This window comes from Lichenostomus cassidix, chromosome 20 (genome assembly GCF_008360975.1).
Source record: "Lichenostomus cassidix isolate B80296 chromosome 20, HeHo_3.0, whole genome shotgun sequence".
Lineage (NCBI taxonomy): Eukaryota > Metazoa > Chordata > Aves > Passeriformes > Meliphagidae > Lichenostomus > Lichenostomus cassidix.
In genome coordinates this window covers 678,415-732,591 of record NC_139500.1, presented here as the reverse complement: position 1 = coordinate 732,591, position 54,177 = coordinate 678,415, and the positions used below count along the sequence as shown (strand labels likewise).

The 54,177-nt window shown below is 54.0% G+C and overlaps 3 protein-coding genes across 3 annotated transcripts; 1 reads left to right on the top strand and 2 right to left on the bottom strand.

Annotated features, from left to right (window-relative positions):
• Positions 1–28,247: 28,247 nt before the first annotated feature.
• SNAI1 (snail family transcriptional repressor 1) lies at positions 28,248–32,030 on the bottom strand. The gene is made up of 3 exons (XM_085079120.1): positions 31,884–32,030; positions 30,772–31,275; positions 28,248–29,571 (listed from the first exon to the last, which is right to left on the bottom strand). Exons 1-3 carry the CDS (start codon positions 31,960–31,962, stop codon positions 29,390–29,392), a joined length of 765 nt encoding a protein of 254 aa, XP_084935246.1. The 5' UTR covers positions 31,963–32,030; the 3' UTR covers positions 28,248–29,389.
• A 3,439-nt stretch (positions 32,031–35,469) lies between these two features.
• On the bottom strand, positions 35,470–40,776 carry RNF114 (ring finger protein 114). The gene is made up of 6 exons (XM_085079632.1): positions 40,617–40,776; positions 39,820–39,970; positions 39,244–39,350; positions 38,610–38,724; positions 37,633–37,740; positions 35,470–37,449 (listed from the first exon to the last, which is right to left on the bottom strand). The coding sequence occupies exons 1-6, from the start codon at positions 40,733–40,735 to the stop codon at positions 37,384–37,386; spliced, it is 666 nt and encodes a 221-aa protein (XP_084935758.1). The 5' UTR covers positions 40,736–40,776; the 3' UTR covers positions 35,470–37,383.
• A 71-nt stretch (positions 40,777–40,847) lies between these two features.
• Positions 40,848–49,501, top strand: SPATA2 (spermatogenesis associated 2). Its single transcript, XM_085079631.1, has 3 exons — positions 40,848–41,324; positions 44,018–44,456; positions 45,818–49,501. The coding sequence occupies exons 2-3, from the start codon at positions 44,139–44,141 to the stop codon at positions 47,069–47,071; spliced, it is 1,572 nt and encodes a 523-aa protein (XP_084935757.1). The 5' UTR covers positions 40,848–41,324; positions 44,018–44,138; the 3' UTR covers positions 47,072–49,501.
• The last annotated feature ends 4,676 nt before the right edge of the window (positions 49,502–54,177 follow it).

Genomic DNA, 54,177 nt, shown 5'->3' with positions numbered 1-54,177 from the left:
GCTTGGCTTGCAGGGCTGCACATGCAACTTTTTCATTTACGCCCACAATCAGTTTACAACCTCTGGCCAGAGCTTCATCCCCTGTATGGGAAGATTTGGCCTGTGGAGAGACATTAGCAGGGAGGCGAGTGGGAAATATGAAAGAGCTCTCTATGTGAGAGCAGCTCCATTCCCTGCCAGTGCACAGCCGTGGTTTTTCCATCGTTTCGGCTTGGAGACATCTCCGTGCCACGAGTTCTGCCTGGGCTGCCCTGAGCACTGCCTGTGGCTGGGCAGCTGTGCCCTGGTGAGCTCCTGGTGCTCCCATTGCTGCAAGGGGCGTGGGGAGGGAGGGACAGGGGGCATTGGAGCTGCCACGGCTGTACTCCAGTGCAAAGGCAGAGCTGGGATCTGTGCTGTTTGGATTTTCAGCCCTGGGGCTCTGAGCATCCATTCAGAGCTGCCACCACGTTCCTCAACTGGAGGGGGTGGAGCTGGCCCTGCTCTGAGTGGTCCTGGTGGATTGGCAGTGCCAGCAAAGCACCAGATCCACCAGACCTTGGCTGCACCCTGGCCACCCACGGAGCACCTTGGGGTGCAGGGCTCCCTCTCAGCCCTGGAAATGTGAGGTGCAGGCAGCATGCTGCCACAATGCCCAACGGACACTAAATTTCCTTGGGAGATAACAGAAAAGATAAAAATATGCATCTGTAAAACTCAGAAGGATGAAGTGGTGGGGGGTGTGGGGGAATGAAAGAGCTGCTGGTGTAGAAATGCTCTGCTGACTCCAGCAGCCCTCAGGAGGATGGAGGAAAATCCTGTGGGTACAGAGCTGCCGAGGGCTTGGAAGCCCAGCGGTGGCTGTGCTGGTGTGAGCAGGGATCCAGCCCGGTCCTGGCCCTGCCCTGGCTGCACCAGCCCAGGCAGATGCTGCTCTCACACAAGCAGTGAAGGTGTGGGGCCTCAGCTCACAGCTCGGCACTGCTCCCGCCCCTGCCCCTGCAAAACTTAATTGTTTTCTGCAAAGAAAAAAATCATTTGGGGAATAGATGGAAAAAGGAGATAGCGTCAGGCAGTCATGGCCTGTTCTCCACCTGTTGTTATTTTGGTCTGGCCCAATCAACCTGCTAGCCAGGCTGGAGCCAGAGACCATCTGGAAAAACTGCCGTGTTTATAAAACTGACATGGAGCAGCACCCCAGGGCCCTGACCTCCCACACAAATCTGGAAATGATTAAAATGGCCCTGGCTGCCTTCGCGGCGCAGAGCTGCCTGCCGAGAGCAGCCCACCGCCTGCATTTGGAGTTCTCATCAGCAGGGCTGGGAATGATGTCCTCCCTGCGGCACCCTGCTGGAGCCCCGCGGGCTGGCAGCTCGGGGATGCTCTGGGGGAATGTACCAGTCCTGCTCATCCTGCTGCAGCTCTCCCCGCTCAGAGCTGCCTTGCATACACACCAACCCCTCCATCTGCCTTGCTCTCTGCTCTCACGGCTGGAATGGAAACCTGCAGTAGCACCGGTGACTGATTTCGGCAGGACGAGCCTCAGTGCCAAAGGCAGGGAGTGTGAACCCCAGTGAACTGGCTGTGAGCTTCATGAGCTCCTTCTGCAGGCAATGAACGACTGCACGGCTCCTAGTCACTGCTGCAGGACTGGTGCCACGTCCAGCCCTTCCTCGGGAGCAGAAAGGCTCCGGCAGGACTTGGAGTTGGGCTCCAGGTTTGGAAAAACACTCCCAAAAGGCTGCTGCCCTTCCCTCTGCGCTCTCAGACCTCCCACCTCCGGGATCCCGCTTATCAAAGCAGCCCTGTGTCCTGTGGGTAACAGAGGGTGAGCAACACCACTGCCCAAATTCAAGCCACATTGGACCTTGCTGACCTGCCCCGGCCAGGGGACATGTGGCTGCTCTCAGCCTTGCCTCACCTGCTGGGCAGCAGCTTAATTAGAGAGGTGTGAATAATGAATTATCCGTGCCTCTGAGCCATCCACGGAAAATTCAAATCAACCTGCTTTTCTGTTGCAAGACGTCAGCAAACTATCTGCCAAGGGAGAGCAGGGGGAGAGCGAAAAGCCAGCCTGTGTCTCGGCAGGGGTGAGGGGAGGGTGGAGCTGATGCTGCAGCCCTGAGCCCCCTGGGCTGTGCGGGAAAGGGATGCTCAGCCCCTGGGGATGTGAGTCGGGGCTGGAGCTGCCAGGCCGTGTGACCGATGCTCCCCACTGCCACTGCCTGGGTGGGCACAGTGGTGAGTACAGCCACAGCCACCAGTGGGAGGGGTAGACAAGTCCTTCTTCACGGGGTGCCACCCCTGGGCCCCCTCCAGCTCCCCCCGGAGCAGGTGAAGCTCTGTCCTGGCACAGGGGACAGCTGGCACCTGGCACAGATGGGCAGTGAGGGCAGGGAGAGCCCCCATGACAGCCCCATGGCACACGTGGGGTGCACACAGCTCCTGCTTGCAGACACGGCTGCTGGGACTGATAAAGGGCTTGGTAAACACTTGCTTCACCCCAGCACAAGGGCACCTAATCCCTGGAAGGGCCCTGGCCTTGGGTCTGGAGGAGCCCTGTTGGCTGTGTTTGTCTTCATCCCTCCCCTAGTTTACCTGTTCAGCCCCCTAAGCCCCAGCACTGAGTTTACTGCTGCTATTGTTCCTCCTGTTATCAGGGGAGGATGATGGGGACAGGGATGGGAGCACGAGGGGCTGGTCAGGCTGCAGAGCACGGCTGGAGACAGCCAGGAGCTTGAACTTGGTGCAGCCACTGCTGGTACAGCTGGGCAGGATGTCCTGGGCAGCGTTTGTCCTTCCCTGCAGGTGCAGCCCTGACCTGCCTGCAGCTCCTTCCCTCCTCTGCAGCCTGCCCATGGAGCTGCTCGTCCTGCTCGGGCTGGGACGCTGGGAAAGACCCAGCTCTGGCACCTCCTCCCAAAGCAGGCAGGGGTTTTGATAAAAAAAATGGGTAAAAATGTTCAGCCTGAATTTCAGATGCTTTAATTGGCTGCTGATAACAAGGGGCAGCCTTGTGCTTTGAAAGAGGCAGAAAACTATCCTATCACATCTTTGTCCAGGGCCAGTTCTGCCCATTGATCTCTCTATCGGATGAGTAAACCCATATATATTAACCTGGAGCCAAAGTAAACACATTCTGAGTGCTGAAGAAGCTCAGGCAAGTCCATTTCTCCCCCCATGAAGCTGGAGCTGAAGCTCAGGCCAGGGGAAGCAATATGGTCACAGACCACGAGGGACTATCAGCTCCTACTTTACTGTAATCTCTTATAAAATTACAATTAAAACCTATGACACTAATGGATTTTGGGAGCAAATTGCTCTCCAGGGAAGTTCAGTACTCAGAAACAGGAAAAACCTGTAACTGATTCAATCACTGGCCAGCGATAAGTGACAGCAGTGGGTCTGACCTGGGTTTCTTCTCCCTTGGTACTAAGTGAGCATCACCTGGGCTCTGAGGGGCAGTTCTGGGGTGCTGGGAGCCACTTGCCTGGGCAGTCAGAAGTGAAACACTTCACCACGAGCATTTCGGTGCTTTTTCCCTGAGGGAGAGTTGAAATGACTCACGCTAATGGGGGTTTTGGTGCGATGAGGTCTGTGCCTGATTTTTTTAAAAAAAACTTCAGAGTTTCATTTCCACATGATTGTTTTAGTTAATTTTGCTTCAATTTTTAAACTAAGAACTGTGCTAGATACTTCTGCTTCACATTTTCCATTCAATGATGTGCTAAATACCTAGTGAATGCAATGCATTACATGGGCATGGTCATTTGGATGGCACAAAATTCAATTTGATACAAATGGCAGTCTAGGAACTAGAAGGAGGGAGCATCCCTGTGGTGCCACATGGAGACCTCATCCCTTCCATCATTCCATTCTCTTGCCAGCCCTGGCTCTGCTCCCCCCACCCTGGGAGCTGAGGGTGAATGTAAACAGTGGTTCAGGAGCTTAACGAAGGACAGAGGGGGGAAGCAAAGGGAAGTGACTCGTCTCTGTCACCGTCGGGCTCTGTGTCACCGGAGAAGCCGGGAGGCCACCCACGTCCGGCCCGGCGAGTGACCAGCACTGCTCGCCCTGTCCAGCTGTGCCCGAGCAGCACCAAAATCACCCACGAGAGAAAAAATCCGACACGGCTGCTGGCCTGGCTGGGACGCTCTCGGTGAGGGGCAGGGAGCAGGAGCAGCGCCGGTGCCAGGCTTGGGCTGCACCTTGCAAAGGCTGGGCAGCAGCCAGAGGAAGCTGCGGCAGCTGACAGCAGTGCTGGGAGCAGCAGCGGAAGGCAGGACAGGCCCAGCGCCACGACCTTTCCTCCCTCTGGGAATGTGCTGCCTCAGCAGGAAACGCTCGGGGCTCTCCAGCCTCTCCTGGGGCTGCTGCTCCCCAGGACTGCTGCCAGCTGCCGTGTGGCCCTGGGAAGAGGCTCAGGGAAGCCCTGAGCAAGAGCATCCTCCGCGGGGGCTTTGGAGAATAGGGCTGGCTGTGCGTCACACCCACGGCAACCACACACCCAGGCACCTGATTGCTCACGGGGGTGAGGAAAAAGGGACCTGGAGTGAGCCTGGATGCAGGACAGCCCACCTTGAGGGTTTCTGCCATCAGAGCCTCATGTAATCTTTTTTAAGTGGTAAATAAGTTACCTAGGAAATGAGGGCAAAGGATGAGAAAAGCTGACAATGAATCCTGGTTTCTGCTCTCCATCCGCACTGCGGTGCGATTGGGGGAAAGCAGCATCCCGCCGAGCGTGTGGAGCTGCCAGCCCCGCCGCAAGCACCCGGGCAGCCCGCGGGGCAGCTCAGCATCCCCCAGCCCCGCCCGCTCCCCAGGGAGCTCCGCATGAGGATTCCAGGTTGCCAAAAGGACAGAGAGCCTGGCCGGACTGGCAGAGCCCAGCACGGGCAGTGGGAGGTCCAGGGTGTGAACGCTGTGGAGCAAAGCTCGGCCGCAGTTGTGGGGCACGGCGTGCAGCAGGGCTGGGATCCACGCTGTAAAACCTATGTGCTCCCCTCCAAGTAAAAATCAAAGTGCTTGCCCAAGAAACAGCCTAGGTTCACTTAAAACTCAGCTCAGGTGAGTCCCCGATGGCATCCAGCGTTCCGCAAAGCACGGCTGGAGGTTGCCAGAATATCAAACCAGGCTGGGTTCGGTTTGTGATGAACCCTTCGGGTCTGGGGACTCTCACAGCCACAGAGCCCAGCGGCTCCAGCACAGCCACTACCTTCGCTTTCTTCAGCCAAGGATAACCGCGGAAAGAGCTTTCGGTGGCGCAGCCCTGGCGCCAGAGCAGCTCCACGGCAGCAGGGTCAGCCCCTGTAGGTGAAACACCCGGAGGAGCACCGGCGTAGGAAACAGGGGCCCGTTCCGGTGAGGAAACGGTGCGAATGCTATTTATTTGCAGAGTTTTGTTTTCATTAACTCCAGCATGAGTCAAACCCTTCCTGCCGGCATTCCGCCCGGCACGGTGCCTCCGGCTGGCACGGTTTTGCGCGGTGAAGCTGCGATGGCGTGGGCGCAGGAAGGTGACAATGCGCCTCCGGGGCAGGTGCTGGCAGCCCGGCGGCGCGAATGCCGCTGGCGACAGTGTGGCCGCGCAGATGTGTCCCCGAGCCGATCCTCGGGGCTTTCCAGGGAGACTCCATGAGCTGCGCGCATGAATCACGGGCTGGCTGGGAAAGAGGAGCCATAACGGGGGAACACTGGGAGGTTGTGGAGGGCTGTGCTGGAAACAGCCGCCTGCGGGATGGTTCGTGCTAATTTTAGGGGTGGGGTTGGGCGGACACCCCGGAGCCAAGCGCCTCACGCCTTCGCTGCCGCGCACGGTGCGCAGCGCTGAGTCGCAGCCATCCAGCCCGTATCCTGTCTCCCGCAGCCAGCCGGGAGGGAGGCGAGGGGCGAGGGTAAGAATAGCACGGCCGTGCTTCCCGGCGCCCGGCTCCGCGGCCAGGGATTTCCTGAGCAGGGCGGTGCCCCGCGGCTGGCGGGGATGCGGCGCCTGCCCGAGCTCCGGCGGCTCCGGGTGCCCTGCAGCCCTGCGCCGGGGAATTGCATCTCCTTCTGTACCACCCAAACGGAGCGCTGCTGGTGACCAGCTGCAGGTGTCAGCGCCACTTGTGCGGCAGCCAGAGCGCACGATGGAGAGGGAAGGGGGTCCAGACTGGGCTGCCTTGCGACCATTCCAGCTCCAAGCCATTTCAGCTCAGAGCCCCTTCAGGATGGAGAAACTGAGACATTTCAAACCGGACTGGTGACAGCCATTAGAAACACCCTGTCAGAAACATACGATGGTTTCCTAGTCTGTTCACTTTGCCCCAGAGATGCTTCAGGGTGGGTGAAAACAAAGCAAAGACAAGTCGGGAGTCTTTTAGTTCTGCAGCTGAGAGATGCAGTGCCCCATGCCCTCACCCTGTCCTTCCCCTGCAAACACAGGGACACCCTGCAGATATCCTATCCATGGCCCTCCGTCAGAGAGGAGCGGCTGCTGCAAACCACAGAGCCCTGCAGAGCAAAGGTCTTTGTGTGAGGAGCTGGTTCCCCACCGCTTCCTCCGCCCTGCAGCCTGTGACCCACCGCGTCCTCCGGGCCCAGAGCTGGCCCAGGCAGGAAACAGGTGGGATAAATATTTGTGCAAACCAGAGTGAAATTTCCCTTGAAGGCCGTGCAATGTGTTTCCCTCGCTGAGGCTGTGAATGGGAAGGTAACGGCCAGCACAGCAGCAGGTGCTGCTGCCTTCCCGGGGAAAGTGAACCCCATGCTCTTACTTCACCCTGAAGACAGGCTCGGGAAGCTGCTGGGGGCTGCAGGAAAAGCAATCCTGGAGAAATCTAGGGATTTAATTGCTGTGGTTAAGCCCAAGGCCCATGGGAGCTCTGCGAGGCAGGGGCCAGCACACCCCACCCCAGGAGAGCCAGAGGGCTGTGGAATCAGCACAATAGCTCCCACCCTGCTGGGACAGAGCAAAAGCTGTTACAGGCCCAGCACGACATTTCCAAAGATCTGTGCCTGCCCTTTGCAAGGCTGGTTAAGGAAAACCACAGAGGGCCACATGTCCCTGCAGTGCTGCAGGCACAGCCCAGGCATGGTCAGTGCCCACCATGGGCTGTGAGCAGAGGGACGTGCTGCCAACACACCAGGGTGGGCAGCATGCAGGAGGTGCTGGCAGTTTGGCACCAGATGCTACCCAATTCCTGATGTGGGCTGTTCCCCTGGGATGTACCCTGCCTGCCGGGAGGGACTATGGTATGAGAGCACAAGGGAGCACATGGGTCTGGTGCCTCCTGCAACCAAAGTGTTGCTGGGAACCATGTGCTGGTAGGGTTGGAGCAGACCCAGAAGCTCTTGCTCTGCCCTTGGAGAATGGTGGTCAGGATCTGATCTGCTGAGCCCATCAACACCAAGGAAGGGCAAACACACTGTGAACCCTCTGTGGTGGAATCTGCAGCTATAGCAGCCAAGTGCACTGGGGATGAGGAAATTCAGAGGACTGTCTTTATCTAGAACCTAAATTGAACAAGTCTGATGTCTCAGCTTCACCTGGTTCATTTCAGAGCCGGTCAGTGCAAAAGGAGTGGGAATTTTCTGTGCAAATGAGTGGGCGAGGTGAGCCCGGGCAGCACAGGATACAGACACACTGAGCTAACACACACTCGTTACAGCCCCAGCATCTGCTCCCTGACCTCTTGAGCTCCCATTGCCGGCAAACCTGGTGCGGCTGCCTTCCCCCTCTTGGATTTCCTCCTCCTCCTGCCTGCAGAGACCGCGAGCTCCCCGGCCGAGGAGCAGGTGGGCACTCGCTTCCCCCACAGCGCTCCGGTAGCTGAGCCCTGGGACTTGGGGGCTGGAGGTTGGGGACAGACTCTGCAAACCAACAAGGTTGCACAATAGTTTGCTCAAGGGCTTGTGACTTACGGCTCAGGTGCTCCAGGCAGGCGGGGAGCAGCCCTGTCCTGGCTGCCCACAGCAGCCCAGCCCACTCTGCCCTGGGGTCACAGCGCTGCCCCCCTGGGCACAGCTGCTCCAGGGACACTGCAGGAGGCTCAGAGAGCCACCACCATGCCCTGGGCACCAGCTACTCACACACCGAACTTGCTAGGTCCAGCCAGCATCCCCCAGGGCCGCTGCTCACATGGCTGAGAGTGAGATCCACCCAGCAGAATCAGCACGGCTGACTCGATCCTTTCCCCTCCTCTAGCTCTGCCCCGTTTTCCTCCCTCTCCTTCCCCCCTTCTCCCAAAAGCTCTTTGTCTCCAGGCTCTGCGGAGGAAGCAGACCTTCTGAAAATAAACTCTTTCTGCTTTGATCTGGTTTATGGGCACGCACTGTTTATAGCTCCGTGTGTACGACTTGACACCTTCCCACCTGCGGCCCCAGCAACTGCTTCTTATCACAGCCACTTTGGATATTAACAGGGTGGCAGGGAGGGTGATCTGGAGGTCCCCAAGGCCCCTGGCCCCCCACGCCCCACTGCCCCCCCAGCCACTGCCACTCCCCCTCCCCAGACAGGAGGGAGACAGGCTGGTGTCTCCCTGCATGTGATAATTGTATCAACCCGTGTTTATTGGGATGTTTATCTCGACCAGCAAAGATGGGAGGGTCCTCAGAGGTGGAATCCATCCCTTTTTCACAGGAATTGGGTAATTTTGACCTGTCTCTGTGCACAGCCAGGACAGCACTGGGTTCTCTTGCCCATGTTCTGCCCTGGTGGATATAAGCATGTGGGAAGGGGGGGGTGGGCAGGAAAGGCCTGGAAATCCCCAAATCTGCTCTATTCTGACCTGCTGAAGTGTATATTGAAGCAGGTGTCACCCGTTTGGTCAGGGGACTGGGGGCCATGAAGGCCCCACAGCCTGGCTGGGGTCACCCAGAATCACCCAGGCTCCCCATGGGGCTGTCACCGTGTGAAGGGCTCTTGGGGAACAAGCTCAAGGCATGAGGGGCTTTCCTTCAGCCCACCACAGACCTGGAGCTTCAGAAAGGAGCTCTGCTGTGCAGTGCCAGTCCTGCCAAGCTGTGGCACATGGTGACAGCAGGCACAGCTGGGCCAGAGCTAACCCTGCCCCTGCAGCACCGGAGGGAGGGCAGGCACTGCTGCCTGCTCCAGAGCCCCTTTCACCGAGCTTTCTGCCACACTGCAACTCGCTGGAAGGGGCCCAAGATGTTGCAATAAAATGTCTGTTAATAAACAATGTCAAGTCTGGGCTGCTCTTACAATCGTCTTTTATCCAAGCTGGCCCTCAAAACATCCTCCAGCAGGGCATCTCTGCTGGTGACACAATGAGTCACCATACCCAGCACGGCTCCCAGCAAGCCCCTGTGACCCCCAGGCTGCTCTGCTTCCTCACCCACACCAGCAGGGACCAGGGACTGCAGCCGCACTGCCCGAGCACCCCAGTGTCCCAAGGCACCCCAGTATCCTCCTGCTCCCACCTCCACCTGTCCCACACAGCCCAGGCAGCTGCTGCCCCAACCCAGCGCTGCAGAGGTGACCCAGGTGCCACATTTTGGCACTGACCCTGACACACCAGGCGCTGTTACCCCAGCTCTGCATCCCACACGTCTCTGGCTGCACCCACTCGGCTCAGCCTGCTACCTTCAGAGCAACACAAGTGACACAAACACCCACTGTAACACCCTGGTCAGTTAGCTACACAGAAGATCAGCAGAGGTTTTGAAAATTTTCCCTTCAAAAGGTGGGGGGAAATGAAATTTCAAGGCTTATTCCCAAGTCTTGGATTAGGTCAGCCTTGGTCAGTTCTTCCACCTTCATTCAGACACTTCTGAAATATTTTGTTTTCACTTTGAACATACAGAATGTTTTTAAGTGCATTTAATTAGCTTATATTTCATGGGGAAAAAAGAGATCATTTGGACTTGGAAAAAATGAGAATTTTTTTCAGCGTTCCAATGGTGGGGGCATATATTCAAGTAGAGAAATGAATCAAAATCCACTTTTCCCCACCATATTGGTTGCAGCTTTCTTTCTGAAGAAACACCATTTCTTCAGAGCCCCATTCCTGCTGGCTCTGGTAGCAGTGTTCACTCCAAAGCTCCCGCTGCACAGAAGGAAAGGGTAACACTAAAAACTCCCATTTAGAGCCGATACAGGGGCGCAATGGGGGGCACTCCTTGGCACGAGGTGTTTGTGAGATCGAGCACCACGAGCAGAGAGCGCAGCTCCACCGGCGCTGCCCGAGGCAGGGGATGCTCCTCACCGCCGGGCCTGGCACCCTCGGGGCCACTCTGTGCCCCGGGCAAGGAGCCCAAAGGCGCAGCCCTGGGGAGCAGGTAGCCCACGGGCACGGCTGTGCCCAGCACTGCTCGGGGTGCCAGCCTTGCCCAGGCTCTGCGCAGGGAGCGCTCGCCGTGTCTGAAAGGCTGTTATCAGCGCAGCTCGGCGGCGCGGAGAGGGACGGGATGGGGATGGGGATGGGGATGGGGATGGGGATGGGGATGGGGATGGGGATGGGGACGGGGACGGGGACGGGGACGGGGACGGGGACGGGGACGGGGACGGGGACGGGGACGGGGATGGGGATGGGGATGGGGATCGCTCTTGGCTCCAGAGAGCTCGGGCTGCAGCCAGGCGCCGAGGCTGGGGAACAGCCTGCGCCGTGGGGCGGCGAGCCAACAGCTCCAGCGCACGGAAACGCATGGAAAACAGCCCAGAAATCCCCGGGCTTGGCCTGATGTGGGGAATGACTCTCCCTTGGCATTCTCCCCCAGCACATCGCCGCCTCCCCAGCAGTCTGCGAGGGCAGGGGATCCTGCCACCCTGCAAAGCTGATCCCTCAGTGTGACAGGAGCTGCACCTGGAGCTGCTAGCTGGATGTGGGAATTGCTGTGTGAAGCACCCAGGGGAAGGTCTGACCCTGCCACACACCACGTCTCACAGGGCCTCTGCATCGTTCATTTCTCACCCTTTGCCTTCCACCTCTCCTGGCTGTGATTCAAGCCCCAGGTGAGAGTCTGGGCTGAGCAGGGGTCCCTGACACCTCCCCAGGAGCACATTAACCACATCCCTGTCCAACTCACGCCCTCCCCTCAGAGGGAAACCCTATCATCCTTTCAGGCAGACGCTTGCTGAGGCAGCATCACATAGGAAGAGTCTGGCTGTGCTTCATGTACTTGGGAGAACCCCAGGAATGGAGCCAGCCCAGCCTCACTTGTCAAACACTGTCACCTTAGTGGGGCCCTGGCAGTGAGTAATGCAGGGGCAATTCCTGAGCATCACCTGTGAACCTCAGACAGCTGCAACAGCCGAGGAAGGTGAGGCAGCAACCTCTGTTTGACATGGAGGCACCTCTCCCTTCTCTTCCCCAGCCCCATGTTTGGGTAGCAAGCGCCTGAGGAGCATTTCAGTGGCCACATGGCCAGCTGTGCCCATGGGGAGAGCCCTGTGCCCCCCAGAGCCTCCAGCCCCCCCCATGGCACCCCGTGGGCAGAGGTGGCAGTGCCCAGCCAGCAGCTCAGCACACTATCAATCACTGCAGCCACACGGTGCCTCCCACCCCGAGAGCTTCTTGAAAGAAACTCCTAATTTTCAACACCTACTTAAGGCACTTGAGGCTGTGTCGCTGCGGCAGACGTGAGCTCATGCTGGTGCTCTAGGCATGTGCCACCCTGCTCCAAGGCTGACGCCCACAGCTAAACATCTCCCCAGCCTCTGCTGCACGAGTGGGCGCCAGGCGAGCGCCAGCTAGGAACAGAAGGTGGGGTCACAGGTGGAGCCCCACTGCCTGTGTGGCCCTCAAGGCCTCATGGTTTTAAATGTGAAAGTCTCAGAATGATTAACATGGGGGACACAGGAGAGATCCCGTGTTTGCCTCCCCTGGTGACACAGGGACAGTCCTGCAATACCCCTGAGTTTGTGACTCACCAGCGCAGAGGTTTGGAGAGGCATCACCCCAGGGAGGTCCTGCTGCCCTGGTCACCCCTGCTACAGGAGTGCAGTTCTTGGGCTAGAGCTTCTGTCCTGTCCTGTCCTGTTCTGTCCTGTCTGCTCTGGTTTGTCTTGCCCTTGTGGCAGCCAAGACCTTCCCTCCCCAGGTGACGCCTGAGTGGGGCAGAGAAAGAGGAAAGTCCTATTTCAGTGGGAAGCTCAAAGGCAGAGAGCTTTCAGCTGCTCCTACGCCAGGGTGTGAGCAGTCAAGTCCTGGAGCCCCTGCCAAAGGGTTGCTGTTCCAAAGGGTCACTGTCACCCCCCTGGAGGCACCGTCAGCCACAGGCTGTGAGGGACCCGGGGTGCCACTTGGGAGGCTCCTCCAGGCATGCAGAAATTGAGTGGGTGGCACCCAAGGACAGGCTCAGCCCTGTCCCTGTCCCTTAGCCCACACAGAGACTGGAGTTGGTGTAAAGTCCAGCCCCACACCGCTGTGCCCGCAGCACAGCTGGGCAGCCCCTTCCCCAGGGTGGAAGCCTGGGCTGGATCAGCACAGCCACAAGTGGACAACTCTCTTGGTTTCTCACCAGCCCTTGGCTACCACAAATGTTTTCTTCTGGCTAACCACAGCCCGGCTGGGTGTGAAGGTCCCAAGCCCCAGGGGATGAAAATCTTTGGTGATTTCATCTGCTTCATGCAAACCAGGCTCCTGTGAACACCACATGAAAGAGCTGGGGGGTGGAGGTGGGGGGGGCGCAGAAAAGATTCCCAAGAAGAAAAAATTTTGTGCCCTGGAAATGGGCCATGTTGAGAAGCCAAAATAATACTGAAATACCAAGCTGTCCTGGGCAAGAGAAGCCCCATGTGCAGGGCCAGCAAGCAGCCTTGATGCATGGATTTCCAAGGCATTTATGAAACAGAAGAGGTGTCTGATACCAAGCACATCTGGGGTGAAGTCCCTCATGGGGCAGCACCCTACAGAATCACCGTGAGCCCCAGAGGAAAGGCCAGAGCTGGGAGGAGCTGTGCAGCATCCCAGGGCAGACTGAGCCTAGGTGGGAATAAAGGGGTTAAAAATCCAGGAAAAAGCATCAAATGGATTTCACAGATGGCCCTTTAGCCACAATTGCAAACCTCCCCAGGCTGCACTCTGGTTATGTGGGTCCTGAGGGTGCTGGGGCAAGGGGGGCAGGACAGCACTCAGAGAGCCCCTCCTGTGCACCCCCAGGAGACAGCGTGAGGCACAGGCTGGGACACACAGTGTGGCCTTGGTTGCAGCAGGAGGCATGGAAAATAAGAAAGATGAGGTCACTGCAAAGCGGTCATGTAGGATGTGATACAGGAGAGGAATGGGGAGCACAGAGGAACAAGGAGCTATTGTAACCTTGCAGAGCAAGGAAAAACCAGCTGTGGGGATGGCAGGTCACCTCCTGCTCACGCCAGGCGTTTGGGATTTAGCTTGTCTGAGGTCACACAAAGCGGGCATAGGAGAGGAGTGGGTGGGAGGAGGTGGTGGAGGCCAGGTGGGATCCTGCGGCAGAAGAGTGGACATGGCTTTTCCCTGTGCTGCACCAGCCCTGCTGGGGGAAAGTACAGCAGGTACTGGTGCAGCCAGCTGAGGCACACAAAATCAGCTGGAAAACACCTGGCACAATGCTGGGATTGCCCCGTGCATTGTGCCAGCCCCTGGTCCCCAGGATGTTCACTGGGAGAGTGGTTTGGGGGTGCTCAGAGCCATTCCGTCATCCCTCCACCCTTTGAGCCTCCCGGTTTTTCAGCTGCGCCGTGCTGTGCCCAGCTGGCAGAGGGTGACTCCGCGCTGCGTGGCACGGAGGACTCCAGCGTTATCCCAGGTGCCAGTGCTTCGTCCGAGACCACTCTCTGGCCTGAGGCTCCAGCCCCGGATCAGCCCCCGTCCCTCGGTGTGCCCGGCGCGGCTGCAGCCCCCGAGCCCCCCGTCAGCCCGAGCTGGCCCCGCGGTGGCCGCGGCGGAGCCCCAGACTTTCTGTCTGCACGGGGACTTCCCGTCCCCGCTCGGCGCTGCCGCCGCGAAACCAAAGAGCAGCTTGTTCGGCTGCCGGGGCCTCCTCCGCGCTCACTGCCCTGCTCTGTTCCCGCTAGCAATAATATACCCCGAGCTCTGCGCATAAATTGAGTTTCCCAGAGCCAGGCTGGTGGGGAGACTTTAATGGGAAGGAAAATAAACTGTGTACTCGGCACGCGGGGAGGTGTGGTGCTGGCAGAGGGGCGCCGCGACAAGGCTCCTCTCGGCTCCTTTTTTTTCCCCACTTGTTTGCTGAGGGAGCACACGTATGCACGGCTGCCTGGGCAGTGTGTTTGCTTCCCAGGATGCCGAGGAAAAGAGGCATTCTGAAGGAGCTGGTGGAGAGCTCTGAGATCTCTGAGCTGCCAAAGCGCCCGGCGGCAGCACCAGGCTGGCCCTCGGAGGAGGTGTCTGCTTCAGGAGAAGCCGCTGCTTTCCTCCCCACATCGCTCCCTCGGGGCTCCGAGGAGGCTTTGGTGCTGAGGGAACCCAGGAGGGATGTCGCTGTGGCGGGATGGTGCCAGCATGTTTGTGATTTCTCAGCACAATGCTGCGATTCAGAGCCCGGGGAAGCACATGAGTCACGCTGAACTTCCCCGGCCAGTCACCGCTGGGAAACGCATCTCCCAGCCACCCTCGCAGTGCCTCCTGCCCGGCAATAATTCCATCGCTTCTCCCTTCCCGCCTGCTCCCGGGCCGGCTGGGGCTGCTCCAGGAATATCAGCAGCACAGGGACGATGGGGCAGGGAAAGCAGAGAGAGAATCCAAGAGGGGGGAAACAACAGACGCAGGAGAAGAACAGTGGCTGTGTTTAATTGGTTGTCCGTGCACGGTGGACACCAGCCGGGACAACCCGGCGTGCTTTTAGGGCGGCTGCGACCTGCACGGCCCATGCCATCCCCCCGACACGGGAGGCTCTATTGACTCAGCTCTGGGGCTGCACCTATTCCTGTTTGCGAAGCCTTTGAAGCCCTCGGGGAGAGGAGCAGAGCCTTCGGATGTGCTCGTGACTCAGGAGAATCCTCCCCCTCTATGACCGATAATTATCGGGAGCGGGAGGGGGAAGGCTGGGCATCCCCCAGCCGCGGGCAGCCCCGGGCGCAGGAGGGACGCGGATGGGCTTCCCCGGGGCTGGGAAAAGTCCGCAGGTTCGGGAAACAGTGTTTTCCTTTGAACACGCTGTCAGTTTTCAACAAACGTCAGAAATACAAATGGGAAGTGAAATCCCACTTTTACAAAAATATTTGCTTTGAGCTGAACGAGGCTTATTAAGGGAAAGGGTGGGTTTGAATTTCTTCTCAGTGTGATGCTCCTCTCATCCTGCTCCTGGGGAAGGCAGCCTCCCCTCGCCACGTGCTGGTGGTCACAGCCCACCTGTGTCCCCTCATTTCTACAAAGTCCTGCTGAGCCGAGGGGATCCCGGGGACAGCCGTGGAGCAGCTCAGGGCAGGACCTCGTTCGGGGCAGGTGAATGGTGCTTTTCTGCCCAGAGAGCCCAGCCGGCAGCTCAGGGTGCAGGAGGGCTCTGTCCCACATGCAGTGTCCCCCGAGGAGAGCCATCCCAGGCGCCGTCTGTGCTGCATCCTGCTGAGTAACACCGGGCCACATCCATACAAGGGGAAGAGCCGGGCAAGAGCCTCTCTCTGCTGTCAGACCTCTCCCTCGCTCAGTAAATAACATTCCTGCTAACACTGGTATGTAGGAAACTTTCCAGCTCTCCGACTCACGTCAGCATCAGGCTCCGTGGCCCGCCTGGCAGCAGGGCTGTGTGGGGTGGGGGCTGCACCTGGCCAGAGCCCAGGGTGCAGTGGGGTCTCTGCTCACCCACTGCTCCCAGCTCCACCTGCACAGGCAGCACCTCTTTTGGGGGAAATAAGAAAACCTGTCAGATGACTTGTGGTCCCCTGTGCCCCCTGGGGGGCTGAAGAGGGGGTACCTGTGAAACCCTGAGTTCTCCAAGTGACCAAGAAGTGACCAGCCAAAAGCCTCAGTTTGAATCAGCCCGAAGAACCCAGGCCTCCCACCAAACCCCAGTTCCTCTGCTCCTGTTGCTGTGGCTCCCAGGGTCAGAGGCTGGGAGCCAGGAGGGGAATTTTTGCTTTTGTTCCTCAGCAGCCAGGCCTTCCCCTGCGAGGGCCCGATGTGCTGGACACCTCCCCACTTCCCAGGCTGCTATCCCACACCTTCCCGGGAAATCACACCCTCATCCCAAACTGATGCACTCAGGCTCCCAGCTCATTTTATGGCCTCAGAGGGAATTCCAGGGCTGGGGAATGACCCCACATGCAGGTCACAGATCTGCAACCCTGGAAGAGGGACCTCTCTGGCTATTCCTGCTGCGGATCCTGGTGGATATGGCAAAAGGCTGCTTGTAGCCCTGGGGAGCTGATCCATTTCATGAACCACCACCAGACAAAGTGGGCTCACTGCTGGAAAATGAAAATAGGAGTCAGAGCTCCAGGACTCGGCATGGAGATGGCCACACTATCCACTTGGGCCCTTCCTGGCTGCTCAGCAGAGGAAATGTGTACTGAGGGCTGCTGGGGATGGGCCATTTCCTCCCCTGGGCTCTTCCTTCTCTTCTTTGGCCTGTTTAGGGACATAAGGATCAGCAGAGGAAAGCTTGGCTGGCATGGGGCAGGGGCTGTGCAGAGCTGTGGGTGCTGCTGGACCATGTAGGTGCTGCCAGAGCCTGCTGTGGCTCTGTCCCCCCTGTCCCCTGGGTTGGCCATGGCTGGGAAGTGGGTTTGTGCTGGGCTCTACTTAGGATGAAGGGAAATGAAAATAAAAGCATGGTGTTTCCAGCTGTCTCCTACCATGCCCCAGAAGTGGGGGATGGCTGTCTTAGCGCTGCTGCAGCCCAGCTAGCAGGATGGGACTGGGGGAAGACGTGGCTGGAGCCTGGCTGCAATCCCTGCAGGAGCCCGGGATGCCAGAGAGATAATGAGAGGGGATGTTAAACATTACTGCAGTCACAGGGCTATTTATCTGACACGAACAGAGGCAGCCGGGAATCCTCCAGGGTGCACAGCTCAACTTAGACCCCATTAAAGTTCCTTTTATTCCCTGTGTTTTGGCTGATGTTGAAGCAGCGCCTGAATTGCTCCTGTGGGAGATGACTTCCCCGCCTGGCGTCAGGTCTGCTCCTGCTCCGGACAGCGGCTGTGCTCAGGCTGCCTGTGCTCCACCATCCCTGCAGCCCCAGCGCTCAGGGCAGGCAGTCCCAAAGCACAGGGCACTGCAGGGTGGGCAGAGTGCAGGACAGGAGCTGAGGGTTCCCCCCGAGCCATCCCGGGGCTCTGCGGGTTGGGCACAACAGGGAGAAGCCGAAGGGGCTGTTTTTGCAGGAGCCAGGCTTGGGCTGCCTGCAGCTTCCCATGCCGGTGCTGCCAGTTATCCCTTCTTATCTGTTATCTCCTTCTGCTCTGAGATTTCTGGGGGATTTTTTTCTACCCAGAAATAGGAAAAAGCGTGAACAAGCTTGGTGATTTTTCTGTACCTGGGCAGCAGAGCCTCATCCTAAAGGGCTTGCACTTCCAAGCCAAGCCTGCTGTGATCTAGAAACATGTCTTGTTTTGGGGGTGAACACATCAAAATGAGACAATTTGGAAACTTTCCAAACATTTTTTGGATGACATAGCTCCTGCCCTGCACTTCCACACTGGCCACTCCTGCGTGTGTCTTTGGGGCTGTGAAAGGAGCGTGGCTGGGGCAGCAGTGCCACGGAGCTGCTGTTTTCAGCTGAGCTGGCAATGGCCAGCAGGGCCACAGCAGTGCCCAGGGGATGCCCAGCTGGCACAGGTGCCACCACAGCATCACCCCTGCCCGCTGCCCACACGGGTGCTGCTCCTGAGGCACGGCAAGGCGGGAGGGTGGTGAGGCAGCCAGAGGCTGGGGAATTCGGATCCAGAAGCGGAACAGACAATTTCCAAGCCGTGGTGATGGTGCGCAGTGATGAGCCGGGGCTGCTTCAAAGGGAACCAGCTTTAACTGGATCAAACCCCGAGCCAAAAGCATAAACACTAGGAGGAAGTTTGGCTAAAGTTAAATCATGTTTTATTTAAAAATCTCCCTCTCCCTGTTGTAAGATGGAAACTCTACATCTGAAAAGTGAAACTAAGATTGGAAACAGTCTGCAGTCATTAAGTTTATGCTACTTTTTTTTCTCTTTCCAGCTTCTCAAGTAAAATATCAACTGGCTCCACTGTCAGGGACAGGAAACATTAGTAATAAGTTCATAGATTTACATTTTCCCCAGGGAAATACAGGAATATCAGAGATCAAAAGTTGGAGAAAGGAGTTATTTTTATACAGTGATTTGCAACCAGCATTCATTGAGGGGAGTAAATAAATTACAGGCCCTTCACTTTGGGGTTGTTTAAGTTCTTTTTCTTTAATGCTGCCCCTTTTAACTACTGTGGAGAGTCTGTCAGGCCTTACACAGAGCAGGAAAACTTCCCTGCCTGCCAAAGAGGCTGTTTTCCAGCAAACACAGTTGGTCACTGCAGTTTCTTGTCATGTGTGGTTGTCACGTGTGGGGGCAGGTGGGCATTGGGGTGGCTCAGGGTAGGACAAGGGACAGGCCAGCCTGGCACATGGGGACAACATGGGGAGATGGCTCTGCTGGCCAGAAAGGGGCATTTGGGGCTGTCAGAGCCAGTGAGGAGTGCCAGTGTGACACACTGCTGCCAGCACAGGGGCTGTTGGGGCCTCACCTCTGCCTCTCTGTCCCCAGACACTGCTGCTCCAGCCCAGGCAGGGCAGTGGCCCAGGGCACTTGCTCTCCAGGTGGGCAGGGGTGTCCCCAGGGGCTTTGCTGCCATCCAGCCTTGTCCTCCCCACAGCCCAGGGGGTGACCAGAGCTCCTGGCGGCCTTGTCCCTCTTGTCCTCCCGGTCACCCACAGGGGCTGAGCCGTGCCAGCAGGGCTGGGGGTGGCAGGGAGCCTCCCTGTTGCGGTGGAGACACTGGAAACTTTGAGCAGGCATTTTGTCTGGTGTCATCAATTAAAGGTAAGGCACTCACTGGCTGGGCAGGATAATGAATGATGGGTTTAAGTACAACTGGAAAAACAATAAAATACTCTATTAGGGTGACACAGCTGTGAACAATGAACATTAAACAACTTCACGCGAGCAGAGCTGCCGCAGCCACACTTAGCCCTGGCGCTTGATGGATTCCTGTTTGGAGTGAGCCTCACAAAGCCACTCTGCATCCACCCCGGGCTGGGAACCACTCTCCTTCTCCTGCTTAAAAATACATCCACATAAAACGTGCTTTAAGAATCCCTTAAGGTTCATTAATGTCACAAGCAGGGGAGGAGAAAAGAGTTGGAAGGTCTTGAAGTACATGTCGGAAACACTCCAGAGAAAACTGTAAATGCTGCTGGGATGAACTGCAGGCTCTGGAGGATCAGTCGTGCTCGAAGACTATTTATTTTCCAGTCTATTTTAAACACTGGACTGTTTCAGATAAGAGTTGCCTGTAGTGGCAGACAGGATCGTGGGACTGGTGTGCAGGAACTCATGCCAGATTCATTTCTGGGGAGTATTTCCTCCCTGCCTTGATAAATCTGCCTTGTCTGCTGTACCAGGTTACTTCCTTTGGAGTTCTCTCTCCTTATTATTACTTATTAAAATTGCCTGCAAATAGCACTTGGGCTTCGTGCAACATCCTGTATGACAATTCATCCTTCTCGTTATCTCAAAGCTGACAATTCCCACCAGGGCCAGAGAGAGTGGGTGGAAAAATGCCTTGAGAAGAAACAGAAATGGCCATCCCTTCTTATGAGGCTGGAAAAACCAAACTGGGGAGACTGGGGAGGGCAGGAGATAAGTGGGGACTTCCCCCCTTCAGGGACAAAACCATGAAAGGGAAGAAAAGAAGAAACAAAGTCAGCAACACCAGTGAGTGTCTTCCCTCACCTGCAGGTTCTGGGGTCCTGAGCTTGTGTTCAGAGGGGTCAGCGAGCCCCCTTCGACCTGACCTTGCAAACTGCCCCCTTTGCCTAGATCTTATCTAGGAAGTGGTGCTCAGGTTACACAGCTCGTGCAGGGCTTTCCACTGCAGGCTGAACCCACATCTTTGCTCTGCACCTCCCGGCAGCACAGCCCTGCAGAGAGGCCAGGACAGGGTCAGCGCTGGACTTTGAAACTCTGCTGCACCCCTTGCTGCAGGGAGGAGATGCAGTGTCCCAGTGAGCAGGGCTGTGTGCAGGGCCAGCTCTGGGGAGTCGAGCTGCTGGCTGGAGCTGGACCCTCATTCCTGCAAGTGGGCTGCAAGTGGTATTAGCTGGGGTTGCTGGGCTGGAGCTGCTCTGGGGATGGCTCTGGGGATGGCTCTTCTTGCCTTCCTGGCCTCCAGGGTTTCATCCCCAGCAGCATGAGCCATTGGGCTGCAGCTCCCAGCGCTCTTCTCACCCTGTTCTCTCAGCCTGATGGGGCTGAAAGCACCAGCTTGGGGAGAGCCACTGGGGAGCTGCACTTGTGTATGAGACCATTTCCACCCTGAGCATCACTCAGGGGACACAGCAGCAGCTCCTCTGACCCCATCCTGCCAGCCCTCCCAGCCCTGGCCATCCAGCCCCTCCCCGGGCTCCCAGCCTGAGCCACCCCTCCCCGAAGCAGCCTTTTGTCAGGCTCATGCCCTCAGTGCCTGGTCTGGGCACCACGGCCCAGCTCGGGGCACAGCTCTGCCCTGCCCATGTGGGCTTAATCACGGAGCATCTGCTTCCCATTGCAGCCGCCCAGGGCAGGTTTCCCTGGCAGCCTCCTGCAAGGGTGCTAATTTTATGTACACAGGCATATTCAGCATGGAATCAGGAGAGCTGGGCAGCAGCAGGGGGAGAGGGGCAGAGGGGGGCCAAGGCAATGTGGAGGCAGAGGCTCCTCTTCCCACCAGGGCTATGGGGAAGCTGGAAGCAAGTCCCAGAGACACTTGGCCCGGCACAGCAGCGTGGAGGGGTGCCAGGGACTATTTTGGGAAAGCTCGCTCATGGTAACATCCCAAGGCTGGGGTAACACTAACCCAGTGTGGCTGGCACAGCCTGACCCATTCCCAAAGCTGCAAGGTTTGTGAGACAACTCCTCGTGCAGGGATGGGCAGCCCAGCCAGGCAGGAATCTTAACTATCACTTCCCGGCCACAGCTCCTAGAAATGGCAAATGCTGCTGGTGCCAGACGACGGATGACTCCTCCAGACGTCTTGGAGAAGCCTCTGGAAAACTGTCTCTTCAAGGGAGCTCAATTTTGGCTTTCTAAATTGAGGCTCCCCGAATTACTTTTGGAAGCATTAGCCATTATTATTTTCCTTCTGTTTAATCACAGTATTCTCCCTGGTCCTCAGTGATACCAGACATCCAAGAACTTCCCAGGAGAGGCCATGCACTGTCACCCCCAGTTCCCACATTGTGACAGTCCCTGCCTCTGTGCCAGCACTGCCATCACCCCTGCCCATGGGCACAATGGGTGACACCAAGCAAGAGACTGTCAAGTCTGCCCTTGGGAATAGGCAGGGAGTGCTGCAAACCCCAGCACTGCTGCAAACCCCAGCACTGCTGCAAACCCCAGCTCTGCTGCAAACCCTAGCTCTGTTTCAAACTCACCCACCAGAGCTCAGTGCCAGGGATGCCAAAGGCTCACACACCCAGCTGAACACTTGCCTGCGGGATGAGGGATGAGGACATGGCTGTGACAGGGTGGGGACAAGCCCATCCTCATGGCCAGGGGCTGCTGACAGCAGCAACATCACCCTCTGAGAGCACTTCAGCTGCTCAAGGAAAACCTCCTAGCGCTTTGATCTGTGCCGGGGCTCCTTGATGTAAAGCAGGCACAGGGCGATGGTGGCTGAGGGATGAACCCTTCAGCTGCTGACTCTGCTGCCCAGGAGGAGCAGGGCTGGCTGTCCTGGTGGCACTGAGCAGCACTGTCCTCACCAGCAGGGCCTGGGGGGCACCTGGATCAAAGGTCATGGTGTTGTGTGCTTTAGGGAACACTTTGCACCCCAGGCGTGGCCACATGCAGTTCTGTGGCACACGTTGTGCCAGAGACCATCTCCTGTTGGTGTTCTCTGGCCCTCGGCTGGAGCATGCCAGGAAAAGCTTCTGCATCTGCGCTCACAGCCTCCCCCATGCTCCCTCCCACCACCCTTTATTTATGGGACAGCTATTTCCTTTCGGAGAGAAGTAGCCAGCAGTTTGAAGTGGCAAAAGGGTTTGAATGAAAACAAGGTGTTTGCTGAAATTGCAGAAGATTTGAAGTCTCGATGGGTGATGGTGTGTGACATCCCAGCCTTCCCTTTCTCCCCAGCAGCCAGCAGGACTGTCCCACAGGCACGTGCCAGTTGCTGTTTTGGCTCCCAGCATGCTCTGAAGACCATTTGAAGGAAACCATTTGCCATCTACCACAGCGTCAGCATTCAAAACCTGGCCTTCAGGTCCTCATCTGACTCACAACTACCAATAACTATGAATTTTTCCAGCGAGTGTGGGCCCCACGTTGCTGCCCTCCAGCTCTGTGGAAGTGATGATGGAAGGTTATTGCTGTAAAGTAAGGTTTAGGTGGGAAATTTAGATTATGTTGATCACAGATAGCAGCTGCTGTAACCAGGGCATTAAACTTTCCTATCCCAGCACTTCTTTTGACATAAAATAATTTCTGTCTTAATTGAATCTTTCTGAATCTTCTGTCTTAAGCTGAATCTGAAGTCTGAGCAAAGGTTATTTTTTATGGGATAGGGAAAATCCCCAAGCTCAGCTCCTCCCATGGCAGCATGGCAGGAAGGGGGCACCTGGCTAAGGGCTGCCCTGGGGAAGGTGGATGTGTGCAGGTGAGGTGTCTGCAGGCTGTGGCAGGTTGAGAATGCTCTGGCCATGGTGGTGGGGGAACTTGGGTGACCAGGTGCCTGCAGGACCCCACAGGCTTCGCAGCCACCTGGACAGGCAGGACATAGGGAACATTTCCCAGCACTGAGGTGCTACCTTGGTCTGGGCTGGGAGCTCTCTGCACCTCTGCGTTTGCTCTGTCACCACCTCAAATGGCAGCAGATGCCTTTATGGACAGAGGAAGGGCTCTGTGAGCTTCCTGCCCCTCTCAGCCAAGTGGCCAGCAGGGCAGCTCCCTAGCCAGCTGCTCATCCCTCAGTCCCTGACATCCTTTCCTGACACACATCTCTTTCCTGCGTGAGCCTCTCGCTCCACTTCCTACTCTGCTTTGGTTTCCACCAAGGACTGTATGTCCTGGAGTGTGTGTGGGAGGAAATAAAAAAGAAATTAAACAAGTAGCTTTCCCTTCTGACCCCCCATGGTCCAAAGGGAGGTGCAGGCTGAGCAGGCAGTGCCTGTCCCCACGGCTGGTCCCACAGGAGCATCCCCAGCATGGACTCATATCCTGCTGGGTGGGGAGAGGTCGTGTGCTGTGGTCACTGAAGGTTTGACACCCAAAATCACTTGTTCCCTGATAATTAGCCTGACTTCTGAGAAGGGCACTGCTCTGCCCTCCCTGCCATCCCTGAGCTGCTGATGCTGTCATCCCTGTCTCAGTTTTAGGGTGGCAGGAGCTGCCCTGGCCACGGCACTAGGATCATTCCACTCTGCCCGCCGCAAGGCCACTCTCTAAAACAACTTTCTGCCTCATCAGGAAAGCGGGAAAAGCGATCAATGGCTCTAGCCCTGGCTTTAGAAAGTGGATTAAGGGCAGTGAATAGGAACTGTCTCTCTAATGAAGTGCTATTACCAACAGGCTAATTGAGTAATGACATAATGCAGGCCCTTGAAGCTCTTTATAACAGGCCATGACTCCGTGCCACAACACACCACCACTTCCTCGCCCTGCCCCGCTCTGCCTCCAGCACATCCCGCAAAGGAGGCTCAGTGTGCAGCACCGTCCTCCCCGAGCAGCCACAGACAAAGTGTCGCCAGCATAACCCTGCGTGGAAAATGCGGAGGTGGAGGGAAACCCGGACTAATTAGCTCGGGAGCCGCCAATCTCCTCCGTGTGAAACGTGAGCCTTTTTATTGGGAAAAGCAAAACAGGCCTCGCATTGCTTTCAGGGAGCCCAGTAAAACAGAAGGTGATCCATACATATGTATGTTATGCTAGATTTAAAATACTTTCTGATGATTTTCTAGGCAGATCTCCAGTAAGTTACGGCACAACATTGCTATTGTGGAGCGGTCAGCACAGGCTGGTGGTTCCCTCTGGCACCTCTCACTGTGGAGAGGACACCAATCACTGCTGGGTGAGTCCTGGTGGCTCTTGTGCCAGTGTCCATCCTCAGGTAAAGAAATAAACACCTTGGCGTTCTGGCAGGTGGCTGATGCTTTGCTGGGGCTCAGTGCAGTCCTGTTGAGGCATCCCCCCTGTCCCCTTGTCTTGCTTGGGGGCAGGCAGGGGACACTCTCTGGGAGAGGTGATGCCCAGAAAGGCGAGTGCAGACAGTGCAAGATCACAGTGATGCTGCCGCCCAGAGCACCTGAATCCCCAGGGAGACATCACCTGTATTTTAGTCCCTCCAGCCTCACATCTCCTCCCCGGGTCTGCCTGGCTCCCTCCTCCTGCGTTTGCTCTGCTTTGTCTGCATGGGAAGACTTGCACCTCCCCAGCCCCACGCTATCAGTTCATCAACCAACTAAAGATTAATTTGAGATTATTGCTCATGTCAATAGCCCAGAGGCAGAAAAACAATAGCTACACCTGCAGCTTGTTTGCCAGCCCCGTTCCTTATGGCGAGCTGTTAATGGACAGAGGCTTTCACCGGGGCTGCCTGTTGACAGGCTGAGCCCTGCCCCGGCACCTGCTGCCCTTGTCCGGCCAGGGAAAACCTCACACAGCTTCCCAGCCTCCTGCATCGCACCTGATCCCAAGTGGGAAACCTGTGCTGTCTCTGCTGATCACCCCACAAGCCATCCCAGCTTCTGCCACAGAGCTCCAGTCATTCCCTTCCCCAAATCAGAAACAGCCGTCCAGCGATTGGCTCCAATGACGAGCCTTTCCCTGGATTCTGCCCGGTTTCTGTTTGTTTGTTCAGCGTTCTCTAGCTAAGGTAAGAGCCAAAAGAAGAATTAGGCTGCTACACTTTGTAGGGGCTGAGCTTTGGCCATCTTCTCTGGGGGCTGCATGCTCAAGTGCTGGAAATGCTCCTGCAGCGGCTCTGGGGGATGCAGGAGATCACAGAGTCACAAGAAGAAAGTTTCTATCAAATAGGTTTGCAATGACAGGAGAAGAAAGTGGAAATTCTTTTCCTTTCTACTGCCCTGGAGGTAGGAGGAGGCATTCTGGGGAGCCCCAGAGCTCCTCTTCACCCTCACAGCACAAGGGCCAGGTGTGCCTCCTGCCTGTCCTTCAGAGAGATGAGGAACTGAAAGGGGTAAAAAGCAATTTTGGGAACTGCAGCCCCCAAATGACTGAGGACATGAAGCTTAGCCTTTGCAAAGGTGGCTGTAATCTTTCTGCTTCCCTTCTCATCCCCTCTGGGATGCTCCAGATGCTTACACAGACAGGACACGATGAGTTCAAATGGTGGCACGGAAGCCTTCAAGCCCTTTTTAACCCGAAATCTCCACACGGGTCTGCCCCAGGGGGCTCCCGCGGCGGGGTGGCTTTCCCAACACCCTTAATTCTACATCGGGTCAGAGAGGGGGGATAACACTAGTCCTCTCTGGGAAGAAAAGGCACTTTGTGGTTTCCCTGGAGCCTTTGAAAGGGCTCCAGGAGCTGAGGGGACGTACGTGCTCGTTTAAAGGTCCCGTGGAGTTCGGTGGAAATTAAACAGCGGAGTTCAAACGCTCGACGCCGAGGCTGTGGCACCGCCCGGGGAGCGCGGCAGCCCCGCGCCGGCACCGCCCGCACCCCGGAGCGGCCAGCGGGGCTCCGCTACCTGCCGGGAGCCTGATTGAATCGCGGCTTTTACGAGCGCTGACACCGTAATCTGTTACAGATGGTCACACAAGGTGGTCACCAAATGGCTCCTCCGCTCATCGCCAGCTCCCCCCGCCCCGCTCCCACCCCAAAGCGCAGCCTGGCTACCTGGCTGAGCCCGCGGGGCTGCGGCTTTCCGGGGAGTTTGGCTCCTGGGGCACTAAAGCTGAGAGGGGGGGAAGCTGCTGAGGCTTTGCCAAGGACCTCAGGCTTCGCTGAGCAGCGCTGGGTGAGCACAGGGGACCGAGGGCAGGGCACCGCGGCGCTGCTGCCAGGGCTGCTGCTCTGCGGGTTTCCTCCAGAAAATGACTTGAAAAAGCAATTGCGACTCATCCTCAGGCCCAGCTCCGGGGTGCATTTCTCCATCACAGAGCCCCGAACGTCTGCAAGGTCAGAGAAAGCCCAGAGGGCTTGTCTGCAGCCGGCTTGAGCTGCACCCAAGGGTGTCCTGGCCATGGTCCTCAGCCCTCTGCTCATCCCAGCATCCCTCAGGCAGAAAAAAGTAAATACTTCTGCAGTAAGAAATTGAGCAGCTGGTCAGAAAAGGAGAGATCTGGAGCACATTTATCACTCTGCGATGGGACAGCAGCTGACCCAGACCTGGGCGACACCTGGGGCGGTCTGGGGCACTGCCCCAAGGGGCGGGACATCATCTGAGCAGCCGTGTCCCCAGGGCACAGGGTGTTGGGCAGGGCAAGAAGAAGATGCAGCAGCAACCCGAGTGCCAGTGGGCTGTGCTTTTGTGATTCAGAACAGGCAGCATTTCTTTTTTCCAGTGTTTTAAGGCTGCATTTGTGTTTGAATGCCAGCGGGATTTGTCAGCCGAGCCTAGGCTGCTCTCCACCCGGTTGATACCTTCCCTCTAAAAGCCTGGCGTCCCAGCCAGGCGCTGGACAAAGCCTGGAACACAACTGAGAGCAGCAAAGCTCGCTAAGGAGGAGGTTTCTCACAGCTCTCACCGCCGGCCTGACCAATACTAGCTGAAGCCCATTGAGAGGGAGCTGGCAGGGATCCCCGGTGGGTGCAGTGCGGGGATGGAGCAAGAGCCTGAATGGCACGGGAAAGGGTCAGGGTCCCCATGAGGGGACAGGGGACAGCCCCGGCACACGTGGGCGCGGCAAGGCACAGCCGGTGCAGAGCTGATGCTGCTTTCGGAGCTGCAAAGCCAACCCCGGCTGGGGCTGCTGCTCCCAGCGCACCCACTCCTCCACCCTCCTTTCCAGCTCCTGCAGGTGGTCCCTTCTCAAAACGCGTCCCTTTTCCCCGCCTTTTTTATTTTTTCTTTTTTTAACTATTTAGCTGCTTTTGCGGCTCCAGGATTTTATGGATGGAAAGCTGAAAGTAATTAGTGCCCCTCCCCCGCTTCCTGTTGGGAAAAGGAAGAAAAGCACACACAAGAGCAAACCCAAAACTTCCTGCCCTGCTTAATAATCGAGTAATGAGTCCAACTCGGCTGGGAAAGTCAGTTTATACCGGGTGAGCTCTTAATTAAAGAAGGGCCGAGCAGCAGCTCTGCTGACTTTTACAGCCACACACATCTTCCTGCTCTGAACAGCCCCTGGGAGAGGCGCAGGGAGCCGGACGGCCGCGGGCTGGAGGGGAACGAGAGCTGGAAGGGCGAGTGATGCCCTTTTGTTCCCTGGTTGAAAGCAACGGCCGGGAGATGGCACTGAGGAAATACGGAGAGAGAAGGACAAAATCCCAGTCCCTGGGGGAAGCAGGCAGCAAGCCTGGTTGCAGCCTCTGAAGCGCCCCAAATTTGGAGGAGGGCGGGAAGGGGCAAAGCAGGTGGTTCGGGGCATCGGGAGTTTCATGATGGAAATCCCAGAGGCAAGTACTGGGGGTAGGGCACAGCAGGTGCCCTCGGTGCCCCAGGTGAGGGACAGCCATGCACGCTGAACTCTGCGGTGACAACAGCACGTGTCGGCTCTGCTGCCACACCACCCACATCGTGTCACCCACCCTGCTGCTGGAGGTGTCCTGGGGAGGCTCGGGACGCTGCCGAGAGCCAGAGGCAGCTCTGCCACCCCAGAGGGACAGCGCCCTGTGCTGCGGCACGGTCCTGCTCCCCAGGGAGCGCTCGGGGACACGGGCAAGCCACGCGTGCTCCAGCAGCTCCGTGGGGATGGCAGCAGCCACCCGGGGAGCCTGGGAGGGACAAGGCAAGGTCTTGTGCTTTCCCACAGAGCCTGGGAGATCTGCCGCACCCCCAGCACTGCACAGCTGCCCCAGCCCTCTGGCAGGAACTGACTCAGCCTGACTTCTCCTCTCCCGAGAGGCAACTGCTCCAGATTCCCTCCTGCAAATGCCACTTTCCAGTCACCTGCAGCCAGAGGCCAGGAGCAGCAGGTGGGAGGAGAGCTAAACCCAGCACGCTGGTCTGCACAGCGCTCTCCCCCTCACAGCTGCATATTCACCCAAGCACCCACAAAACCCTATTATAAATTAACCATTTTATTGAATATCAATAAACTGTATATAATTATATAAAAAGTTTCATCAGTACAAAATTGTGGCACAAAAATATAAATACCAGTGTACCTTTGAAATGTAAACATCCTCTTTGTAATGATTCCATGAAAACAATGTCCAAAGAAAGATGCATTCAGGAGGCACCTGTCAATACCCATAAATAGGGCTTTTGGCACACACCTGTCGATGGACAGCCTTGGGACAGGCCACCATTGTATCAGCTGACAAGTGCCTGCTATTAGTCACAGTTCTCTTGAAAAGCAGTTGTTAAGAGTCATATTAACAGGTGCTTGAGTGCATAGCTGCTCTGTAAACAGGGCTGGGGTTTGAAATGGCTACCCCTGCCTTTCATGGACACTGTTAATCTCGCAGGCATTGCAAATTGTCATTGTGCTGGGGAGAAGCAGCTGCTTCACAACTACTGGGATACTGTATTATTGCATAGTTACACCTTCTACAGGCGGGGTATATACACTCAGGGTGTGGGGGAGAGCATTTTGTCCTTCATTAAAAAAATATCGGTTCTTAAAAGTTACCAAGTGGTTACGGTGTCAAAAGACAAAACAAAACAACCAAATTCAACACAAAAGCCCCAACCCCCCAAGCTACATGGTCGCAGTGTTCGATAGCCACACGGGGCCAAGGGTGCAGGTCCAGCCCTGCAAGGTGCTGAGTGCCTCTGGCGAGGGGGGCACCTGCTGAGGGGTGGGGCAGGACTGTGCCCCCGAGCTTCACACAGTCAGCACTGAGTCCAGTCCTGCACCCCCAGATGCCAGCATGGAGAAGTGGTCACAGCACCGAGCCTGGCTGAGTTCGAGAAGTGTTTGGACAATGCTCTCAGGCACACGGAGGGGTTCTCGGGGTCTCCTGCAAAGGGTCAGGAACTGGACTCGATGATGCTGATGGGTCTCTCCCAGCTCAGCATATTCTATGGTCAGGCTCTTGAATTGCACTGGCAGCACCAAGTGAGGAGTGTGAGGGTCTCAAGGGCCAGAGTAGCAGCGTCCAGCCCGGTGCACACTGCAACGGCAACGGAGGAAACTAACTCCTACAGAAACTAGTTATAATATAGGTATTTGTGGTGTGAGAGGCCACGGGAGTGGAGTCCTCAGCGAGAGCCAGAGCAGCCCGTCTCCTCATGCTTGTGGAGCAGCGACATGCGGGAGAAAGTCCGGGAGCAGGTTTTGCATTGGTACTTCTTTACATCTGAATGGGTCTGCAGGTGGGCGCGGAGATTAGAGCGGTCAGCAAAGGCCCGGTTGCAGTGTGTACAGGAAAAGGGCTTTTCACCTATGGGACAAAGAGAAACGTTCCCAATTAACCAGTGCATCAACACATGGGGAATATCAAAGAAGGAACCATTCATTAGCCAAAGTTTGTGCAGAGCACAGTGAAAAGAAGTGCTGGCTGTTATTGTTCGGAGGGAAAGCCGGGTACGTACAGCATTGCTTGGGGGAGAACTGCCAGCTCGGGAATTGTCTGCTCCCAGAAAAACCTCTCCTGAGGCACGGAAAATTAATGCTAGAAACATCGGCAAGCAGCACGGCAGTTGCACATTACAAACGAAGACATGATCCTCGTCTCCTGCGCAGAGCCAAGCGAGGAGCTCCCAGCAAGGCAGGAAAGCCGAGCGCTGTATGTTAATTATATCATAGCAGGCAGCGGCTGCGAGGCGCCAGCCCAGGGTGAGTGGAGCTATTTCCTCTGCCGAGCCCCGCGCTCCCCCTTCTCCTGCCCAGCTCGCATTGAAAAGCCTGGCCAGGGCGAATTCCTCCCAGAAAGACTCTTTTGGAGGAAACAAATGTGTATGCTCAATTTGGAAAGCACAATTAAGTCTACCCGGCTTCCTTCAGCCATCATCTTTAGTACGTTAAGAGGGTGTGAAATCAGTGCCAAGTCACAATTACATCGTCCCACAGCCCCACAAAGGATGCTCGGGAGATGCTTTGTCGGGGCGGCCGTAGCAGCAGGGTGGGCTGCAGCTGCGCACCCGGAGCAGAGCCAACAGGTGCCTCCAGCACCTGCCCACAGGCCGAGCCGAGCCGTGCTGGGGCACATCCCGGGCGGAGCCGGGCTCATGGCCGCCTTGGGGGTGGTGGGTCGGTGGGCAGCTGCGGCTGAGGCTCTGCCCTGGCTGGGAGCCCTCGGTGAGGGCAGGGATGGATGCTTTGGGGATGGCAGTGCACAGGACAGAGGGCTCCAGCAGTCTCAGCATCTCACTTGATGACAATTTGGTGATGCATGTGCTGTCGCTGGCAGGCTGGCTCTGCACTCACAGCAGCAGCACAGATTTACAGGCTGGGCCTTGACCCTGCTCTCCATTCCAGCCAAGAGGATATTTAAAGGACATTGTAGAGAGATGTGCCAAGGGGGTCTGGGAAGCCCTTATCGCCCCAGATAACAGCCGGCCCGCCGATTCGCTGGGGGCAGTGGAGCAGGGAAGCGGGAGGTGATAAGGGAGGGAGGGAGAGGGACAAGAGGGAACATTACCAGTGTGTGTCCGGATGTGGCCCTGCAGCAGCCAGGGCCGGGAGAAGGCCTTCCCGCACATCTTGCAGACGCAGGGCAGCGTGTGGCTCCGGATGTGCATCTTGAGAGCCCCCAGGCTCACGTACTCCTTCTCACAGTACTTGCAGCTGAAGGATTTCCTGGCCTGGGCGTCGCAGTGCAATTGCTTGTGCTTGGAGAGCCCGGCGAAGGTGGAGTACGCCTTGGCGCACTGGGCACAGCGGAAGCGCTCGGCGGTGGCGGGGGCCGAGGCCGGGCTGGGGGGCCCCGAGCTCTTGCCTTCATCCTCCTCGCTGGAGAGCGCCGTCAGGTCCAGGGCGGGAGCCGCGCCGCCCGCAGCCTCGCTGCCCGGACCGCCAGGGAACAGGCTGGACAGCAGCCCCGCGTCCCACACCAGCGGCGGGTAGTAGGCGCCGGGGCCGAGCACCTCGGGCGGGGGGATGACGGGCAGCGGGCACGTCTCGTACAGCAGCGGCGCGGCCAGCACTGCGGGAAGCGACGGCGGTCAGCGGGGCCCGCGGCTCCTCGGAACGGGGGCGATGGGACCCGACCCTCCCCCGGTGGGACCCCAGGCCATCCCTTGGGCGCCCCGCGCCGCACCCGAGTCGCAGAGGCAAAGGGACCCCAGAGTGGCAGCCCGCCCCGGGCGAAGGGGACAGACCGACCACCCCGCACAGACGCCGCGCCCTTGCCCGTCCGGCCGCGAGGGATGGGGTGAAGGGAACCCCACGCTCCCGCCCACTGCCGGCATGGGGAGCTCCCCACGCACCCCATGGGCAAGCCCCTGGTGCCACCACCCACCCCAGGGTGCCAGGGAGCGGCTCAGCATTCCGGGACACAGGGGATAGCGTACCCAATCTCACACGAGACGCACAAAATTAAAAAAAAACAACCAAACAAAAAACAACAAACAAAAAAAACCCCAAAACCAAAAACACCCAAGGCAAATAAACGAAAAGACAACTCCGCAACCCTGCGAAAATTCGCTCAGTCCCAGCCCGCTCCTGCGTGGAACCCTAGGAAGATCTCGCACCGGCGCCCCTCTCCCCACCCCGCAGAGCGCCACACGTGCACGGCCCGTCCTGTCCACGCACCGGCCTGACTCTCCAGCTCGCTGTAGTTGGGCTTCTTGCTGGCCGAGAAGTGCTTCTTCACCAGGAAGGAGCGCGGCATCTTGCAGCCCCGGTGCCGTCGCCGCCACGGGGCCGCGGTGCTGCCGCGCCCGCTGATATGTGCGCGGGGCCGGGGCCGGGGGCGGGCGGTGCGGGCCGGGAGGGCGGTGCAGGGCCGCCCCCGGGGGCTGCAGCCAATGGGCCGGGCGGGGGGGGCGGGCACGGGCAGGTGTTGGCCCCGCCGCCGGGGGCCGAGCCGAGCCGAGCCGTGCGGATGGAGCCTGGGGGTCTCTCCCGCGCTGCCCGCCCGGTGCCGGAGTACGAACTGCTGATGCTGCTGCCCGTGCCGCTCTCCGGAGCGTTTCCCGGTGCCGTGCTCTCCGCGGGTCCAGCCGGTGCTCCGGAGCGGGGCGGAACCCTGGACTGACCCAGGACCGTGCCCGACCCGGGCAGACCGGCCGCAGAGGGCTGGTGGAAGGGGCTGTGCAGGGGGTGATCCCCGGACCTCCCCGCTGCCTCTTTCCCCTGCCCTGAGGCTGGGCACTGCGCTGCAGGGTGGGACAAGCCTCCGCCGTGCCCCGCTGGGACACAGCCCTGCGGGGGAGAGCGCTTCGCCACAGGATAATAATCCTCTGGGAAGAAGCAGTGATTTTTGGAGCAGCGGGAAGGATCCGGCACAGCCCGCGGGGACTCCCTCCCGCTGCCAGGGGTCAGGAGCACCTGCTCAGACTCGCTTTTCCCTTCTGCTAGGAAGGTTTTGGGCAGCGAAGCCTTCCCCCAGCAAGCTCCCCTCTCTCCTCTTCCCTCCTGCCTTCCCCTGACTCCTTTCCACGGGCAGGGTGGGTCAAGCAGCCCCGCTGAGGCACACGCTCCCTTTGGCTTCCCGCTCCCGGGGGCACATGTGTCATGGAAGGTGCACATGTGGGGCAGCGGTGAGCGGAGATGTTCCAGCCCTCCAGCCTGAGCTTCCAGCTCATGCCGTCGCTCTAGCTCACGTGGGGGTTTCCCCGCTGGAAGGGCTCAGGGCACTGCTCCAGCCACCTGCTGCAGGAGCTTGCTCAGCTCCGGGCAGAGACAGCTGCTGGCGGCGGGCGGCTGCCGGAGGAGGAACAGGTCCTGCTGGGAATGCCTCCCCCGGCCCTGCCACTCGGAAAAGGGCCATGTGCTGCGCCACTCGTGACTCAGCCGTCACACATCGCACAGCGCTGCACCAGCCCCTGCTGACCACATGTTTCTGTTTAGCCACAACGACATGAAATGCAGAAGTGCGAGCAAAGCTTTCCACTGGCACGGCTGCAGCTCAGGGGCTGAGCTCACTGTCAGCCTTTCCTCAGGGCAGGAACATCTTGGAAAGCCTGTTCTGCCAGCCACGCGCATCCTGCCCAGACCAGACGCATTTGCAAACTCTTCCCCTGCAGCCATGTGCTCTGGTGCCGGATCATCCCTCCTTTGCTGCGGAATTGCCCGTGGCTTTCAGGGGGTGTTTATCTGCAAAACTCATCCCTGGACCAGCCTGAAGTTCAGGGGGAAATGTACCCCCGAAGGCCTTGGGGGATACAAATCACAAAGGCTAGGTCGTCCCGCTTCTCTTGGGGGTCCAGCGGTGCAGCTCCCCGCGGGGTGGGGGCAGCAGCCCGGGGCTGTGCAGGTGCCTCCCCCAGCCCCTCGCCGGCGCCCCCCGGGCTCCTCCACCTGCCGCGGATGTGGTTACACTGGGGACACTCGCACCAGGAACACAGCGAGGTGGTTTTCTTTCAAGAATAAAAGCCAACTCCTGTGTTCTTTCTGAAATGGTAATAATCATATCTGTTCCGACCTGCCTGTGCCTGTAAGCCACGACGCTACGGGTCAGAGAGCAGGACGCAGGGAAGCTCTGCAGTGGTTCGTGGGCTGGAAGTGGCAGTGAATTTCTCAACCGTCCCACCCTCACCATCAGAGCGGGCATCAGCTGAGCTCCAAGGTGGTCAGAGCAGAACTGCCACCGGCTGTGGCACAGCTCCAGTCCCAGACCCACAAGGACTGGCCCAAGGACTGACTCACAAGTACACTTCAACCACCTCCAGAGCAACAGCTGAAAATTATTTTTTCTACTTCCTTGGCTCCATGAAGCACCTTGAATTGCTGCAGGGCAGAGCTTCTCCTGCCAAGGGAGGCTGTGGCCAGAAGCTCTGGCCGTGGGGTGGGCTGTGAACCCTCACTGCAGAGCTGGAGAAGCTCCCTGGACCCCACGGCAGCCCCCTGAGCCCGGTGGAGGGGGCTGAGGCAGGGCAGTGCGCAGGGAGCAGGGAGCCCCGATCTCTCCAAGATGCAAGACCTCCCTCTGCCGTCAGCGCACACCGAGCAGCCACCGCAGCGCTGGGGGCTCATGCTCTGCGCCCGGGCTGTGCCAGGGACCCTCACTCTCTGCACGGGACACTCAAGCAGCTCCCAGAAGCTCCACGGAATTATATTTTTTTAAACCGCAGCATCTGAGTGCTGGTAAAGACAGAATAAATGTGAGAACTAGAAGAGAGGTCTCAGCCTGTAGCAATAACACTTCTTTTTCACTAAGTGCTGAGTATTTTCTGGAGTTTTGGGGCAGGAGCAAGGAAGGAAAAGCAAGTTTTCTTAGTGGTTTCTACAGTCCTCATTTGTATCACCCAGAGAATAATCTGTCCATTAAAAATTAGGGTTTTTTTATGAAGCATAGACCAATGGAACCATGACACAAAGTTCTATGTCAGAAAAACAAACAAAAACATACCCCCAAACCAAGCAAATCCTCCACTGTAATTTTTAGTATATTTAAACCAAAGAAAAGCTTTAGGACTGCAAGTACATGCCTCATTTGCCTTTCCATGACTCAACAAAGCCTTGGCTGGTTAATCCTTCTTGAGTTAGGCTCACCAGTGACTGTCCAGTACAGCTGGACAAAGGCCTTGAAGAAAATTTGCTGTTGTCTTGTCAATCAGGTGACATGAGGACCCAGAATATGCCATTGATGCTTTGGCAAGATCTCATTCCCCAGCCTAAAGAGGCCATGGGGATTTACCGCTGTGATTCCAGATGAAGCAACGCCCGTGCATTAGGCAATTAATGCTGACAACACTTTAACAGACCTATTCAGACCAGTCGTTGTCTGGAGACAAACTCATTTAATGAAACAGCTCAACTGCAAGCCCGTCTCCTCCCAGCGTGTCTCTCTGTGCTAATTGTCCTCCTAAGGCTGACTCCTTGTGCCAGACATGGGGAATTTCACAGGTCCGGGCTGGCCCGATTGCATTATCCCCTCAATGCGGCTGCACGATCAGCTGCTGACGAGGCGAGAGCAGCTCTGGCAGAGCACTTCACTCCTCCCAGGGATACTCACGGCGTTTAGAAGCCCAGACTGCCTTGTTCTATTAAAAAAAGGCTTTTTTTCACCACCCCAAGGAGATGAGCGGTGGCTGTACACAGTGCCTCTCATCAGAGTGGCTTTAAATCAACCGGGGAGTCTCAGTCAGCTGTAGCCCAGTGAGTACAAACACTCTGGGTGCTCAAGGGAAGCACGTGGACCGTGAGCAGGAAATGACAAGAGAGGACACAAAGGTAGGATTTTATAAATTAAATGGCCTTTATTTGTAACTTGTCTTCAAAAGTCAAAAACATGACGAAGTAACTGCTCAGAAGCTTCTAATTGCTCCTTAAACATTTTATCAGAATTCCATGGAAGTGCACTTAGAACAGAAGCAGGAAATCTGGATTCCTGGCAATGGACATCATCAAACCGCACTGTAGCCATATCCCAGAGATCCCCATCCAATCCCCAACACACTGCCACGTCTTTGCAGGTCAAGCATCAAAATAACCATCCCCAAACACAGCACTTTCCCCACAGAACCAGGAGATTGCACATCTCCCACCCCCACAGCACTGGGCTTCCCAGGGGTGAGTGTGTAACAGCTCCTATCACAGGGAAAAACACACCAGCCCCAAGGTCAGCTGAGAGGTGTTTGGGGTCTGGCTGAACACAAAGTGTCATCACAAGGTTTTAGCTGGCGTGTGTTTCATTATCTTCAGGGTAAGGCTATGCTGCAGTCTGCAGAGCACGATGGGAGAAGGTTACTGCTCAAATCAATTAATTAGTACTCAATTCTGGGATGGTGCAGACTCACTGCTCCAATTACAGCACTTACACTGGACATTTCAACCACTACCATGATTTACAGGTTCTGGTCAGGTGCCTTAAACCCTTAGATCTCAGTAGCTTGTCTGTGAACTTAATGAAAACATCAAATTAAAATTAAGTAAAGTCTGTGGTAAAAGTGTAGGCTTGAACACAGGGTATCAATTTACCGAGGGCTGGTATTGTCCTGCTTTCAGGGTTACATTTTACTTTTCCTTGAAAGCTACACCTGACTCTACACACACACTGCCAGATGGCAAACAATCCAAGCACACCTTCAGCTACTTTAGGAACATTTAAATGAAGGACAGGAATTGAAAATACCTGATAAAATCTGTGATGTAGAAAGGAACTGCTATGCCAGTGCTATGAATTACTCGTAAGTTTTGCCGCCAGCTTGCCTTGAGAGATGGAAAACCCAGGAACATATATGAAAATTTTAGTTTAAATAGAAGGCAGAGGTATTGAAAGAACCTTCTGAATTCCCCTATCAGCATAAGGCTTAAAATTACTAGGAAACCAGTTTCAAACCCACCAATTTAATCATAAAGCCAGCAATTTTGATTAATATTTGCTAAGATAGTTAAAAAATTATACGTTTTAACTAACCAACACTAAAGATCATTTTCCAGGCTAGAAATTATAGTAAGACTGTGGAGGAAAGTAATCATCATGCATAGAACTGAAGTATTTTGAACTAGTTTTTACACAGTGTAAAGATTTCCTAGGAAAGTTTGCAGTTTGAACACTCCTACTGAAGATACGTTTTCCATGTAGTTGGGAGGCTGCCTGTAAGGACTGAAACACTGGGAAACATTATGGAATCACAGGTATCAGAGGTCACTTAAATGAGAGCTGGTCTGACAGTTACAGTTAGCACCTGAAGTCTCACTAAAGGGGAACAGAGCTACGAGTACACCTCACATACAATCACTTGAGATATGTAGATGAGATTGGGAAGAGATATTTATTAACTAGTTCAGGCCATTCCACTTGGAATGTTTTTGATTTTAGACAGTCAAATAAACACAACTGCCAAATAAACCAATAGGCCTAGAGAAAGGAAAAAGACTTGGTTCCCATGTGCTGATCTACAATGAAAACTGAGTCTAAGCAAGTAGAAAAATGGGGCTGACAGGGCTGAATGTCAGAGACCATGATACCAAAAGACTGAGTGGTACGGAAATATCAAACCAGGATTTAAAACTGAGATAGGATTAAAGTCTTCTGTACTTCTGTAAGCCTGAGTTAATCTTGGGATGTGCAGGGAGAAGTGCAAGGATGCTGGGCATTTCCCCCTCGTGGAAGCTTGGGTTTACAGTAACTCTTGTGGCTGGATCATTTATCCCGCAAGGATCGCATCAAAACCTGCGCCATCATGTCATCTTCATCAGCATCATAATCCTAGGAACAAAGGGCACAGAAACTCTTTCAGGGCAACAGCCACACTGGTTAATGCAAGTGACAGCAGCAAGAGCTGCATTTCCCTGTGACCCTCTGGACTGTCCTGGGACACACCTGCAGGCTGGGATTTCACAGCACTGCCCACAGAGCACCCAGACTGCATTCCAAGGGGAGCAAACATACCACAAAAGTGTCGTAGGAAAAGCGATGTCGTCTCTGCAGGTGCTCCATGAAGTTAGCACTCCTGTAATTTGGGTCTCCCCACGGCATTGAGGCACAAATTGGGCAAACCTTCAAGAGAAAAAAAAGCCATTTAGGCCCCAGTGGTTCAGTGTTTTAATGCTGACAGCAGGAGGGGATAGCCTGGGAGACTGAAGGTCATTTGTGCTGTCAGTATTCTGTATGCAAAGTGATGGTCAGTAACTTGCTGGGACATTTAATACAAAAGCCTCAGATAAACCTGAATAATTTTAGTTCATGTCTTAGATCCCTGAAATGGAATGGCTTACTCTTCTCCCATGCTCTGAAAATCAGAACTCACTAAAATCCCTTGCTTTACAAGATTTCAGCCTTTATTTCTCAGTAGCAGGAAACTTTCCTTGGTCTCCTTTGTAAAGATCACTCGTCTCCAAGACATAAAAGGAACATTTTTTTCTGAATAATCTGGAATTCCAAAAAACTTCCCAGAAAATAATGAAAGTTTCAAATTCAGTTCCATGTTTAGCAATTCCTCTTACATGAGAGGAAGTATCACAGATAGATTATTGGAATGATATACTACTTTTTGCAAGCATTTTTCCCGACAGGGCAGTTTACAGTGTCTTCTTGCTGAAAACAAGGGGGAAAATAGGGAGAAAATTAAATGACATTTTTTAAAATTATATTTTATTAATTTTCTTTGCCTAATTAACTCTGAATGCATGCCATTTTTCAAGAATGAAATGAGGATGTGGCCCAGCTGCAGTGGGAGTAGAGACCAGAAACCCACTGAAAGGTGACATCAGAACCACAGTAGGCTTAGAGGCATGACCAGCACAGCCACACTGACTGAACAGCAGTAATTACATCTACTTAATTCAAGAGTAAGTCTCTAACTAATTGTTTCAAAGGGCTTTAAGACCAGACTTCATTGCAATTCTTGCACCAAGATTTTTTGTTACCACTTGTTTTGCATCCATGCTGTGCAAAGCTTTGCAGTGTTCCACCAGCCCTTCTTGATCAAAGTTTTTCTCGCTGCAATATGGACAAGGGAAGGTGAAGCGATTTGGGAAGTTCCTGGTTAGAGGAGAAAAAGAGGTTATTTACAAATACAGATTATTCAAAGCAGTAATCTAATTTATGTAATTAAGGCAAGCTAATTTTAACAACCAGTTTGTAAATTCCTAACAGTATCTTAAGGAATTCAATGTTGTCCATATTTAGACTGAATTACAGTTCTTCTACAAATGTTCTAAGTGCCATTTATCACTTTTTTTAAATGCCAGGGTACCACCCACCAGCCACACACACAAGTGCATTGCCACCAATTCTCACTTCCCTTCACTGTGGGTGAGTAAAATCAGGAGACAGAAAGGCATTTTAAAAAGCAGCTACATCTATAGAATCCCCTGATCTCAGAGATGCCTTGTGCATGGACTAAGCAGAAGCAGCAGTTTGCCTGGACAGTCAGCTGCAGGGTTAAGGCTCAGTTTTTAACTGTGTAGAAATTAAATGAGCACGGAGGTCAAGTCTGCTTTTACTCCAAAATTCTTTCTTGTGACAGAAAAGCCCAGCATTTCAGAGCAGAGGTGTTACCTGGTGTTGTGGAGGGGCTCTTTAGTAACAGCTTTCACACCTTCCATGATGTAGTTCTGGTACTTGGAGCAGGAGGCTGCGTGGCTGCGCATCTTGGAGAGGTACATCTGTGTGGGCAACAGCAGCACAGCAAGGTGAGCTCAAACCACCTGCACTTCCTGCTACTCTTCTAAGCAGAAGCAGCAAACATGTAAACCAGAGCAGCTTTCTGCAGAAGTCTTAAAGCAGAAAATCCAAATACTTCAGCTGGCCAGGCGGAAAACTTCTGAGATTCCAGGTTAGTTAACCTGTAACTCTGCTGTCTGTGCTGTGTTTCCATACACCCCAGCTCACAGCAGCATTGTTTGCCTGAAACTTTAAAAACAGCATCTTTTGTTTGAAATTAATTTCCTGAAGAGCTAACAACAAAAAGCTGTGGAAAGAATGTCAATATCTGGGTGCTGCCTACATAAAACATCTTTAGCACATATCAGAACAAACATTTTGACCTGATTCTGCAGAAAGCTGAGGAGGAAGCAGTTTATTTTCCCCTATGCAGACACATCTCATGTACTTAATTTCCAAACACTTTCATACTTTTTTATTGCAGCCATTGCAAGTGGTTTCTGTTGTTTCAATTTGCTTTTCCAAGTCCAGAGCTTTGCTCCCAGGCGTCAGGGTGCTGCGGCACACCCCACAGACTGGCTTTTTGGGCTTCAGGCATTCCTGCAGGCATGGCGTACAGAAGCTGTGGTGGGAGAAAAAGAGGAAATGGTGAGACAGCCCTTTGGGCACCAGCAACGCCCACTGTCCTTGCACGGCCTCTGCCTCAAGAGGTAACAGAACCTCGAGACGCGATAAAGAAGGGTAAAGGGGGAGCTGCTGGCACCTGGGCACGAAGGGAGGAGATGGAGGCCATGGCAGGGACACCTTCCACTGCCCCAGAACGCTCCAAGTCCCATCCCACCAGGCCTTGGACACTGCCAGGGATCCAGGGCAGCCGCAGCTTCTCGGGGCACCCTGCGCCAGGGCCTGCCCACCCTCACAGGGACAAATCTCATCCCAACATCCAACCCAAACCTGCTCTCTGACAGTGTGAAGCCATTCTCCCTTGTCCTGTCACTCCATGCCCGCATTCTTCAGGAGGAACGGGAAGCGAAAGTGGAAGAACACTGGCTTTCTTTCCCTCCCGCTTTACTCCCCTCTCCCTCTCCTTTCCTCCCCTCTCCCTCTCCCTCTCCTCCCTTTCAAGGACGCTCCCGGTCACCCTGCGCTCTGCCGAGCGCCGTGCGGAGCCTCTGCCCTCAGCCCCCCGAGCCGCGCTCCTCCCGAGGCCCCGCAGCCCCGCCGTGCCAGCCCGGCCCTCCCCGCCCCGGGCCGCGGCGGGCGCTCACACGTGTCCGCAGGGGACGCGCACCGGGCTCTCGAACACCTCCAGGCACACGGGGCACGTCAGGCGGGACAGCGGGTCCTGCCGCCGCTCCGCGGGCCGCGACGAGCCGCCCGCCGCCATCTTCCGCCGCGCCGCCAGGGGGCGGCACTGCGCACGCGCGGCCCCGCCCCGCCCCGCCCCGCGCGGAGCGCGCTGTGGGCGTGGTCGAGCGGTGTGGGCGTGGCCGAGCGGTGTGGGCGTGGCCAGCGCTGCGGGCGGGACGCGCTGGGCGGGCGGGGCCGAGATCCCGGGCGGCTGCCGGCGGGCGGGGCCGAGCTCGGAGCGCTCCGCTGCGGAGCCGGGCGCGGTGCTAGCGCCGCTCCGGGCACGGCGATGGCCTAACGGCCGATCGTGTCGCAGCCCGCGGCCGTTTCGCGGCCGCTTCGTTCCCGGCAGCCCCCGGCGCGCGGCCCTGCGGGAGCGCCCCGCCCCTCGCGCCCCGCCCCGATGACGTCACGCGACGGAAGCGCTCCCGCCCCGCCGTTCACTTCCGGGCCGCCGCTGCCGCCGCCGCGGCCCTGCCCGAGCCGTGAGGGCGGTGCGCTCCGTGCGCGGCACCGGCCGGGCCTCCGCGGCTCCGCCGGGGCGGCGCGTCGGGAACGCCAGCGGCATCCCGGGCACCGGGCGCTTCCGGTGCAGCGGCGGCGGGTCCCGGCGGCGGAGCGGAGCGGTGAGGGACGGGACAGGCCGCGGGGCGGGGGCTCAGCCCGGGCGGGTGGGCGGCCGGCGTGACCGCATCGCAGCGAGGGCGCTGGAGCGGCCGGGGGCGGCGGGAGCTCCCGGGGCCGGTGCCGCCGCGGAGGCCCAGGCGGTGTCCCGAGGCTCCTCGCCCCGGCTCCGCAACAAGTGTCCCCGGCTGCCCGCGGACCGGCTGTCTGCGGACCGGCTGCCCGCGGACCGGCTGTCTGCGGACCGGCTGTCTGCGGACCGGCTGCCCGGCGCTGCTCCGTGCCGCTGACCGGCGCTGTGTCCGGAAGCGTTCCCAGGCGTTGGTGCCAGCCTGGCGGCTCTGGCCCCTTGGGCGCGGTGGGAGGGGGTGTGCTGTAGGAAGGTGTATTTGCCTCCTGTTTCTCCGCTGCTGCTCTCCAGGTTTCCCTACAACCCAGTGGTCCGGCGTGGTCAGAGCAGTTGGTCCCGTCGGGTGAGGTTTTGACCCTGGAGATGGGTAAAAACATTCTCTTGTCTCAACAGCAGACACTGGACTCTGATTAGGACTTATTATTGTAGCATTTCCAGGAGATGTTGAGGTTTTGAGTCAGTACCTTGCAGCAAAGCGGCCTTGTTGCTTTATGCGTTCTGTCAGTCAGGGTGTTGCTTAAACCTATATTTATCCGTGCCTGCTTGCATCGTGAGGCTCTCTGGAGCCTGTAACCATGGATGTTGCTGCTGGGTGGGCTGCCGGGGCTGGGCTGTGCTGCCTGGAGCTCCGTGCGCCGAGCAGCCCTGGCAGGGCTCACAGCCTCTGCTCGGCCGCGGCTCGTCGGGCTGGGTGAGCTCTGGCTCAGGGCAAAGCACGGGGCACAGTCGGGGCTGGCAGAGGCTCTGGGAGCCGCAGTCTGCAAGGCCTCGATGAAGGGCTCTGTTTTCATCTGGGGGCTTCCTGACCCTGACGTGACTCACGTGTAACCAAGCGCTTTTTTGGTGGGTATTGGCAGTGGGGATAGTAGAGCTGTGATTCCTAATCCAGCTCCTTGTCAGCACAGGATCACTCCGTGTCCTGGGGGTGTTTTGCTGACGTGCCAGACAAAGATCTCTCTCTGCAGTTCTCGTGTGCAGCTCTTCTTGCCAAGGAACAGACTCTGCTGTCTTCGTCCACAGCCTTCATCCTGCACAACTTGCGGAGGAACGTGGAGAGGGAAGGGACTGCTCCTGGCCTTATGCTCAGATGTTAATTTAGCACTCCACATTTCCTGTGATTCACAGCCTGTCTCTTGACAGGAGTGCGTGTGCCTTGAAGCAGAAGCTGAACTGCTACTTAACTTTGCCACACGGGGTTGGCACTGAGCACAGCCTTTCATCAAGGAATGTTAACTGCCAGGCTGTTGATTTTGTTGCTTGTTTGTTTCCCTGGCCTCTTGGTTGTTGGTATTTTGTGTTTTGGTTCATTTCATTCAGCTGATCTTGCTCTTAGCAGTGATTTTCCTTTAACAGGAGTGTTGATCAGTGTTCATGCAGTTAATACTGGGTGAAATGCCTTTTCTGAAGTGCTGTTTGAGACTAAGTATATCTGAAACAGTGCACTGATTTCTCCCACCTTCTCTTCTCTTGGGTCAAGATCTGGTTTGTCTTTTTATGTAAGAAACAAAGCCTGTGGTCTGCTTTTTGATCACAAGTTCCTCAGGCATTCCAGATGGAGTCTGTTGGTCTGTTAATTACCTTCGTTCTAGTAAAGCAGCATTTGGGAGATTCTTTTGTCACCAGCTATTTCAGCTCAGTGAGTGAGCTTAGTGCAGTGAGAATGTTGATCAGTATATCCATAAAAACAACTATCCCTGCAAACAAAAGGACACATGATGGAATCACAGAAATGGTTTTGCTCAGTTCCCATAAAGCATCTGAAGGTGGCATGTGTAGGTTTTTTGCTGAAAAGATCACAGTCATGTTTGTGTCTGCCAGCTTTCAGCTGGAATTTGGGCTGTGGTTTGCAGCAGTTGGGAGTTGGGTCCTCTGGAGGTGGCTGCAGAGCTGCCCCAGCACAGGGCTGCACTGGGGGTACCAGCAGGAAGAATGTCAGGGGCTGCCAAAAGCCTAGAAAATGTTAGAAATCAAAAGGCAAAGTCAATATACCTGCTCAGCCTAGGGACAGTCCTGTGCCACAAGAGGGTGAGGAAAAAGCAGATACTTTCACATGAGCAAAATGAAACTTTTGTGGGATTTTTAAAAATCTTCGTATCGCTGTGCAGAGGTGAAAAAAAAAAGGCAAAAAACCCCCCAGTGACTGTTTAAAATAATGGTTTTGTAAGTTAGGCAAACTAAAAGGGCAAAATAAAATACAGAGAAGAGACTCTCAAAAACTCATCTTTCTCCCTGCAGTTTTTTTGCAATGAGTTACTTCTCCCTGGGACCCAAAGCCAGGGAAGCCTCCGTGAGGGCTGGAGCCTGCTCAGCTCTGTTGTACCAAGGTGTCAGAGTCTTGTTCAGTGTCAGCTCGTGGTGCTGACTTGGGCAGGGACCTGGGAAACAGATGGGGAGTGAGGGTGGGAAGCTGGACAGTGGCATTTCTGTGCTCCTGTGCTTTTTCAGGGCCCTGGAGAGGCTGTGAGGGAGCTGCTGCTCTGTCAGCTGGGTCTCCCCGAGGCAGGGAGGGAGGTGCTGGGGACATCTGGGATGTCTGCACCTGGAGTGACTTGTCTGTGTTTTCAGCTTTTATTCCAGGATAGTTGCCATTGCTGAAGATTGCTAATGCCACATACCCAGCCTCCTGCCAAATAACCATGAAAGAGATGAGGTAGCTGCCCGCAGCACGAGGGAAAAACTGATTTCAATGGATACAAAATATAAAGACGATTTATTTAGGAAGTATGTACAGTTCCACGAATGCAAACTGAATGCCTCTGAAAACAAGCAGCGTCCCATTAACGATGAGTACTTGCGAGTGGCAGCAGCAGCCTTACTTTGCCTTCCCAAAATTGATCCCTTTTATCGATTCCGGTTGATAAAGTTTTACGAGATGGCTGAAAACTCACTGAGATCTGTGAAATCCTCAAGTTTACATTGTCTCCATAATGCATTCAACATGCTGGAGACAGTTGGAATTAATCTCTTTCTGTACCCCTGGAAAAAGGAGTTCAAAAACATTAAGGTAAGACATTTTTCATGTAGCCATAATGAGAATGTGATTAATTTTCTTTCTGTGAGCACATTTAATGCATTTCCTTTAAAAGCTTCTTTTTTTTTTCCTTCCATTTATAGCATGATACCTGTGTGTGTATATATATGTACACATATTTCTTTATACACAGTTGGTAAGCAGAAGCCATAGGAAAGTTTCTATGCAAAATAAATGAAGTTTGTGCAGGTGAGAGTATCCTGGGAGCAGAAGTCCAAGCACTATCTGCAATTAGAAACTGTATAAAGCAGGAGAAGAGCTTATTTAAGGTTGTTGTTCAGCCTCCCCTGCTGCACTCTTATTTCTACTTGGGGAGGCTTTCACTATGGTGAGTGGTCAAGCTGGCTTTAAGCTCACTCAGGGTTTGATTTGTCTGGCCACAGCTGTTACTGGACACAAGTGTTAAACCCAGTGCATGTGTTCGAGTAGATGCTTTGCTGGGGTTCCCACAGGTTGTATGATAATGGTGAAGGAACTTCTGCAAAAGAATTGTTTTCAGAATATCTTTGATCTGCTTGTCAGTTCTCAGTGCATGAAGTTTTGATTTTAAGATGCTTTCAAATGTGTCTACCTAAGGCAGATTCTCAGAGGCGAAAGTGGGAACTCACTGCTGGGCTTGGGTTCTGGAAGTCACCTTGAGAGTTCTCTGCTGTTGAGTTTTCTGTTTTGTCTTACCTGTGATGGGCAGATTGATCCTGCCTGTACTAAGAACAGGCTGAACTGGGCTAAGCATGTCCCTCAGATGCTGAGGGTATTTCAGCTTGCAGAAACTAATGTCTTTGCTTTTGGGGCTCTTTCAGTGGAAATTTTTGAATTAATATTAAGTAAAACTGACATTTGAAAGTGTATAGTAACAATACACAAAAAAGTGTGCACCTCAAGTATATTTTAAGCTGAATTGGAGTTTGTCACTCCTGCAGTAATTGTGAGTTGCTGTTAGCTCCAGCTTGTTCCTGGGTGGGGCAGTTCCCAAAATCCTGGCCTTTTTGCCTTTCATGGTGGACTTTCTGTAAATACAGACATGTTCGGTATGCATCAAAGTTAATGTCAGTGCAGAGCAGAATGATTTAAAACACCAGGGAAGACATTATGCTAATCAGGGTTTTAAATTGAATGAAAACTCTCCTACTTTGAATTTGCCTCATGTGGAATTTCCATCTGCTGAGCAGGAGGGATGCAGAAATCGAGCTCATCTTGCTAAGGCAGTTGCATGCGTTCAGAGTCGTTATTATTCTATTTAATTATATGGTCTCTGTCACCGAATTATCTGAACATCTAGTCCACCACTGAATTTGTAACCTAGTTTTCCTTTTATTCCCCCCCATCCCCCTTAGACCTACACTGGACCCTTTGTTTATTATGTGAAGTCTGCTCTAACCGAAGATGATGTAAGGCAGATTCTGAACTACATGGGCTACGTCCAAGAACTGGGAACAATGTTTAAGCTCAAGGAGCAGGTCGATGCCATTCAAGTGAAGATGATTTCATTTGAGCTCTTTTTGGCCAAAGTGGAATGTGAGCAGCTTCTGGAGATTCACTTGCAAGTGAAGGATAAGGGTTACTCTGAGATCGATGTCATCAATGAGCGCAAGAACAGCAGCGAGGATGTCAGAGGCTGCTCCGAGGCCATGAAGAGGCGCCTGGAGTGCAAGGAGACGCTGAACACATCCATGGCACGCATGGTGCTGCAGAAATCGGCCAGCGAACGCGCCTCCAAAGATTACTTCAAGCCAAAGGTGAGCAAGCCTTCCAAGTCAGTGGATGCATACGATAGTTATTGGGAAAGTAAGAAACCCCCTCTGATGAGCTCGCTGAGTCTCAGGAAGGAGCCGATTTTGGTCGATGCAGAAGATGACATTAAAGATGAGATTATCCGTCCGTCGCCCTCTCTGCTGACCATGTCCAGCTCCCCACACGGGTGTTCAGATGAATACTTGCCAACTTCATCTCATCACAATGGCATGCTAAGAACAAATGTCCCTTACAGCTCTTATTTTTCTGCTCAAGAGGACTTAGATTTATATACTGAACCCGATTCTAGAAGTATGTTAAATTTTAAAAGACAAGACGCTATTAAGCCTGATGTATGGCTGTTAAAAAGTGATGCCAACCCTGTTTACCACAAACGCACCCACCTAGCCAAAGAGACAGCTTCCTCCAAGTGCCAAAATTGTGGCATATCTTGCGGCACTTCTGTTTGCCAGAAGTGTGACAGTCTGTTCAGCTCGAGGCAGGAATACCCAGCAGTGAAGCAGAGCTCCTACTCCATCAAAGCACTCCCAAGCGATGGCTTGTCTCCTGCATCGGCTCTAAGGGAGAAATCCCAGTACACATCACAGACTCAGAGTCAAGACAGAGCTGCTCAGTACAGTTCCAAATCCAAGCCTTCGGGCACCTCGCGCTGCGGCTTCTGCAACCGCTCAGGAGCTGCCAACACTTGCACCTTCTGCTCCAAGGTCTCGTGTGACACTTGCCTCAACGCTTACTACTATGACCCGTGCTGTAGGAAGAGCGACCTCCACAGGTTCCTGCCTAACAACCAGTTAAACTATAAATCATCCCAGCTGTCCCACGTGGTCTATAGATAGACTGGATGGGTCTGTTTGGGAAGGGAAGGAAAGGGGGAGAGGAAAGGGCTATCCTAACTAATGTTCTGACTCCACACTGACCTCTTACCAAAATCACATGTCCAAATATTTGGAACCATGGTTCAGTGATCAGGTGCCAGTTCTTGATTTTCGTGGCTTCACAGATGCTGCAGATCCATTAGATTTCATGCTGCTATAATTTAGGTAACTCCTAAATGATCATTGCTTTTCAACTTAAATGGGGGAGAAGAGCACATTTTTCCTTAAAACTTGGCAGCTGTTGTATTTTTAAAACGTGACATCACTCCTTCCTATTATATCACATCTTGCCCAAATAAAACCAGGCAGGGTTTGAAAATAAAGTCAGAGAATTAAGATTCTCGTTTTCCATGAGCGATGAAACCACTGCCAGTTTTTGATAAAGTATGACTTCAAAATGTGCAGGAAATATGTGAATGGCTTGTTTTGCCAACAAGGACTATTTTTTGATGTGTGTCTGCATTTCTTGATCTCCAAAATGCAAGCACCACAACATCTCTTCCTTTTGTCTTTGTTTCTTCCTTCTCCCCTTCTCTCCCAGTTGTTTATCTCGAGTTTCTATAACCTGAGTCTGGACAATATGTGCTTTATTTTCCGGTGTTGCCAATATCATCCTTGTGGGTTTCACTGTATGGTATCTAAAGAGGTGATCCTCTATCTGTGTCACTCAGATGATGCCTGGAGTGTTGTCCTTTCAGATGAGTATCCATTTTCTTTCTGTTGCACATGTTTTAAGTACTGTTCTTTGTACTGTAAATAGGTGATTTGGAAACAGTTTATTTTTAATAAATATTTAATATGTTGAGTTCTTACAAGTGGTAGAATCATTATAACTATGAAGTCTCTCTGGGTTATTTGTTCAGGTGATCTTTTGTTTTTTCTTGTACTGTATTTCATAGCTTATTATAGCCACTGTGGCAGAATGATGTTCTTGGCTCTGATCAATTCTTGGTTTTTAATCATTTTTTTCCCTCTGATAAGGCTGCCACTTGTCTGAGTGGTGTCTTGTCTAAGAACTGCAGGATTTTGCTCTCAGTGCACGCTTTTTCTTTGTGCTTATGGAAATTGTAAGTATCAATGTTCTGCTTGCTTCCAAATTCACTGCCAAGTCTGTAGTGTAGTCCAGCAAGTAAAGCACTGGCCTGGTTAAAAGTCAGAGCTCGTTGTGACTCCTGTTCAAGTGAACCCATCAGTTATGGATGTGAATCAGATAATAACCCTTGTCTCTTGCTGTAGCACTTGGGAACCCTGGCTGAGAACCAGGACTCACTTGTGTTGGGCTCTGTACAGTTTGACCCCCAAACACCACCTGGTTATGAATAGACTTTAGTTTTTTTCTTAAAAGAAAACCCCTAAGGATCCTAACTCCTTTATTCCAACTATAGCTAGTTAGCACAAAGTATCAGGCAACCTAATCTGATGTGCAGAATTAAATGTGTTTAAAATATCTGTAAAGAACTCTAGCTGAGATGTAAACTATGTAGTCCACTTTGCACTGAAATGATTGACTTTGGGGTTTTTAATCACTGTTAGAGTCTAGGCTTCTCAACTTCAATGTCCATCACTCCCTGTGTGACAGAACCATGCATGAATGATCAATTGTCTTACCTTTTTTTGGGTGGGGGGAGGGCTTCAGGTAGGTAGAGGGGAAAATTATATAGGTTAATGTTGTAAAATAGCTAAAATAATTTTAGCCATAACTGGGTGTCAGAAGCATTATGGAAATAAGATGAAACCTGGGTCTTACAGAGGGCTGAGAACAATAAGTTACTGTCCAGATTGCACTAAGAAACAAAGTGAATGACGTGTGTTTAACAATCAGGGAAATTGTGAATCAAGGGACTGCAACTGAGTATAATGTCAAGGGCAAGTACTGCCTTGCTGACCCTGAAGGTTGGGGTGAATATTGTTTGTGAATGATTTTAAGGTTTTCAATCTTGTATGTTTTTATAAATATATATATATATATATAAATATGACACAAATGTAGATACATTATGTATATAGTGAAGAATTTAAAATAATTTTACTATTAAAATGCAGTCTAAGAGTGGTTTTAATTTCGGTGGTTATTTGGGTTTTGTTCACCTTCTGCAGTGTCATGCCTGTTTGGCTGCTCTACAGTGTATCTTCTAGTTCACCAGTTCAATTTCCATATGGCTCCTCACACTACAGTGAACAACTAAAACTGTGATGCCACGTAATTTTTACGGTGACCAGAGCAGGTGCTACTCCTGCTCTGAAAAAGAAAAGTCCTCTGTATATATGTCATGGAATCCTGTAGTACAAACCTGTGTTGAATTGAAGTGATACCATGCTCTATTTTTGTGTATCTTACTGTATGAGGTTGCTGTGATTGATACAGTAAAATATATGCGAATTTAAAATGCAGGTGGTTTGCATCTGATTTGTTTAAATTAATTTATGTTTTGAAGGAATTTAAAAATAAAGAGGCCTTTAAGAAAAGGCTTAACTCTTTTCTTAAAGTGGAGTGTGCATGTAGCTGTCTGTTCACCAGTGCCTTTGCATGCCATGAGTTGGTGCTCACAGGGGTCTTGGGCAGGAGTGTCCATCCTGGGCCTCTGCTTCCCGAAACTGGGAGTGCTGTGTGCAGAATGCAGAGCTTTTGAAATCCCCTTTCTTTTGCAGCCTTAGCAGCATGACTCAGAGTGTTGATGGAGCATGGGAGCTGCTCTGGCAGCAGGCTGCAGGCTGAGGTGGGGTGGCAGCAGTTCTGGGTGCCATGTGGAGCTAACTCCATGGATCCCAGCTTGGCTCTCCATGGCACTTGCCTAACGAGCTTCCTGAGGGAAGCTGCATCTCCCAGAAGATGTGTGATACTACTGAGGTACTTTTTGGCACTTGAATTAGGCCTTCTGGCTCCTTTTGCATCCTGCTAGTTCTGTAACAGGATAATTTCTCAAGTTCCAAACTAGATCATCCTTTTTGTTTGTTCCTCGTGTTAAAGCATGTCAGGTGAATGCTGAAATGCCTGAAGTGCCTTTTCTACAAGTCTTTTATGATCTGTTGTGGTTACTGGAAGTACCAGGAAGGATTATAAAAATCAGGCTCCAGGTAACTAAAATATTCTTGCAGGAAATCTTGCCTCACTCTGTGATGCTTATTAAGCTGACGTATTTCTGGTGCATATAAAACAAGCCTTCAAGCTGTCTTGCTGTCTGACATCTCTGATTACAGACCTGTAAGCTTGTTTGCTGCGTCTTTGGCTTTCAACAGAAGCTTAAAGGTTCCATACACTGTTAAGTAGTTTAGATTTGATGGTTTGAACTGACAGCTCCTTAAAGTTATTTTCTGGAAGATGATTGTGGTTTACAAGCATTTAGTACGCATTGCTAATTATGCTGTGGAATCTTTTCAGGGCAAAAGATTTACCTTCCCAATATTTGTTTAGAAACAGGAGGTAATCTGAGCATGGTGATAATTGATACACCATCAGAGAGACTGGGAGAAAAGCAGGAGGTGACTCTTGATGTACCTGGTTTGGCTCTGAAATCAGAGTGAATTGTGCTAAATCATTACTGTGTTATCTCAGCAGTAGCTGAGTTGGGCTGCAAATGTCCCTGTATGTTATTTGTGAAGGGTGTTCCATGATTCCATCTGAAAATCACAGAATGGGGTTGTGCTTGTCTGAGATTGTAAGTATGTAAATGTCTTACAGCTCTTGTATAACATTACATAAAATTGAACATTGCAGTTACTTTTAGGTACTTTTGTACAGTTGATCATACTACCCTGGAAAAGGTTTTCTGTTACTTGTCTTGCCAGTCTGAAAATGTAGGGTCAGGGAATCAGCAACTGGGTAGGTTTGGGGTTTTGTATTCCTGCATCCTGCTGTGAAAATATGGGGGGCAACCTGAAAATGAGCAGGGTGCAGCACATCTTACACAGTGCCTGGAGGAAGGCAAAGGGTTAAAGCCTGTGATGTGCAGCAGCTCCTTTACCTCCCAAATCCTACAGATAAGCTGCCGAACTGAAGCTCCTCCGTGTGAGGAGAGGTATAGGAGAGGCAGGGAGCAGCTGCTCTGTTCAGCAGCCTTGCTGCACAGATTTTCCTGTGCTAATGTGAGCAGAGCAGGGCTGCTCCTCGGGCACTGGCAGCTCTGCACGGGAGATCCCAGCGTGGTTTGTTTTGGGGTGGCCTCGGACCAGCCGGGAGTTAGATCCCTGAGACAGGGCAGCAGGGGGACAGCTGCCTGCAGCCAGTCTGTGCCACAGGCGGGAGAGGCAGCTAATCCTGGGCTGCAGTGTGGAGCTGTGGGGATGAGTGACCTGAACCAGGGATTTACAGCACATAGCAGTGCCCAAAGTGGGGCAATCCCTAGCATTCCTGATTTTCCCTCCTGCACTGCTTTCACTGTGAAACAGGCTCTGGAGTTCAGGCATTGCGATGAGTTGTTGGTTTTTTGGAACTGGATGCTTTGCTGCCCTGACCTCTGGAGAGAAAAGGATCTGTTCTCCTCAGGAGTTCCTGAAGCAGGGCAGACACTGCCTTGCTCAGGGGCAGTGGGGTGCTGCCAGCTGGTTCCTGCCATTCTGTAGGGCAGAGTTGCTCCAAGCTGTTTCAGATGCAGGCAGAATGATTCCCCTCTCTGGGCTGTGCTGACTGCAGAGCCAGGTTTGCCATTTCCTCACCCTGAGGAGCAGCAGGGTCAGGCTTTGGTCACTGCTGCTCCGTGGTGCAGTCAGGGCTCTGCTCGCTGTGCTCTCCCAGCTGGCAGCAGCAGCTCTGGCTCCCTGCTGCGTGGCACAGCAGAGGGGCTGTGAAAGTCATCTTGACACCCAGCAGCTTCCTGTGTCAGGCGTGGACTAGTGCTGAATTTTGACAGGCTTTGTCCAGAAGAAAGGTGGACAGGTGGAAATGTTCCAGATAAAAATGAAACAACCTGCTCTGATTTTTTTTTTTCCTTGGCATCAAGAAGAAATTTCTCTTCCAGCATTCAGAGTCTGGGAGGCACTGAACTCATTTTGCAGGGAACTTCATATCAGATTAGAGATTGTTTTAATTACTGAAATTACTTTATTTCTTATTGATGGGATCTTTCTGAGTGCTGCAGATCCTGAATGTGAGTGGTGGTGATTCTGGAACTTCTGCTCAGGCTGGGCTTTATTATATGCAGTTCCTGCTTTGAGATGAGGATGTGAAATACCTTCTGACTTGGGTAATACCTCACATTTGTTTTTCCTGTCTCTGGGCTTTGAGTTAATTCTTCACTGGGCAGGTCTCTGCATTGAAGACAGTGTCAGAGCTCCAATAGCTGTACGTGGTGCAGGAGCAGCCCTGGCAACTTGTGTGTGGCAGCTGCTTCTGCTGTTGTGGGTGTGGGGCTGTCATGCTTCCTGCTTTAGAAATCATTCTCATGATAGTCATACTGTTCTGAGATTTTTCATCATCAACCTGCTTTAAAAAAAGAAAAAGAAAAATCAACCCACAACTGCTCATCAATTCCTTAGTGAAAAATGCTGCTTTCTCCCAAAGTAAAATCTACTCTGTAGCTTTGTGTCAAGGTGCTGCAATTTAACTGCCTTACCTGGGATTTTCTCCGTCACCTTTCTAAAGCATGGCCAGTTCTGGGGAGCTGCCTTTGCTGGGGCAGCAGTGTCTGTGTGACTCCATCATTGCACATAAACGAAATGTTAATGAAAAGAGATGCTGCCATCCAGCAGGTCTAAGAAGGAACAGCCTGTTTACATCGCAGTGCACTCATGCTGAGTGGTGCCTCCACGGCGAACCTTCCCACAGGGCAGTCTAGGGTGGAGAGGAGGCTTCCTCTTCCTCCTCCTCTCCTGAGTGCCACCGGGAGCCTGGGTGTGCCCACGGAGGAGGGACTACACAGATTTACCGGCCACAGCTTGAATGGGCTGCCTCAGTGGCAGAAGCAGAAGGGGACAAGGACAGCACCTGGCCCATCCCCTGTTCCAAGAGTGTTTCCTCAGCTCAGGGCCAGCCTTGCAGGGTCAGCTCAGCACTGCTGTGAAACACCTCCCCAGGAGCTCAGTTACTCTTGGGACGTACTGATGAAGGTTCATTTATTGGTCTTGGGATGTGCACTGAGGGGAAAATGCCATTTCCAACTCATTTTGCTTTGTACTTTGTTCCTGGCCCTAAAAATGCAAACGTCTGTAGCATTGTTTCCCACGGTATTAACTGAGATGTGCTCTCAGAGCCGTTCCCAGCCTGCTTTGTATGCTGGCTTTGGGCCACCTCGGCAGAAATCAGTGGGCTGCGTGCATATGTTCTGCTTCTCCTTTTTTGGGGAGAGTGGAGGAGAGGGGCTTAACTCCCCACGCTCTGCCTCTCCTGGAGAAGTAAAACCCCTCTTAGAGCAGCTACTGTTGCATCTTCCGCTGTGACGGAATTTTCTCATTTTTCAGGCCATAAAGTCAGAAGTTCCTCTGAGGGATAATGCTGATGGCAGGAAGGGGAATGAGTGTGTCTGTGTTTGTGCTCTGCTGTGAAGTGCTGTGCAGCAGCCATGGATGGCACTCTGGGGTTGGTCACTGCCTGTGCCCAGAGCTCAGTGACACTGCCTTGGGACAGTGAGATTAGCTCGGCCAGCTGAGAGGAGATTTGTGTACAGCTGCTGCAGCAAACCCAGAGGGTGAGCAAGGCTACAGTTAGAGGTAGGAAGACTGAGAACACAAAACCTCTTCATGTAAATCAGTAACAGAAATAAGATTTAGGATGGGTGACTGCTGGGGGGTGGAAAGGCATGTTTGGTCTGTGTGTGGTCCTTGCCCCACCAGGGAGAGCATTGCATCTTCAGAGATCAAATTTGAAAGGTCAGTCTCAGAAATCCCATTTTTTGTTACTTTCTCACTCCTGCTTTTCAATGTTCAGGCAGAGAAGCACTGAGTCATTTGAAATGTATTCTCTCCTCCGTGGATCACTGCTGGGCTCTGGAAGACTCTGCTGTGTGTAGCTTTCCAAACCTCCCTTCACTTGGACTCTTCTAGGGACTTCTGCCTCCTTCAGGAATCAAAGCCTGAATCTCATTCCACTGTGACTCGTAAAGTCTTGGACTACTTAGAGGCATATCAAAAATTAA

Bases quoted from the DNA above. Each gene is read 5' to 3' on its own strand.
- SNAI1 (XM_085079120.1), bottom strand. From the start codon at position 31,962: ATGCCGCGCTCCTTCCTGGTGAAGAAGCACTTCTCGGCCAGCAAGAAG. The intron at 31,276-31,883 runs GTGCGTGGACAG...CGCTTCCCGCAG, and splicing joins CGAGCTGGAGAGTCAGGCCG to TGCTGGCCGCGCCGCTGCTG. The intron at 29,572-30,771 runs GTAATGTTCCCT...TTTGTCCCATAG, and splicing joins CCACATCCGGACACACACTG to GTGAAAAGCCCTTTTCCTGT.
- SPATA2 (XM_085079631.1), top strand. From the start codon at position 44,139: ATGGATACAAAATATAAAGACGATTTATTTAGGAAGTATGTACAGTTC. The intron at 44,457-45,817 runs GTAAGACATTTT...CATCCCCCTTAG, and splicing joins AGGAGTTCAAAAACATTAAG to ACCTACACTGGACCCTTTGT.
- RNF114 (XM_085079632.1), bottom strand. From the start codon at position 40,735: ATGGCGGCGGGCGGCTCGTCGCGGCCCGCGGAGCGGCGGCAGGACCCG. The intron at 38,725-39,243 runs GTAACACCTCTG...TCCTCTAACCAG, and splicing joins GAGCCCCTCCACAACACCAG to GAACTTCCCAAATCGCTTCA. The intron at 37,450-37,632 runs GTATGTTTGCTC...CTTTGTTCCTAG, and splicing joins TTTCCTACGACACTTTTGTG to GATTATGATGCTGATGAAGA.